Source organism: Bufo gargarizans, chromosome 1 (genome assembly GCF_014858855.1).
Source record: "Bufo gargarizans isolate SCDJY-AF-19 chromosome 1, ASM1485885v1, whole genome shotgun sequence".
In the NCBI taxonomy this organism is placed as follows: Eukaryota; Metazoa; Chordata; class Amphibia; order Anura; family Bufonidae; genus Bufo; species Bufo gargarizans.
The window spans coordinates 556,309,293-556,381,381 of NC_058080.1; positions in this window are offsets into that span (position 1 = coordinate 556,309,293).

A 72,089-nucleotide genomic window follows, 5' to 3' on the forward strand; every position below is an offset into this window, starting at 1 on the left:
TTTTTCCATCTGAAGAGAACAGTCATTGTCCCACAAGCAATTCAAGCAGGGAGGAATCATGACTTCAGATGGACAAAAATGACGAATATTCAATATATTGCTACATATTTGTATTTTAGAATATTCGTCATTTTTTTCCATCTGAAGTTAACACTGAACACTGTTCAGTTCAGATAGAAAAAAATGACGAATATTCAAAAAAACTAATATACAGTATAGCACTATATTCAATATAGTGCTATATATTCATTTTTTTTTTTATATTTGTCTTTTTTTTTTCCATCTGAAGTCATGATTTCTCCCTGCTTAAGTTGCTTGTGGGCCAATGACTCATTTGGCCCACAAGCAAGAAGCAGGGAGAAATCATGTGTTCAAATGGAAAAAAATGACGACTATTCTATATAACAAATATATAGCACTATATTCTAAATATTCGCAAATTCTCGAAGAAGCGATACTCGAGATAAAAATTTGCTTTTTGAATATTCGTGCTCAACACTAGTGATGAGCTGACTTGTTGAGTCTTGGCTTTAGAATGGATGGATGGACTTTATTTCATATTCTTCCATCTATCATGGCACTCACATGATGCAGTTTGGCAATTTTCTTGGTCAAAATATCGCTATCAATGAGCTGGATGATGCCGTTTCTCTTTTCTTGGGAAATCTTCTTCACAGCTCTTCCTGGATTTAAACCTGTGACCATTCGCTTGGGAATTAACCTAATAAATCACTGAGCTATTAGGGAATGTGAGAACAGGTTGTAATTTGTAGTATACAAGAAGAAAAAGATTGTTTCACCACCAGGAGCAAAACAGTAACAATGCAGTTACATGACAAGAATATGCATAACCTATCATATGCTAAACAGTTGCAAGTCCAATTTAAGCATGATATAGCCAAGATGATTGTCTATAATAGTCTAAAGTTCAAATCTGTAGTAGATTGTGAGATATGGAGCCTGAAGTCAAAAGTTCAAAACATTGTTACTAGAGTTGAGCGGACACCTGGATGTTCGGGTTCGCCGAACTCCGGAAAAAAGTTAGAGTTCGGGACTCGAACTTGACTCCGAACCCAAACCCCATTGAAGTCAATGGGGACCTGAACTTTTGAGCACTAAAATGGCTTTAAAAATGTCATGAAAAAGGGCTAGAGGGCTGCAAATGGGGTCAAAATGTGGTTAAGAGCATGGCAAGTGCTCTTCAAACAAATGTGGATAAGAAAATGACTTAAAATAACATAAAATACGCAAAAAAAATAATAATCTTGATCTAGGAGGATGAGGTCCATATGGAGTAGGAGGTTGAGGATGCGGTGGATGTGGCGGTGTAGGTGGAAGTGGCGGTGGAGGAGGAGGAGGTAGCCTACACTGCTTTTTGGGTTACAATTTATTAACATTTATTTAAATTAGGGTACACCCAAAAACTCCAGTCATGCTAAACACACGTTCAGACAATACACCGGCTGCAGGGCAGGCCAGCACCTTGAAGGGCAAGCTCAGGCCATGTGCCCAATTTGGAGACCCAGAAGTGCAGGGGCTGACCCCTGTCAGTCAGTTCGTGTAGGCACACTTACTGCCCCACCATGTCGCACGTCCCCGTGATGTTCACCATCCAATTTGATATCTGCTCTATCAACTTTCAATGTTCTTTTATGCGCCTACCATGGTGATCACGGGTGGCGGGGAATCAGGGTTCTAGGCCAGAGAGGGAGCGTGAGAAAGAGAGACCACATCCAAGGGAGGATTCATTTTTTAAATTTAAAATTAGAGTTGAAATATGGGAGAAATTATTAACGCATAAAAGTGTGACAACTTTTCAAAGTTTAAGCATTGAATAAAAGGATGTAGTTCACATTAATTACTGAATAATTTTTAAAGTTTCATTCCCTGTCACCTATGCAGAGCAGGTGTTTATTCACGTTTAAAATTGTATAATGTCAGCCCAAGAATGTAACAGAAAAAATATTGAAATTTATTAAGCTGTCAACTAGGTAGAGGAGAGGTATATTACACCCAAAAATTTGTGAATTTTACCAGAATATATAACTGACAATTTTTTTTTTGTTTAACCTGTCTACTAGGTATAGCAGTGGTACTATACACCCAAAAATGTGTTTATTTCACCAGAAAATGTAACTGATAGGGATGAGCGAACTCGAACTGTATAGTTCGGGTTCGTACCGAATTTTGGGGTGTCCGTGACACGGACCCGAACCCGGACATTTTCGTAAAAGTCCGGGTTCGGGTTCGGTGTTCGTCGCTTTCTTCGCGCTTTTGTGACGCTTTCTTGGCGCTTTTTGAAAGGCTGCAAAGCAGCCAATCAACAAGCGTCATACTACTTGCCCCAAGAGGCCATCACAGCCATGCCTACTATTGGCATGGCTGTGATTGGCCAGAGCACCATGTGACCCAGCCTCTATTTAAGCTGGAGTCACATAGCGCCGCCCGTCACTCTGCTCTGATTAGCGTAGGGAGAGGTTGCGGCTGCGACAGTAGGGCGAGATTAGGCAGATTAACTCCTCCAAAGGACTTGATTAACTGATCGATCTGCAGCTGTGGATCATTGAGCTGCTGATCCTCAATTGCTCACTGTTTTTAGGCTGCACAGACCGTTTGTCAGTCACATTTTTCTGGGGTGATCGGCGGCCATTTTGTGTCTTGTGGTGCGCCAGCACAAGCTGCGACCAAGTGCATTTAACCCTCAATGGTGTGGTTGTTTTTTGGCTAAAGCCTACATCAGGGTGAAGCTGTCACACCAAGTGCATTTAACCAGCAATAGTCTGTTCATTTTTTGGCCATATACTAAATCAGGGGCAAGCTGCGCCTGTCACCAAGTGCATTTAACCCTCAATGGTGTGGTTGTTTTTTGGCTAAAGCCTACATCAGGGTGAAGCTGTCACACCAAGTGCATTTAACCAGCAATAGTCTGTTTATTTTTTGGCCATATCCCAGTCTAATTCTGTCACTAAATCCATACCGGTCACCCAGCGCCTAAATACTAGGCCTCAAATTTATATCCAGCTAAATCTGTCCCTAGTGCTGTAGCTGGGCGAGTTATTTAGTGTCCGTTCAAGCACATTTCTTGTTCTGGGTTGAAATACAATTCCCAATTTAGCAATTTCATAATTTAGTGGTTTCTGCTATATCAGAGCTATTTGAAATCTATCCCTAAAAGGGTATATAATATTCAAGGTGCACATTGGGTCATTCAGAATAACTTCACACACACCCGCTACTGTGTATTTCCAAGTCTAATTCTGGCACTAAACCCATACCTGTCACCCAGCGCCTAAATACTAGGCCTCAAATTTATATCCCGCTAAATCTGTCCTTAGTGCTGTAGCTGGGCGAGTTATTTAGTGTCCGTTCAAGCACATTTCTTGTTCTGGGTTGAAATACAATTCCCAATTTAGCAATTTCATAATTTAGTGGTTTCTGCTATATCAGAGCTATTTGAAATCTATCCCTAAAAGGGTATATAATATTCAAGGTGCACATTGGGTCATTCAGAATAACTTCACACACACCCGCTACTGTGTATTTCCAAGTCTAATTCTGGCACTAAACCCATACCTGTCACCCAGCGCCTAAATACTAGGCCTCAAATTTATATCCCGCTAAATCTGTCCTTAGTGCTGTAGCTGGGCGAGTTATTTAGTGTCCGTTCAAGCACATTTCTTGTTCTGGGTTGAAATACAATTCCCAATTTAGCAATTTCATAATTTAGTGGTTTCTGCTATATCAGAGCTATTTGAAATCTATCCCTAAAAGGGTATATAATATTCAAGGTGCACATTGGGTCATTCAGAATAACTTCACACACACCCGCTACTGTGTATTTCCAAGTCTAATTCTGGCACTAAACCCATACCTGTCACCCAGCGCCTAAATACTAGGCCTCAAATTTATATCCCGCTAAATCTGTCCTTAGTGCTGTAGCTGGGCGAGTTATTTAGTGTCCGTTCAAGCACATTTCTTGTTCTGGGTTGAAATACAATTCCCAATTTAGCAATTTCATAATTTAGTGGTTTCTGCTATATCAGAGCTATTTGAAATCTATCCCTAAAAGGGTATATAATATTCAAGGTGCACATTGGGTCATTCAGAATAACTTCACACACACCCGCTACTGTGTATTTCCAAGTCTAATTCTGGCACTAAACCCATACCTGTCACCCAGCGCCTAAATACTAGGCCTCAAATTTATATCCCGCTAAATCTGTCCTTAGTGCTGTAGCTGGGCGAGTTATTTAGTGTCCGTTCAAGCACATTTCTTGTTCTGGGTTGAAATACAATTCCCAATTTAGCAATTTCATAATTTAGTGGTTTCTGCTATATCAGAGCTATTTGAAATCTATCCCTAAAAGGGTATATAATATTCAAGGTGCACATTGGGTCATTCAGAATAACTTCACACACACCCGCTACTGTGTATTTCCAAGTCTAATTCTGGCACTAAACCCATACCTGTCACCCAGCGCCTAAATACTAGGCCTCAAATTTATATCCCGCTAAATCTGTCCTTAGTGCTGTAGCTGGGCGAGTTATTTAGTGTCCGTTCAAGCACATTTCTTGTTCTGGGTTGAAATACAATTCCCAATTTAGCAATTTCATAATTTAGTGGTTTCTGCTATATCAGAGCTATTTGAAATCTATCCCTAAAAGGGTATATAATATTCAAGGTGCACATTGGGTCATTCAGAATAACTTCACACACACCCGCTACTGTGTATTTCCAAGTCTAATTCTGGCACTAAACCCATACCTGTCACCCAGCGCCTAAATACTAGGTCTCAAATTTATATCCCGCTAAATCTGTCCTTAGTGCTGTAGCTGGGCGAGTTATTTAGTGTCCGTTCAAGCACATTTCTTGTTCTGGGTTGAAATACAATTCCCAATTTAGCAATTTCATAATTTAGTGGTTTCTGCTATATCAGAGCTATTTGAAATCTATCCCTAAAAGGGTATATAATATTCAAGGTGCACATTGGGTCATTCAGAATAACTTCACACACACCCGCTACTGTGTATTTCCAAGTCTAATTCTGGCACTAAACCCATACCTGTCACCCAGCGCCTAAATACTAGGCCTCAAATTTATATCCCGCTAAATCTGTCCTTAGTGCTGTAGCTGGGCGAGTTATTTAGTGTCCGTTCAAGCACATTTCTTGTTCTGGGTTGAAATACAATTCCCAATTTAGCAATTTCATAATTTAGTGGTTTCTGCTATATCAGAGCTATTTGAAATCTATCCCTAAAAGGGTATATAATATTCAAGGTGCACATAGGGTCATTCAGAATAACTTCACACACACGCTTCTGTGCATTTCCAAGTCTAATTCTGTCACTAAATCCATACCGGTCACCCAGCGCCTAAATACTAGGCCTCAAATTTATATCCAGCTAAATCTGTCCCTAGTGCTGTAGCTGGGCGAGTTATTTAGTGTCCGTTCAAGCACATTTCTTGTTCTGGGTTGAAATACAATTCCCAATTTAGCAATTTCATAATTTAGTGGTTTCTGCTATATCAGAGCTATTTGAAATCTATCCCTAAAAGGGTATATAATATTCAAGGTGCACATAGGGTCATTCAGAATAACTTCACACACCCGCTACTGTGCATTTCCAAATCTAATTCTGTCACTAAACCCATACCTGTCACCCAGCGCCTAAATACTAGGCCTCAAATTTATATCCCGCTAAATCTCTCGTTACCGCTGTCCTGTTGTGGCTGGGAAAGTTATTTAGTGTCCGTCAAAGCACATTTTTTGTTCTGGGTTGAAATACAATTCCCAATTTAGCAATTTCATAATTTAGTCGTTTCTGCTATATCAGAGCTATTTGAAATCTATCCCTAAAAGGGTAGATCATATTGAAGGTGCACATAGGGTCATTCAGAATAACTTCACACACACGCTTCTGTGCATTTCCAAGTCTAATTCTGTCACTAAATCCATACCGGTCACCCAGCGCCTAAATACTAGGCCTCAAATTTATATCCCGCTGAATTTGAATACAATACATTGGGCCAAATAATATATTTGTTGTTGTGGTGAACCATAACAATGAGAAAAACATCTAGTAAGGGACGCGGACGTGGACATGGTCGTGGTGGTGTTAGTGGACCCTCTGGTGCTGGGAGAGGACGTGGCCGTTCTGCCACATCCACACGTCCTAGTGTACCAACTACCTCAGGTCCCAGTAGCCGCCAGAATTTACAGCGATATATGGTGGGGCCCAATGCCGTTCTAAGGATGGTAAGGCCTGAGCAGGTACAGGCATTAGTCAATTGGGTGGCCGACAGTGGATCCAGCACGTTCACATTATCTCCCACCCAGTCTTCTGCAGAAAGCGCACAGATGGCGCCTGAAAACCAACCCCATCAGTCTGTCACATCACCCCCATGCATACCAGGGAAACTGTCTCAGCCTCAAGTTATGCAGCAGTCTCTTATGCTGTTTGAAGACTCCGCTGGCAGGGTTTCCCAAGGGCATCCACCTAGCCCTTCCCCAGCGGTGAAAGACATAGAATGCACTGACGCACAACCACTTATGTTTCCTGATGATGAGGACATGGGAATACCACCTCAGCATGTCTCTGATGATGACGAAACACAGGTGCCAACTGCTGCGTCTTTCTGCAGTGTGCAGACTGAACAGGAGGTCAGGGATCAAGACTGGGTGGAAGACGATGCAGGGGACGATGAGGTCCTAGACCCCACATGGAATGAAGGTCGTGCCACTGACTTTCACAGTTCGGAGGAAGAGGCAGTGGTGAGACCGAGCCAACAGCGTAGCAAAAGAGGGAGCAGTGGGCAAAAGCAGAACACCCGCCGCCAAGAGACTCCGCCTGCTACTGACCGCCGCCATCTGGGACCGAGCACCCCAAAGGCAGCTTCAAGGAGTTCCCTGGCATGGCACTTCTTCAAACAATGTGCTGACGACAAGACCCGAGTGGTTTGCACGCTGTGCCATCAGAGCCTGAAGCGAGGCATTAACGTTCTGAACCTGAGCACAACCTGCATGACCAGGCACCTGCATGCAAAGCATGAACTGCAGTGGAGTAAACACCTTAAAACCAAGGAAGTCACTCAGGCTCCCCCTGCTACCTCTTCTGCTGCTGCCGCCTCGGCCTATTCTGCTGCTGCCGCCTCGGCCTCTTCCTCCGCCTCTGGAGGAACGTTGGCACCTGCCGCCCAGCAAACAGGGGATGTACCACCAACACCACCACCACCACCTCCGTCACCAAGCGTCTCAACCATGTCACACGCCAGCGTTCAGCTCTCCATCTCACAAACATTTGATAGAAAGCGTAAATTCCCACCTAGCCACCCTCGATCCCTGGCCCTGAATGCCAGCATTTCTAAACTACTGGCCTATGAAATGCTGTCATTTAGGCTGGTGGACACAGACAGCTTCAAACAGCTCATGTCGCTTGCTGTCCCACAGTATGTTGTTCCCAGCCGGCACTACTTCTCCAAGAGAGCCGTGCCTTCCCTGCACAACCAAGTATCCGATAAAATCAAGTGTGCACTGCGCAACGCCATCTGTGGCAAGGTCCACCTAACCACAGATACGTGGACCAGTAAGCACGGCCAGGGACGCTATATCTCCCTAACTGCACACTGGGTAAATGTAGTGGCAGCTGGGCCCCAGGCGGAGAGCTGTTTGGCGCACGTCCTTCCGCCGCCAAGGATCGCAGGGCAACATTCTTTGCCTCCTGTTGCCACCTCCTCCTTCTCGGCTTCCTCCTCCTCTTCTTCCACCTGCTCATCCAGTCAGCCACACACCTTCACCACCAACTTCAGCACAGCCCGGGGTAAACGTCAGCAGGCCATTCTGAAACTCATATGTTTGGGGGACAGGCCCCACACCGCACAGGAGTTGTGGCGGGGTATAGAACAACAGACCGACGAGTGGTTGCTGCCGGTGAGCCTCAAGCCCGGCCTGGTGGTGTGTGATAATGGGCGAAATCTCGTTGCAGCTCTGGGACTAGCCAATTTGACGCACATCCCTTGCTTGGCGCATGTGCTGAATTTGGTGGTGCAGAAGTTCATTCACAACTACCCCGACATGTCAGAGCTGCTGCATAAAGTGCGGGCCGTCTGTTCGCGCTTCCGGCGTTCACATCCTGCTGCTGCTCGCCTGTCTGCGCTACAGCGTAACTTCGACCTTCCCGCTCACCGCCTCATATGCGACGTGCCCACCAGGTGGAACTCCACCTTGCACATGCTGGACAGACTGTGCGAGCAGCAGCAGGCCATAGTGGAGTTTCAGCTGCAGCACGCACGGGTCAGTCGCACTACAGAACAGCACCACTTCACCACCAATGACTGGGCCTCCATGCGAGACCTGTGTGCCCTGTTGCGCTGTTTCGAGTACTCCACCAACATGGCCAGTGGCGATGACACCGTTATCAGCGTTACAATACCACTTCTATGTCTCCTTGAGAAAACACTTAGGGCGATGATGGAAGAGGAGGTGGCCCAGGAGGAGGAGGAGGAGGAGGAGGAAGAGGGGTCATTTTTAGCACTTTCAGGCCAGTCTCTTCGAAGTGACTCAGAGGGAGGTTTTTGGCAACAGCAGAGGCCAGGTACAAATGTGGCCAGCCAGGGCCCACTACTGGAGGACGAGGAGGACGAGGATGAGGAGGAGGTGGAGGAGGATGAGGATGAAGCATGGTCACAGCGGGGTGGCACCCAACGCAGCTCGGGTCCATCACTGGTGCGTGGCTGGGGGGAAAGGCAGGACGATGACGATACGCCTCCCACAGAGGACAGCTTGTCCTTATCCCTGGGCAGCCTGGCACACATGAGCGACTACATGCTGCAGTGCCTGCGCAACGACAGCAGAGTTGCCCACATTTTAACCTGTGCGGACTACTGGGTTGCCACCCTGCTGGATCCACGCTACAAAGACAATGTGCCCACCTTACTTCCTGCACTGGAGCGTGATAGGAAGATGCGCGAGTACAAGCGCACGTTGGTAGACGCGCTACTGAGAGCATTCCCAAATGTCACAGGGGAACAAGTGGAAGCCCAAGGCCAAGGCAGAGGAGGAGCAAGAGGTCGCCAAGGCAGCTGTGTCACGGCCAGCTCCTCTGAGGGCAGGGTTAGCATGGCAGAGATGTGGAAAACTTTTGTCAACACGCCACAGCTAACTGCACCACCACCTGATACGCAACGTGTTAGCAGGAGGCAACATTTCACTAACATGGTGGAACAGTACGTGTGCACACCCCTCCACGTACTGACTGATGGTTCGGCCCCATTCAACTTCTGGGTCTCTAAATTGTCCACGTGGCCAGAGCTAGCCTTTTATGCCTTGGAGGTGCTGGCCTGCCCGGCAGCCAGCGTTTTGTCTGAACGTGTATTCAGCACGGCAGGGGGCGTCATTACAGACAAACGCAGCCGCCTGTCTACAGCCAATGTGGACAAGCTGACGTTCATAAAAATGAACCAGGCATGGATCCCACAGGACCTGTCCGTCCCTTGTCCAGATTAGACATTAACTACCTCCCCATAACCATATATTATTGGACTCCAGGGCACTTCCTCATTCAATCCTATTTTTATTTTCATTTTACCATTATATTGCGATGCTACCCAAAGTTGAATGAACCTCTCCTCTGCCTGTGTGCTAGGCCTAAATATATGCCAATGGACTGTTGCAGTGGTGGCTGACATGAAGCCTGATTCTCTGCTATGACATGCAGACTAATTCTCTGCTGACATGAAGCCAGATTGTCTGTTACGGGACCTCTCTCCTCTGCCTGGGTGCTGGGCCTAAATTTATGACAATGGACTGTTGCAGTGGTGGCTGACGTGAAGCCTCATTCTCTGCTATGACATGCAGACTGATTCTCTGCTGACATGAAGCCAGATTGTCTGTTACGGGACCTCTCTCCTCTGCCTGTGTGCTAGGCCTAAATATATGCCAATGGACTGTTGCAGTGGTGGCTGACGTGAAGCCTGATTCTCTGCTATGACATGCAGACTGATTCTCTGCTGACATGAAGCCAGATCCTCTGTTACGGGACCTCTCTCCTCTGCCTGTGTGTGTGCTGGGCCTAAATATATGCCAATGGACTGTTGCAGTGGTGGCTGACGTGAAGCCTCATTCTCTGCTATGACATGCAGACTAATTCTCTGCTGACATGAAGACAGATTCTCTGTTACGGGACCTCCCTCCTCTGCCTGGGTGCTGGGCCTAAATATATGCCAATGGACTGTTGCAGTGGTGGGTGACGTGAAGCCTCATTCTCTGCTATGACATGCAGACTAATTCTCTGCTGACATGAAGCCAGATTGTCTGTTACGGGACCTCTCTCCTCTGCCTGTGTGTGTGCTGGGCCTAAATATATGCCAATGGACTGTTGCAGTGGTGGCTGACGTGAAGCCTCATTCTCTGCTATGACATGCAGACTAATTCTCTGCTGACATGAAGACAGATTCTCTGTTACGGGACCTCTCTCCTCTGCCTGTGTGTGTGCTGGGCCTAAATATATGCCAATGGACTGTTGCAGTGGTGGCTGACGTGAAGCCTCATTCTCTGCTATGACATGCAGACTAATTCTCTGCTGACATGAAGACAGATTCTCTGTTACGGGACCTCCCTCCTCTGCCTGGGTGCTGGGCCTAAATATATGCCAATGGACTGTTGCAGTGGTGGGTGACGTGAAGCCTGATTCTCTGCTATGACATGCAGACTAATTCTCTGCTGACATGAAGACAGATTCTCTGTTACGGGACCTCTCTCCTCTGCCTGTGTGTGTGCTGGGCCTAAATATATGCCAATGGACTGTTGCAGTGGTGGCTGACGTGAAGCCTCATTCTCTGCTATGACATGCAGACTAATTCTCTGCTGACATGAAGACAGATTCTCTGTTACGGGACCTCCCTCCTCTGCCTGGGTGCTGGGCCTAAATATATGCCAATGGACTGTTGCAGTGGTGGCTGACGTGAAGCCTCATTCTCTGCTATGACATGCAGACTAATTCTCTGCTGACATGAAGACAGATTCTCTGTTACGGGACCTCTCTCCTCTGCCTGGGTGCCGGGGCCTAAATATCTGAGAATGGACTGTTCCAGTGGTGGGTGACGGGAAGCCAGATTCTCTGCTATGGAACCTCTCTCCAATTGATTTTGGTTAATTTTTATTTATTTAATTTTTAATTTAATTCATTTCCCTATCCACATTTGTTTGCAGGGGATTTACCTACATGTTGCTGCCTTTTGCAGCCCTCTAGCTCTTTCCTGGGCTGTTTTACAGCCTTTTTAGTGCCGAAAAGTTCGGGTCCCCATTGACTTCAATGGGGTTCGGGTTCGGGACGAAGTTCGGATCGGGTTCGGATCCCGAACCCGAACATTTCCGGGATGTTCGGCCGAACTTCTCGAACCCGAACATCCAGGTGTTCGCTCAACTCTAGTAACTGACAATTTTTTTTTTATTTTTTTTACCGGTCCACTAGGTATAGCAGTGGTACTATACACAACAAAATAGGTGAATTTCACCCTAAAATGTAAATGACAATTAATTTATTATTTAACGGGCCTACTAGATATAGCAGTGGTACTATACAGCCAAAAATGTGTTAATTTCACCCGAAAAAGTAAATAACAATTTTGGTTTAACCTGTCTACTAGGTATAGCAGTTGTACTATACACCCAAAAATTTGTTAATTTTACCATAACATGTAAAAAACAAAGTAGTGAAATGATATAAAATAAAACACGTACAAAGAAAAAAAATTGATTTATGAGGTGGAGTTCCATATGGAGTAGGATTTTGAGGAGGCAGTGGATGTAGCGGAGTAGGTGGAAGTGGCGGTGGAGGAGGACAAGATAGCCAACACAGGTTTTTGGTTTCAATAAAATTTTCTAAAATTAAGGTGCACTACAAAAGAGTATGAAATATCCGACTTCCAGTTCCGGCGCCAACATGGCAAGTCGCGCTGAGTAGGAGCTCTGCTGACGCCCGCTAACTAAAAGTCTGATCCCCCAGCATACCGGGCCTGACAACAGTCAAAGTCCGGGCCTATCACTCAGGGACTATCTCCGGTTTCATATGGACCGGTTTCTGATCACAATGGGGGGAAAAAACAAGCAGAAAGGACAGATGATAGGTACCAGGTCTCAGTCAGTGGCGCGAAATCTGGTGGAGATGGCCGCTCAAGAATCTCTTGCAGAGGAACCGCTGTCTCAAACAGTAGATGAAGCCCCAGAAGAGCCTCAGCACGGAGAAGAGCTTATGGTCGACTACAAGCGTCTGGCTCTAGAAGTTGCGGCGCGTATTTTACCTGATCTGCAGGACTCTCTCGCTACGACTGTGACTGCCTCCCTGCCGCAGATTCACCATGACCTGGCCGAACATGGCCGCCGTCTCACTGAGACTGAGGGGAGAATTGCAGCGATTGAAGATGACCAGGGCCAGTACCGAGCACTCCAGGCTCCAGCAAGAGAATAAGAAGATTCTAATAAAATTAGATGATCTGGAGAACCGTTCAAGACGGAACAACCTGCGGCTAGTGGGGGTTGCCGAAACTGTACCATTTCATGAGTTAGTGAAATTATGTGAGCAAGAGCTTCCCCAGGCACTAAATCTCTCTATACAATGTAAAATTGAGAGAGCTCATCAGATTGGCAGACCACCGTCTCCAGCAGGAAGGCACAATCGGGAATCGGCGCCACAAGGGCCGTTAAATCAAAGGCCAAGACAAGTGATTGTGCGCTACCTGGACTACTCAGAGAAAGCAGCCATACTAAGAGCCTACAAAAACATTAAAGCACCCCTGATACTAAGAGGATTCAAGACACTGTTGTTTGAGGATTTCTCAGCAGAGGTTACCAGGAAGAGGCGTGAATTTTCCTCAATATGCTCTGGTCTTTATAAAGAGCAAGTGAAATTTGCTCTGATATACCCAGCGACATTGAGGGTCCATGATGCAGAGGGGAACATAGATACATTCCAGGATCCGGCAGAGGCGAGAAGAGCCTTGCAACACGTCCTTCGTTCTGAGAGAGATCGTTCGCCGAGGGAGGATGACAATTTTGGGAGACGCTCATTCCAGCGGGAGTCAGGTCAGTGAGTGAGGAGATCGGTGAGGAGATCGCCGGATGCACTCCTGATTTGTGACAGGACTGTCACGAATTTATGTCCTGGTCAGAAAGGCACATAATGAAGATTACTGTTTTGGAGCTGTTTAAATACTAGACATTCTGAATATCTTGACTGTAATCGCTATGTGTTATTGAGACGCATGTTGACCTGGATGCCTAGAGAATTATTTTTTACTTTTATCTCTTTTACAAATGTTCTTTACAAATGTTTTTTCACTATGCTTATAGATCATACTCAGGGCTAAAGTTAGAGTTAGGACTACACTTTAACATATTGTCTCAGCGAGATGTTGAGGGGAGTTGTGAGGCTGTGTTGGGAAGAAGTGAGGTCCGAATGTGTTAATATGAGGATTGTTTTGGGGGGGGAGGAGGGATCTGGTTGTGTTCTAGGGGGGGAGGGTTTATCATCTCAGATACTAGATAACTTACATATAAGGGGAGGGATGTGTACTAGTACAAATGTCCGCTTTAATGCTCAAAAATGGTTAAATTGGTCACATGGAATGTAAAGGGGTTGAAGTCACCCCACAAACGGATCATGGTATTACGTCATCTGAAAAGGTTGCAGGCAGACGTTGCTTTACTGCAAGAAACCCACTTAGGAAGGAATGATTTTCAACGGATGTGTCGTTTATGGGTGGGCCAGGTAATTGGATCGCCAGCAGTTGGTTCTAAGGGGGGGGGGGTTGTGCTTTTGATCCATAGACGCCTACAATGTAACATTTTGGATAGCACAGAAGATGGCGAGGGTAGACTTCTCCATGTGAGATTACAACTAGGAACTGATATTCTGAGTATATATAACGTCTATGGACCAAACGATAACAATTCTGCCTTTTTTTTAATAACCTACGCCAATTGGTTCTGCAAGATACAATGCCATTATGCTTGGTAGCTGGTGATATGAATACAGTTATGTCGGTCACGGAAGATAGGCGTAGTACTTCACAGTGCCATCCCAAACTTAGACTGAGGGATCGGGTTCTAGATAAAGTAGTCAAGGATTTGCATCTGTATGATGCATGGAGGGCCACTCATCCAGAGGGAAGAGAATTCACTCATTTTTCCCAACCGCATAATTCCTGGTCACGTATTGACTACCTACTAGTTTCGGAGCCACTACTACAGCGTACAATTACAACGGAAATAGGTGACTTGGTAATTTCAGACCATTCTCCAGTGATCATGGAATTTACGAAGTCCATACCTAGAGGTAGTGACTTCATATGGAGGTTTCCATCAGACTTGACAACTAATGAGAATTTTGTGGAGATGATGACTCACTGGTGGATGGAATACTGGAATGAAAATTCACCCTCCAGCGACATCCAATTAGCATGGAGGGCGGGGAAGGCAGTGATAAGGGGCAGGATAATAGCACATGTTACAAGCTGGAAGAAAAAGATAAATGATAGGCTGAAAGAACTTACCGAAATACTCAGGAAATCTTACACACAATTTATTTTGAAACCCTCCACGTTCAATAAATCCCTATGGGTGAAAGCCAAAGAGGATCATGATAGTTGGCTTAGGAAGAGAGAGGAACTAGAGGGGAAAAGGAGGGAAGCAAAGGGATTTAAACCCTCCAATCAAATAACAGCAATAAAAGGCAAAACAGGTAGTCTGCTCACAAAGCCCAAACAAATAGTGGATACGTTTAAGACGTTCTATTCCGAATTATATGCTTCCACCATGAATCCAAATGTCCAAGGAAAGCCATGGTTGGATACCTTATCCTTGCCGTCAGTATCCCGAGACGAGTTGGAGGTTCTGAACAGCCCAATAACGGAGGAGGAAGTTCAGAGGGTCATTGGGAATTCCAGTAATGGTAAGGCACCGGGGCCAGATGGGTTCACTAATGAATTCTACAAGGCACTAAATCCTAAAGTTGCCCCGATACTAGTGACAGTATATAATAAGATCTTACAAGGGCAGGAAATACCGCATGAACACAGCGTACATTAAAGTCCTACCAAAAGAAGGTAGGGATGGTACCTTGCCTTCTTCATACCGTCCAATATCTCTGATCAACAACGACTTAAAATATATCTCCAAGATTTTGGCAGACAGGCTGGCCAGCTTTCTACCTAGACTTATCTCACCGCATCAAGTCGGTTTTGTCAAGGGCAGGTCGGCGGTATACAATATCCGCAAAGTGTTGGCAATCCTAGACGACATCAAGGGCAGACCACAGTGTCACCCATCTCCAGCTTTCCTGGCCATAGATGCGGAAAAAGCGTTTGACAATGTAAGCTGGAGATGGTTGAACGAGGTATTGGATGTGATGGGATTTAGTGGCGCCTTTAGGACATATATAGACAAATTATATAGCTTCCCAGTAGCTAGGATATCAATTCCGGGATTCCTCTCTGAACAATTTATACTTCAAAAGGGAACAAGGCAGGGGTGCCCACTTTCACCCCTCCTTTTTAATATTGCTTTAGAACCACTTTCCAAAGCGATCGTCCAAGATCAAAACATTAAGGGTATTGGTATCAGATCTCAGATTATCAAACACACACTATTTGCGGATGATCTTTTACTATTTCTATCGCAACCGCAGTCTGAACTCCCTATCGTGTTCAAATTGCTCGAGGACTTTGGTTATCTGTCAGGGTTTAAGATTAATAAATCCAAATGTGAATTGTTGACCCTATCCCCATCTTGCGACAGGACATCGATAATGCTAAATAACGTTCCAGTTAAAATTGCGGATCCGTATATTAAATATTTGGGCATAAAGATTGGAAGGACACCTGATACTCTATATTCACTTAACTATCCCCATTTATTTTAAAAAATTACTACGGAACTTCTCCATTGGTCGAAGTTACCCATCTCAATGCTAGGTAGGTGTTCTCTAGTTAAGATGATGAGTTTCAGCAAATTATTATACCCTATGCAGATGTTGCCCATTCTTCTGAAACACAAAGACATCCAAAACCTTCAGAAAGCGTTTAGGGAATTCATTTGGAAATCTAAAAGGAGTAGGATAGCGATGAGGACATTATATAGGCAAAAAGATAGAGGTGGGGTGGGATTTCCAGACATCCGGAGATATAATTTGGCTAGCCTACTGAGGCATGGAGTAGACTGGATACATAATACTTCACACTACTCAGCCATACAAGTTGAGAGGGAAATGGCGCGTCCCTGGAGTCTTGCTGCCCTCCTTCATACCAAATATGCACAATTGCCCAGCAACATTAAGCATAGTGTATTATTTAGAGACACAATAGCAGCGTGGAAAACAGTAAGAAAAATGTTCAATCTTCCCTTTCAGGTATCTAAGAGTATGCCCCTCTGGGATCATCCAGAATTTAAAGCCTATGGCATTAATGCTCAATTTGTTAAATGGAAAGACAAAGGGATAACCATAGTAGATCATATTTGGAACCGAGAAAGTGGTACATACTTTACTTTTCAAGAACTGAGGTTGAAATATCAATTGGAGACATCTCAATTCTTGGCATACCGGCAGTTGATGTCATTTGTGTCTACTAGAGCCAGAGATTTGTCCAGTGAGTTTTCGACCAATGCTTTTGACTCTCTCTTGCTTTCTGCAGGATCGAAGAAGAATCTGTCAACCATCTATGGCCTTTTGAGAGATTTTGATTCTAAGTTGGGGGATGGCTCACTTTTTAAATCCTGGCTCAAGTTCTTCCCAGATATGATACTACCGGATCAGCTTCTGGATGGCTGGAACCTTATTAGGAAAGTAATAGGGAGTGAACTATGGAGGAAAACATATTTTAAACTCATACACAGGGCAATATATGGTTTTCATTTAACGAAATCAATCTCCCAAATGTCAACAGAAAAGTTGACACATTGCCCTAAATGTAATACACCAAATACCGATGTCACACATGGAATGTGGGAGTGTCCTTCGATACAAGTCTTCTGGAAGGCCCTCTTGAATGAGCTAAACACGAAGGGTGACTTGAAACTAACAATGAATCCAGAAATTATACTGTTCCATATTGGGAGGGATGAATTACTTCCGAAGATCCCACCAGCTTTTCATATCTTACTTTTAGCTGCAAAGAGATGCTTGTTAAATCATTGGTTGGTCCCAAAGGTGCCGAGTATAGGAGAGGTAATTCAGCAGACTAATAACTGTCTGATTTTAGAAAGGATAGAAACTGAACAAAGGAAAACAAAACTCACGGAACCATTCTTCAAAAAGTGGAGAAAATATATGGAAGCATTCTTACTAGACCAAGATATTGTCATGCACATTAGGCCGTTCATATATACAGAGTGATACTTGAAATTAGGGACATCAGATAAATGGTACCAAATTCATACGAAAAGTGTCTTGCAACTGTAGACAGTGAGAGGTTAGATTTGAATGTGTCACGTGTATTGGAATCCAATAGGTACATGGTAATAGGTACATGTTCAACGAAACCCTGAAAACATAAGTGAGTATCTGAGATGAAGGGGGGATGGGAGGGAGGGGGAGGGAACATGTTGGGAGGTTATTAAAAAAAAATGAAAAGGAATGGAATGAACAGAAGTGTCTTCAGCATGTATACTTATACCACCAGATTAAGGCACTATGTACTGTGAAAGTTATACATGTTATTCTAAATGTATATTGAGAGTTGTGTCTCTTTTACTGGAATATTGTATCAATCCATACTTTTCAATAAACAGAAGTTTACAAGAGTATGAAATATCCAAAATACAAACATAAGCAATTGCGCTGCAGTATAACAATGGCTGCTTACTGCCGGTATACATGTCTATTCTGCACAAGGTACGGACAAGTCCTGAGGGATCCATGCCTGGTTCATTTTAATGAATGTGAGCTTGTCCACATTGGATGTGGACAGGCAGCTGCGCTTGTCTGTGATGATGCCCCCGGCCGTGCTAAAAACACGTTCAGATAATACACTGGCTGCAAGGCAGGCAAGCACCTCCAAGGCTTAAAGGGCAAGCTCAGGCCATGTGCCCAATTTGGAGACCCAGAAGTTGAAGGGGGCAGACCAGTCATTCAATACATGTAGGCGTGTGCATACATACTGCGCCACCATGTTGGAGAAATGCTGCCTCCTGCTAAGACGTACCATAACAGCTGGTGGTGCTGGTTGTTGTGGCGTGATGACAAAGCTTTTCCACATTTCGGCCATGCTAAGACTGCCTTCTGAGGTGCAGTACTCGCTCATCTTACGATCACGCTCCAGTGACGGAATTAAGGACGGTACGTTGCCCTTGTAACGAGGATCCAGCAGCGTGGCCACCCAGTAATCAGCACAAGTTAGAATGTGGGCAACTCAGCAGTCGTTGCGTAAACACTGCAGCATGTAATCGCTCATGTGTGCCAGGCTGCCCAGAGGCAACGGAAAGCTGTCCTCTGTGGGAGGTGTATCGTCTGTGTCCTATGTATCCCCTCAGCCACACAACAGTGATGGAGATGAACTGGTCTGGGTGCCATCCTGCTGTGAACATGGTTCCTCCTCCTCATCCTCCAGAACTGTGCCCTGACTGGACAATTGTGTACCTTGGGTTTGTTAGTGCAGAAACCCACCCTCGGAACCACTTGTGAATGACTGGCCAGAAAACCTACAAAATTATCCCTTTTCCGCCTTCTCTTCCTCCTGTGCCACATCCTCTTCCATCATTACCAGGAGTGTTTTTTTCAAGGAGGCATAGAAGTGGGATAGTAAGGCTGTGAACAGCGTTATCGGCACTGGCCGTGTTGGTGGAGTACTCGAAACAGCGCAACAAGGAGCACCGGTCATTGGTGGTGAAGTGGTGCTGTTCCGCCGAGTGACTCACTCATGCATGCTGCAGCTGAAACTCCACGATGGCCTGCTGCTGCTCGCACAGTCTGGCCAGCATGTGCAAGGTGGAGTTCCACCTTGTGGGCACTTCGCATATGAGGCGGTGAGCAGGAAGGCCGAAGTTATGCTGCAGCGCTGTCAGGCGAGCAGCAGCAGGGTGGGAACGCCAAAAGCGCGCACAGACGGCCCACTCTTTATGCAGCAGCATTGACATATCGGGGTAATTTTTAAGGAATCTCTGCACCAACAAATTCAGCACATGCACCAGGCAAGGAATGTGCATCAAACCGGCTAGTCCCAGAGCTGCTACGATATTTCGCCCATTATCGCACACCACCAGGCCGGGCTTGAGGCTGATTGGCACAAACCATTCATCGGTCTGTTGTTCAAGGCCCGTCCACAGCTCCTGCGTGGTGTGGGGTTTGTCCTTCAAATAGATACGTTTTAAAACTGCCTGCTGTCGTTTACCCCTGGCTGTGCTGAAGTTGGTGGTGAAGGTGTTACGCTGACCGGATGAGGATCTGGTAGATGATGAGGAAGCAGAGTAGGAGGAGGAAGCAACAGGAGGCAAACTGAAGCGCCCTGCAATCCTCGGTGGTGGAAGGACATACACCAAACTGCCAGCCGCCTCAGGCCCAGCCGCCACTGCATTTACCCAGTGTGCTGTTATGAAGATTTAACGGCCCTGACCAAGCTTACTGGTCCACATATCCGTAGTCAGGTGCACCTTGCCACAGTGGCATTGCGCAGTGCACACCTGATTTTGTCCCCTACTTGGTTGTGAAGGGATGGCTTGCCTTGAGAAGTAGTGGCGGCTGGCAGGGCCGTCTTTAACATTGATTGGACCCTGGGCAAGAATTTACTTGGGCCCCCTGGATAACACCCCCCCCCCCCCCGCACTTTGCTGTACTTGCTATACAGCAGCACTTACCTGTCACATCCAGGGCCTCCAGGTGACATCTCCACTCTGTCATCATCTTCTCTGTAGATCTTCTCCACTCGGTCTGGACAACTTCTCTCAGCCGCCTTGTCTCTGCAGAGTGTGACACACAGACATCTTAGCTTTCTCACATTCTATCATTATTCCCCAACTGGAGTCCTCACAGTCTTAGACCTCATGCACACGACAGTTTTTTTTCACGGTCTGCAAAAACGGGGTCCGTAGGTCCGTGATCCGTGACCGTTTTACATCCGTGGGTCGTCCTTGATTTTTGGAGGATCCACGGACATGAAAAAAAAGTCGTTTTGGTGTCTGCCCGGCCGTGCGGAGCCAAACGGATCCGTCCTGAATTACAATGCAAGTCAATGGGGACGGATCCGTTTGACGTTGACACAATATGGTGCCATTTCAAACGGATCCGTCCCCATTGACTTTCAATGTAAAGTTTGGAGTTTTTTTTTACCATCGGATTGGAGTTTTCTCCAATCCGATGGTATATTTTAACTTGAAGCGTCCCCATCACCATTGGAACGCCTCTATGTTAGAATATACTGTTGGATATGAGCTACATCATGAAACTCAGATCCGACAGTATATTCTAACACAGAGGCGTTCCCATGGTGATGGGGACGCTTCAGGTTAGAATATACTGAAAAACTGTGTACATGACTGCCCCCTCCCCTGTTTTTAACTCATTGGTGGCCAGTGCGGCCGCCCCCCACCCCTCCCTCCCCTGTAGTTAACCCATTGGTGGCCAGTGCGGCCGCCCATCCTCCCTCCCCTGTAGTTAACTCATTGGTGTCCAGTGGGCCCCCCTCCCTCCCCTGTAGTTAACTCATTGTTGTCCAGTGGGCCCCCCTACCTCCCTCCCCTGTAGTTAACTCGATGGTGTCCAGTGGGCCCCCCTCCCTCCCCTGCAGTTAACTCATTGGTGTCCAGTGGGCCCCCCCTCCCTCCACTGTAGTTAACTCGTTGGTGGCCAGTGGGCCCTCTCCCCTCCCTCCCCCTTCTAATTAAATTCGCCTCCCCCCTATCATTGGTGGCAGTGGGGAGTACCGGTCGGAGTCCCAGTGTTATCGCTGGGGCTCCGATCGGTAACCATGGCAACCGGGACGCTACTGCAGTCCCATTTGCCATGGTTGTTTAGCAATTTGTAGAAGCTTCATACTTAACTGCGAGCTGCGATGTCTGTGACCGGCCGGTAGCTCCTCCTACTGGTAAGTGAAAGGTCTGTGCGGCGCATTGCCTATAGCACAGACCTGTCACTTACCAGTAGGAGGAGCTTCCGACCGGTCACAGACATCGCTGCTCGCAGGTAAGTATGAAGCTTCTACAAATTGCTAAGTAATCATGGCAACCGGGACTGTAGTAGCGTCCCGGTTGCCATGGTTACTGATCGGAGCCCCAGCGATTACACTGGGACTCCGATCGGTACTCTCCACTGCCACCAATAATAGGGGGGGCGATTTTAATTAGGAGGGGGACGGAGGGGAGAGGGCCCACTGGCCACCAACGAGTTATCTACAGCGGAGGGAGGGGGGACCCACTGGACACCAATGAGTTAACTACAGGGGAGGGAGGGGGGGGCGGCCGCACTGGCCACCAATGAGTTAAAAACAGGGGGGGGGTCTGCAGCAGGGGGCAGTCATGTACACAGTTTTTCAGTATATTCTAACCTGAAGCGTCCCCATCACCATGGGAACGCCTCTGTGTTAGAATATACTGTCGGATCTGAGTTTTCACGAAGTGAAAACTCACCTCTGAAAAAGCTTTTATGCAGACGGATCTTCGGATCCATCTGTATGAAAGTAACCTACGGCCACGGATCACGGACACGGATGCCAATCTTGAGTGCATCCATGTTCTTTCACGGACCCATTGACTTGAATGGGTCCGTGAACCGTTGTCCGTCAAAAAAATAGGACAGGTCATATTTTTTGACGGACAGGAAACACGGATCACGGTCTCGGCTGCAAAACGGTGCATTTTCCGATTTTTCCACGGACCCATTGAAAGTCAATGGGTCCGCGAAAAAAAAATGAAAACGGCACAACGGCCACGGATGCACACAGCGGTCATGTTCATGAGGCCCTATCCTGCTGCTTGCTGTGCCCCCCCCCCCAGGGGTGTAGCTATAGGGGGTGCAGAGGTAGCAGTCGCTACCTTGCCCAGGAGCATGAAGGGGCCCAAAGACACTTGTGCCGCATAAGAAGACACACAAAGCACTGAGGGAAGGGGGGCCCAAGATGAACTCTTGCACCGGAGCTCATGAGCCTTTAGTTACGCCCCCCCCCCCATACCCCCAAATACTATCCTGAAGAAACATTACTGCCCCCCATAGTAATAGTGCTCCTCATAGTTCCACCAATAGTAATTTCCTTCTAGAATGCCCTCATTAGTAATATTAATAATACCCTCACAGAGTCCCTAGTAGAAATAAGGCCCCCTATTGTTCCCCCAGTGGGAATAAGGCTCCCTACAGACCCCTCAGTAGTAATAAGGCCCCCATAGTGCGCTTATGAGAAATAAGGCGGATCTATAAGACCCTCCTATAGAGCCCCCAGTAGTAATAAGACCGCCTATAATGTACCCTGGATCTGCAGTGCCCCCTGCAGTCATACTCCTCCCTCCACCATACAGTCCCATGTAAATAACATCATCTCCTCCCCAACCGCCTCCAACGCATAATCCAATGCAAACATCACCCCCTAAGGCTACTTTCACACTTGCGTTCATGCGGATCTGTCCTGTACTTGTACAGGACGGATCCGCACGGATAATACAAACAAATGCATCCGTTCAGGACCGATTCGTTTGTATTAGATTTTAATTTCTAAGTCCCAATACGGATCCGTCCTGACTTACATTGAAAGTCAATGGGGGGACGGATCCGTTTACAATTGCACCATTTTGTGTCAATGCAAAGGGATCAGTCCCCATTTACTTACATTGTAAGTCAGGACAGATCCGTTTGGCTCCGCAAGGACATGCGGACACAAAAACGCTGCTTGCAGCATTTTGGGGTCCGTCTCCAAAACGGAACAGTGGGGCTGTACGGAGCCGAACAAATGCATTCTGAATGGATACGCATCCATTCAGAATGCAATGGGGTTAAACTGATGCATTTGGGGCTGCTTGTGAGAGACCTGAAACGGATCTCACAAGCGGATCCCCAAATGCAAGTGTGAACGTAGCCTAAACATTAAGTCCCATGTACATAAACATCATTCCCCCCCCCCACCATCCACTTTCAACATACAGGGAGTGCAGAATTATTAGGCAAGTTGTATTTTTGAGGATTAATTTTATTATTGAACAACAACCATGTTCTCAATGAACCCAAAAAACTCATTAATATCAAAGCTGAATATTTTTGGAAGTAGTTTTTAGTTTGTTTTTAGTTTTAGCTATTTTAGGGGGATATCTGTGTGTGCAGGTGACTATTACTGTGCATAATTATTAGGCAACTTAACAAAAAACAAATATATATCCATTTCAATTATTTATTTTTACCAGTGAAACCAATATAACATCTCAACATTCACAAATATACATTTCTGACATTCAAAAACAAAACAAAAACAAATCAGTGACCAATATAGCCACCTTTCATTGCAAGGACACTCAAAAGCCTGCCATCCATGGATTCTGTCAGTGTTTTGATCTGTTCACCATCACTATTGCGTGCAGCAGCAACCACAGCCTCCCAGACACTGTTCAGAGAGGTGTACTGTTTTCCCTCCTTGTAAATCTCACATTTGATGATGGACCACAGGTTCTCAATGGGGTTCAGATCAGGTGAACAAGGAGGCCACGTCATTAGATTTTCTTCTTTTATACCCTTTCTTGCCATTAACGCTGTGGAGTACTTAGACGCATGTGATGGAGCATTGTCCTGCATGAAAATCATGTTTTTCTTGAAGGATGCAGACTTCTTCCTGTACCACTGCTTGAAGAAGGTGTCTTCCAGAAACTGGCAGTAGGACTGGGAGTTGAGCTTGACTCCATCCTCAACCCGAAAAGGCCCCACAAGCTCATCTTTGATGATACCATCCCAAACCAGTACTCCACCTCCACCTTGCTGGCGTCTGAGTCGGACTGGAGCTCTCTGCCCTTTACCAATCCAGCCACGGGCCCATCCATCTGGCCCATCCAGACTCACTCTCATTTCATCAGTCCATAAAACCTTAGAAAAATCTTGAGATATTTCTTGGCCCAGTCTTGACGTTTCAGCTTGTGTGTCTTGTTCAGTGGTGGTCATCTTTCAGCCTTTCTTACCTTGGCCATGTCTCTGAGTATTGCACACCTTGTGCTTTTGGGCACTCCAGTGATGTTGCAGCTCTGAAATATGGCCAAACTGGTGGCAAGTGGCATCTTGGCAGCTGCATGCTTGACTTTTCTCAGTTCATGGGCAGTTATTTTGCGCCTTGGTTTTTCCACACGCTTCTTGCGACCCTGTTGACTATTTTGAATGAAACGCTTGATTGTTCGATGATCACGCTTCAGAAGCTTTGCAATTTTAAAAGTGCTGCATCCCTCTGCAAGATATCTCACTATTTTTGACTTTTCTGAGCCTGTCAAGTCTTTCTTTTGACCCATTTTGCCAAAGGAAAGGAAGTTGCCTAATAATTATGCACACCTGATATAGGGTGTTGATGTCATTAGACCACACCCCTTCTCATTACAGAGATGCACATCATCTAATATGCTTAATTGGTAGTAGGCTTTCGAGCCTATACAGCTTGGAGTAAGACAACATGCATAAAGAGGATGATGTGGTCAAAATACTAATTTGCCTAATAATTCTGCACTCCCTGTACAGTCCCATGTCAATAACATCCCTCCCTTCAGCCCTAACATACATCCCAGTTAAATAACTACAACTCCCAGCATTGCTCTGCCTCTCCCTTCACTTACCTCTCCAGTAGAGTTGAGTGGACACCTGGATGTTCGGGTTCGAGAAGTTCGGCCAAACTTCCCGGAAATGTTCGGGTTCGGGATCCGAACCCAATCCGAACTTTGTCCCGAACCCGAACCCCATTGAAGTCAATGGGGACCCGAACTTTTCGGCACTAAAAAGGCTGTAAAACAGCCCAGGAAAGGGCTAGAGGGCTACAAAAGGCAGCAACATGTAGGTAAATCCCCTGCAAACAAATGTGGATAGGGAAATGAATTAAAATAAAAATAAAATAAATAGAAATTAACCAAAATCAATTGGAGAGAGGTCCCATAGCAGAGAATCTGGCTTCACGTCACCCACCACTGGAACAGTCCATTCTCAGATATTTAAACCCCGGCACCCAGGCAGAGGAGAGAGGTCCCGTAACAGAGAATCTGTCTTCATGTCAGCAGAGAATCAGTCTGCATGTCATAGCAGAGAATCAGGCTTCACGTCAGCCACCACTGTAACAGTCCATAGTCATAAATTTAGGCCCTGGCACCCAGGCAGAGGAAAGAGGTCCCATAACACAGAATCTGGCTTCATGTCAGCAGATAATAATTCTTCATATCATAGCAGAGAATCAGGCTTCACGTCACCCACCACTGTAACAGTCCATTGTCAGATATTTAGGCCCAGCACCCAGGCAGAGGAGAGAGGTCCCATAACACAGAATCTGGCTTCATGTCACCAGAGAATCAGTCTTCATGTCATAGCATAGAATCAGGCTTCACGTCACCCACCACTGTAACAGTCAATTATCATAAATTTAGGCCCCGGCACCCAGGCAGAGGAGAGAGGTCCCATAACACAGAATCTGGCTTCATGTCAGCAGATAATCAGTCTTCATATCATAGCAGAGAATCAGGCTTCACGTCACCCACCACTGTAACAGTCCATTATCATAAATTTAGGCCCCGGCACCCAGGCAGAGGAGAGAGGTCCCATAACACAGAATCTGGCTTCATGTCAGCAGATAATCAGTCTTCATATTATAGCAGAGAATCAGGCTTCACGTCACCCACCACTGTAACAGCCCATTATCATAAATTTAGGCCCCGGCACCCAGGCAGAGGAGAGAGGTCCCATAACACAGAATCTGGCTTCATGTCACCAGAGAATCAGTCTGCATGTCATAGCAGAGAATCAGGCTTCACGTCAGCCACCACTGCAACAGTCCATTGTCAGATATTTAGGCCCAGCACCCAGGCAGAGGAGAGAGGTCCCATAACACAGAATCTGTCTTCATGTCAGCAGAGAATCAGTCTGCATGTCATAGCAGAGAATCAGGCTTCACGTCAGCCACCACTGCAACAGTCCATTGTCAGATATTTAGGCCCAGCACCCAGGCAGAGGAGAGAGGTCCCATAACACAGAATCTGTCTTCATGTCAGCAGAGAATCAGTCTGCATGTCATAGCAGAGAATCAGGATTCACGTCAGCCACCACTGCAACAGTCCATTGTCAGATATTTAGGCCCAGCACCCAGGCAGAGGAGAGAGGTCCCATAACACAGAATCTGTCTTCATGTCAGCAGAGAATCAGTCTTCATGTCATAGCAGAGAATCAGGCTTCACCAAACCCCGAAATTTATGGCAAGGCCATCCTCCTTACCCGAGCATTGGCCTGGTTGCGACCCTCCCCATATACACTAACAGTAGAGACTGATGTGGATATTCTTCAAACACCACCTAGGGCATTGCTCCTTGGCTCCCAAACGATAAGCTCAGGGCAATACTCCCACTACCCAATAATTAAAGCCACTCTCGAAGCCTGGAAGTGGTTCTCGTCCACCCATTGCTCGGTCCCTTTTCCCTCCCCCTCCCTAATGATAAGGGATATTGTCGACACTGCCCCTTCCCCCATGAGGAATGCCACCTCTTATGGGCTCAGATCCTGCTCTCTGCCCATTAGCTCTTTGACACTACCGACGGGAGAGTGGATGGATCCTCAAACAATGAATGCCCTCTTAAATCCACATACGTGTGATGTCCTCTCCATCATATATCTTAGAGCTTACCTGAAACAACAGATCAATATAGGAGACCTGTTTCGCTCTATGGTGTGGTTTGAATCGTTGGTTTCCCGTCCTTCCCCCCCCAGGAAGCCTATTTCCTTGATTTATAGCAGACTCAGCTCTCCTCCAATGATTGCCAAGCCGTCATTTATTAGTGGTTGGGAAAGGGATCTCAGCATTGATATTTCATACAATGATCTACCGCGTCTCCTGAGTTCTCCCCATGGCGCCTCCCGCTGCGTACGTATCCAGGAAAACAGCTACAAGATCCTTACCAGATGGTACAACACACCTGACAAGACAGCCCTGTACTCTAACACTGCTTCGGATGTCTGCTGGAGGTGTCATGGGGAGAAGGGAACTTTCCTACACATATGGTGGACCTGTCCTCCCATCCACAAATGGTGGACAGAGATATTCGCACAATCTAATAGGATTTGCGGATCCTCTTTTTCTGTCTCTCCGCAACTAGCTCTACTATCCCTCTCACTATCTGAGCATGCGATAACTCCACCGTATGTGTTTACTCAAATGCTGATGGCTGCGCGCCTCTTACTCCCCAAACATTGGTTACAACCCCATGTTCCTACCATAAATGAATGGATACAGAAAATAGATCAAATTCACAGGTTTGAAGAGCTCTCTGCTTGGGAATTGCGATCTCATGAAACCTTCCTCAGAAAGTGGCACCTCTGGGCAGTTTTCAGAAAACTTTATAAGTAAAATGGGCATCCGCCTGGCAACATTAGGCCGTTGTCACGGAGGCTGGGCTGATATTCGCGCAAATACCCCCTGGTCAGAACTTGGATGTAGCAATTGTTCCGGCTTGCTTGATACCAGGTGGGACGGGTGAACAATCACAAAAGCTAATACTTGTCACCTTTAACTGTCTCTTTCCCGACTGGCGAAGATTGCTCGCTCTCATAGATATGTATGTTTTTCCCCTTGACACACATTTTGTTGTCTCCTTTAGCCTAACCTGATCACAGGTTTATGCTCCTCTCTGATTGCATCTGTCTGCCTTTATGTTCTCAATAGTATCCAGAACATGTGACTGCCTTATCTGATATCATATCTTATGTCATTTTGCGCTGTACCTTCCTTGATGCCTGGGTGGACCTGCGAGCCTCACCCTTGCATCTTGTTACCCCTGTTTTGTGTTGAAAAACCAATAAAACATTTCAATTAAAAAAAAAAAAAAAAAAAGAATCAGGCTTCACGTCAGCCACCACTGCAACAGTCCATTGTCAGATATTTAGGCCCAGCACCCAGGCAGAGGAGAGAGGTCCCGTAACAGAGGATCTGGCTTCATGTCAGCAGAGAATCGTTCTGCATGTCATAGCAGAGAATCAGGCTTCACGTCACCCAACATTGGAACAGTCCATTGGCCTATATTTAGGTCCGGCACCCAGACAGAGGAGAGGTTCGTTCAACTTTGGGTAGCCTCGCAATATAATGGTAAAATGAAAATAAAAATAGGATTGAATGAGGAAGTGCCCTGGAGCACAATAATATATGGTTAAGGGGAGGTAGTTAATGTCTAATCTGCACAAGGGATGGACAGGTCCTGTGGGATCCATGCCTGGTTCATTTTTATGAACGTCAGCTTGTCCATATTGGCTGTAGACAGGCGGCTGCGTTTGTCTGTAATGACGCCCCCTGCCGTGCTGAATACACGTTCAGACAAAACGCTGGCCGCCGGGCAGGCCAGCACCTCCAAGGCATAAAAGGCTAGCTCTGGCCACGTGGACAATTTAGAGACCTAGATGTTGAATGGGGCCGAACCATCAGTCAGTACGTGGAGGGGTGTGCACACATACTAATCCACCATGTTAGTGAAATGTTGCCTTCTGCTAACACGTTGCGTATCATGTGGTGGTGCAGTTAGCTGTGGCGTGTTGACAAAAGTTTTCCACATCTCTGCCATGCTAACCCTGCCCTTAGAGGAGCTGGCCGTGACACAGCTGCTTTGGCGACCTGTTGCTCCTCCTCTGCCTTGGCCTTGGGCTTCCACTTGTTCCCCTGTGACATTTGGGAATGCTCTCAGTAGAGCGTCTACCAACGTGCGCTTGTACTCGCGCATCTTCCTATCCCGCTCCAGTGCAGAAAGTAAGGTGGGCACATTGTCTTTGTACCATGGATCCAGCAGGGTGGCAACACAGTAGTCCGCACACGTTAAAATGTGGGCAACTCTGCTGTCGTTGCGCAGGCACTGCAGCATGTAGTGCCAGGCTGCCCAGGGGTAGGGACAAGCTGTCCTCTGTGGGAGGCGTATCGTCATCGTCCTGCCTTTCCCCCCAGCCATGCACCAGTGATAGGCCCGAGCTGCGTTGGGTGCCATCCCGCTGTGACCATGCTTCATCCTCATCCTCCTCCACCTCCTCCTCATCCTCGTCCTCCTCGTCTGACTGGTGTGTGGCTGACTGGATGAGCAGGTGGAAGAAGAGGAGGAGGAAGCCGAGAAGGAGGAGGTGGCAACAGGAGGCAAAGAATGTTGCCCTGCGATCCTTGGCGGCGGAAGGACGTGCGCCAAACAGCTCTCCGCCTGGGGCCCAGCTGCCACTACATTTACCCAGTGTGCAGTTAGGGAGATATAGCATCCCTGGCCGTGCTTACTGGTCCACGTATCTATGGTTAGGTGGACCTTGCTACAGATGGCGTTGCGCAGTGCACACTTGATTTTATCGGATACTTGGTTGTGCAGGGAAGGCACGGCTCTCTTGGAGAAGTAGTGGTGGCTGGGAACAACATACTGTGGGAAAGCAAGCGACATGAGCTGTTTAAAGCTGTCTGTGTCCACCAGCCTAAATGACAGCATTTCATAGGCCAGTAGTTTAGAAATGCTGGCATTCAGGGCCAGGGATCGAGGGTGGCTAGGTGGGAATTTACGCTTTCTCTCAAATGTTTGTGAGATGGAGAGCTGAACGCTGCCGTGTGACATGGTTGAGATGCTTGGTGACGGAGGTGGTGGTGGTGTTGGTGGTACATCCCCTGTTTGCTGGGCGGCAGAGGCCAACGTTCCTCCAGAGGCGGAGGAAGAGGCCGAGGCGGCAGCAGCAGACGAGGCCGAGGCGGCAGCAGCAGAAGAGGCCGAGGCGGCAGCAGCAGAAGAGGCCGAGGCGGCAGCACCAGAAGAGGTAGCAGGGGGAGCCTGAGTGACTTCCTTGTTTTTAAGGTGTTTATTCCACTGCAGTTCATGCTTTGCATGCAGGTGCCTGGTCATGCAGGTTGTGCTAAGGTTCAGAACGTTAATGCCTCTCTTCAGGCTCTGATGGCACAGCGTGCAAACCACTCGGGTCTTGTCGTCAGCACATTGTTTGAAGAAGTGCCATGCCAGGGAACTCCTTGAAGCTGCCTTTGGGGTGCTCGGTCCCAGATGGCGGCGGTCAGTAGCAGGCAGAGTCTCTTGGCGGCGGGTGTTCTGATTTTGCCCACTGCTCCCTCTTTTGCTACGCTGTTGGCTCGGTCTCACCACTGCCTCTTCCTCCGAACTGTGAAAGTCAGTGGCACGACCTTCATTCCATGTGGGGTCTAGGACCTCATCGTCCCCTGCATCGTCTTCCACCCAGTCTTGATCCCTGACCTCCTGTTCAGTCTGCACACTGCAGAAAGACGCAGCAGTTGGCACCTGTGTTTTGTCATCATCAGAGACTTGCTGAGGTGGTATTCCCATGTCCTCATCATCAGGAAACATAAGTGGTTGTGCGTCAGTGCAGTCTATGTCTTCCACCGCTGGGGAAGGGCTAGGTGGATGCCCTTGGGAAACCCTGCCAGCAGAGTATTCAAACAGCATAGGAGAGTGCTGCATAACTTGAGGCTCAGACAGTTTCCCTGATATGCATGGGGGTGATGTGACAGACTGATGGGGTTGGTTTTCAGGCGCCCTCTGTGCGCTTTCTGCAGAAGACTGGGTGGGAGATAATGTGAACGTGCTGGATCCACTGTCGGCCACCCAATTGACTAATGCCTGTACCTGCTCAGGCCTTACCATCCTTAGAATGGCATTGGGCCCCACCATATATCGCTGTAAATTCTGGCGGCTACTGGGACCTGAGGTAGTTGGTACACTAGGACGTGTGGATGTGGCAGAACGGCCACGTCCTCTCCCAGCACCAGAGGGTCCACTAACACCACCACAACCATGTCCACGTCCGCATCCCTTACTAGATCTTTTCCTCATTGTTATCGTTCACCACAACAACAAAAATATTATTTGGCCCAATGTATTGAATTCAAATTCAGGCCTTTTTTTACAGACACCTAACACTATCTGGCTATCTATTTAGGTACCGTTTTTAACTAATACAGGCACAGCAGTAACCACCGATTTAGCTGACTATGAATTTGAGGCCTAGTATTTAGGCGCTGGGTGACAGGTATACATTTTACGGACAGAATTAGACTGGTATATGCACAGTAGCGTGTGTGTGAAGTTATTGAGAATGACCCTATCAGCACCTTGATTCTGACATACCCTTTTAGGGATGTATTTAAAGTAGGCCTGATACAGCAGAAACCACTAAATTAGGAAATTGCTAAATTAAGAATTGTATTTCAACCCAGAACAAAAAATGTGCTTTGACGGACACTAAATAACTTGCCCAGCCACAGCAGTACAGAAGTAACGACAGATTTAACAGGATATAAATTTGAGGCCTAGTATTTAGGCGCTGGGTGACAGGTATACGTTTTACGGACAGAATTAGACTGGGATATGCACAGTAGCGTGTGTGTGAAGTTATTGAGAATGACTCTATCAGCACCTTGATTCTGATATACCCTTTTAGGGATGTATTTAAAGTAGGCCTGATACAGCAGAAACCACTAAATTAGGAAATTGCTAAATTGGGAATTGTATTTCAACCCAGAACAAAAACTGTGCTTTGACGGACACTAAATAACTTGCCCAGCCACAACAGTACAGCAGTAACGACAGATTTAGCTGGATATAAATTTGAGGCCTAGTATTTAGGCGCTGGGTGACAGGTATAGGTTTACTGACAGAATTAGACTTGGAAATGCACAGTAGCGGGTGTATGAAGTTATTCTGAATGACCCTATGTGCACCTTGAATATTATATACCCTTTTAGGGATGTATTTAAAGTAGGCCTGATACAGCAGAAACCACTAAATTATGAAATTGCTAAATTGGGAATTGTATTTCAACCCAGAACCAAAAACTGTGCTTTGTCGGACACTAAATAACTTGCCCAGCAACAGCAGTACAGCAGTAACGACAGATTTATCAGGATATAAATTTGAGGCCTAGTATTTAGGTGCTGGGTGACAGGTATAGGTTTACTGACAGAATTAGACTTGGAAATGCACAGTAGCGTGTGTGTGAAGTTATTCAGAATGACCCTATCAGCACCTTGAATATTATATACCCTTTTAGGGATTAATTTAAAGTAGGCCTGATACAGCAGAAACCACTAAATTAGGAAATTGCTAAATTTGGAATTGTATTTCAACCCAGAACAAAAACTGTGCTTTGACGGACACTAAATAACTTGCCCAGCCACAACAGTACAGCAGTAACGACAGATTTAGCAGGATATAAATTTGAGGCCTAGTATTTAGGCGCTTTGTGACAGGTATACGTTTTACGGACAGAATTAGACTGGGATATGCACAGTAGCGTGTGTGTGAAGTTATTCAGAATGACCCTATCAGCACCTTGATTCTGATATACCCTTTTAGGGATGTATTTAAAGTAGGCCTGATACAGCAGAAACCACTAAATTAGGAAATTGCTAAACTGGGAATTGTATTTCAACCCAGAACAAAAACTGTGCTTGGACGGACACTAAATAACTTGCCCAGCCACAGCAATAACCACAGATTTAGCTGGATATAAATTTGAGGCCTAGTATTTAGGCGCTGGGTGATAGGTATAGGTTTACTGACAGAATTAGACTTGGAAATGCACAGTAGCGGGTGTGTGAAGTTATTCTGAATGACCCTATGTGCACCTTGAATATTTCAAATAGCTCTGATACAGCAGAAACTACTAAATTATGAAATTGCTAAATTGGGAATTGTATATAAACCCAGAACAAAAAATGTGCTTTGACGGACACTAAATAACTTGACCAGCCACAACAGTACAGCAGTAACGACAGATTTAGCTGGATAAAAATTTGAGGCCTAGTATTTAGGCGCTGGGTGACAGGTATAGGTTTACTGACAGAATTAGACTGGGATATGGCCAAAAAATAACCACACTATTGATGGTTAAATGCACTTGGTGTGACAGCTTGACCAACCACACTACTGAGGGTTAAATGCACTTGGTGACAGCTTGCCCCTGATGTAGTATATGGCCAAAAAATAAACAGACTATTGCTGGTTAAATGCACTTGGTGTGACAGCTTCACCCTGATGTAGGATTTAGCCAAAAAAAACACCACACCATTGAGGGTTAAATGCACTTGGTGACAGGCGCAGCTTGCCCCGGATGTAGTATATGGCCAAAAAATAACCAGACTATTGTTGGTTAAATGCACTTGGTGTGACAGCTTCACACTGATGTAGGAATTTGCCAAAAAACAACCACACCATTAAGGGTTAAATGCACTTGGTCGCAGCTTGTGCTGGCACACCACAAGACACAAAATGGCCGCCGATCACCCCAGAAAAATGTGACTGACAAACTGTCTGGGCAGCCTAAAAACAGTGAGCAATTGAGTATCATCAGCTCAATGATCCACAGCTGCAGATCGATCAATTAATCAAGTCCTTTGGAGGAGTTAATCTGCCTTATCTCGCCCTACTGTCGCAGCCGCAACCTCTCCCTATGCTGATCAGAGCAGAGTGACGGGCGGCGCTATGTGACTCCAGCTTAAATAGAGGCTGGGTCACATGGTGCTCTGGCCAATCACAGCCATGCCAATAGTAGGCATGGCTGTGATGGCCTCTTGGGGCAAGTAGTATGCCGCTTGTTGATTGACTGCTTTGTAGCCTTTCAAAAAGCGCCAAGAAAGCGACGAACACCGAACCCGAACCCGGACTTTTACGAAAATGTCCGGGTTCGGGTCCGTGTCACGGACACCCCAAAATTCGGTACGAACCCGAACTATACAGTTCGGGTTCGCTCATCCCTACTCTCCAGTCCTGCATTAGGCTCCTCCTCTTCACTCTGGTCCAATCCTGCACTGGTCACATGATGGTGACATCATCCAGGTCATCCTATCACAGCCTGTTTTGCTGATCACATGACCTGTGATGTCACCACAGGTCCTTCACCTCTTCCCAGTGTATTAGATTCAATTGTATTGCCGTTCTGTGTACGGCAATAAAGTTGCATCTAGCAGGCAGGCAGGACATTCGAGGCCTGGGACAAAACATCCGAGGCCCAGGCCCCGAATGTTTTAACCTAGCGACGCCCCAACCTAGTCACTAGTGAATGGGAGTCGGGAAACAGAGCTCCCATGGGCCCCCAGGAGCAACTGGGCCCGGGGCAGCTGACCCTTTTGCCCTGTGGCAAAGACGGCCCTGGCGGCTGGGCAAGACGTACTGTGGAAAAGCCACCGCCATAAGGCCTTTAAAACTATCCGTCTTCACCAGACGGAATGACAGCATTTCAAAGGCCAGTAATTTATGAATGCTGGCATTCGGCGCTAGGGATCGCGGGTGGGTAGGGGGGTACTTCCTCTTCCTCTCCAGCATTTGGGATATGGAGAGCTGAACGCTTCCGTGGGACATTGTTGAGATGCTTGGTGACCCAGATGTTGGTGTTTCTGGCAGGTCCTCTTTTTGCGGGGTGCTAGGTCGCACTGTCACTCCAGAGGTGGATGAAGAGGCCGCAACTGCAGCAGAAGAGGAAGCAGGAGTAGCCAGAGACCTTTCTTGGTTTTTGAGGTGTCTACTCCACTGCAGCTCGTGCTTTGCACTTAAATGCCTGGTCATGCAGGTTGTGTTCAGGTTGAGAACGTTTATGCTTCACTTCAGGCTCTGATTGCACAGCGCGCAAACCACTCGTGTCTTGTCGTCAGCACATTGTCTGAAGAACTAACACGCCAGGGAACTCCTTGGAGCTGGCTTTGGTGTGCTCGGTTCCTTGCTGCGGTGGGCAGTAGCAGGCGTACTGTGTAGAGGACGGCCGCTCTGCTTTTGCACCCTGCTTCCTCTTCTGCTGTGCTGGTGGCTCTGTGCAACCACCGCCTCTTCTTTCGAACTACATCGGTCACTCACATGACCTTGACTCTATGTGGGGTCGAGGACCTCACCTTTCTCCACATCATCTTCCACCCAGTCTTCACCCCTGCCTTTCTTATCGGTCTGCACACTTTCAAAAGCCCCAGCAGTTGGCACCTGTTTTTTGTCATCATCCGAGACGTGCTGCGATGGTTCTCCCTTGTATTCATCTTGAAATATAAGTGGTTGGGCATCGGTGCACTCAATCTCTTCCACTTCTGGGGCAGGGCTAGGTGGATGGCCCTGGCAAATTCCTGCTAACAGAGTCATCAAAAAGCAGAAGAGACTGCTGTATGACTTGGGACTCATGGGGTGAGGTGAAAGACTGATGGACATCGGCTGCAGGTGGCTACTGTGGTCTTTCAACAGGAGACTGGGTGGGAGACAATGTGAAGGAACTGAATTTACTGTCAGCAACCCAATCTACTATCGCTTGTACTTGTTCAGGCCTCACCATTCGTAGAGCAGCATTAGGCCCGACCAAATACCGCTGCAGGTTTTGTCACCTACGCGCACCTGAGAAAGAGGTTTCACCTGTGCATGTAGCTGGCACAGATCGACCACGTCCTCTCCCTGCAACAGAAGCTCCACCAGGAGCACTACGACCTGGCCACGTCCCTTATTTGACGCTATCCTCATATGTTTCTAATTTTGGATCTTGCCCTAAATGGTGTTAAATTAATAGTGGAATAGAATGACAGTATGTAAAGGGTGGCGCTGGCGTCCTCCTTTGTACGCATTATTTGCTCGGGATGGTCGTTTGCTGCGGTCCACATGCGGTGGGACTGCTCCCCCAATGAGAAACACGCTACAGTGTTTGGGGTTTGAGCAGCTCCCCCATACTTGCCACTGTATTTCTGTGATTTTGTTTTATATGTATTGAATGTGTGCCTTTATTTGGCAATTGAACATTCTTTTGCACCTGGAGACCTTCCTCACATGGTCTGATATGGGTTTGGCTCACAGTCTTGCTTTGTTCGCATTGCATTAGTTGTCCTGTTATGCGGTTGTGTGGAAGCTTGGCTGTGAGCTGGATTTCATCACCTTCAGACCCTGTTCACACCATAGTTAGTGCACCAGAGTTAGTGCAGTGGTAGGACCCCTTGCCATGCTGAGGGACCGTGACGTGGTGCATGATGGGCTCCGATATCTTCCTGACAGGAATATATTGGCAAAAGTCTCAGCTTTTAATATCTGCTTGTATGACCAGCTAGTATAGTCAGTACTATATCCGTTTGGTGCATTTTTTTTGAGTGATTTATGTAAAGGGTGTATCTCACATGGTCTGAACCAGTGTAGGCCTAAAGTAAATATTTATTTGCACAAAATGGCTGCATTTCAAATCCCTGATTCAAACCCCTGTATGTAGAGGGGGTATCTCACAGGACCTGAACCAGTTTAGACCTGAAGTAAATATTTATTTGCCCAAAATGGCTGTATTTCAAATCCCTGATTCAAACCCCTGTATGTAGAGGGAGTATCTCACAGGGCCTGAACCAGTGTAGACCTGAAGTAAATATTTATTTGCACAAAATGGCTGTATTTCGAATGCCTGATTCAAACCCCTGCATGTAGTGGGGTATCTCACACAGTTGAACAAGTCTACGCCTAAAGAAAATATTTATTTGCACAAAATGGCTGTATTTCAAATCGCTGATTCAAACCCTTGTGTGTAGAAGGGGTATCTCACACGGTCTGAACCAGTGTAGGCCTGAGGTAAATATATCTTTGCACAAAATGGCTGTATTTCAAATGGCTGTATTTCTAATGCCTGATTCAAACCCCTGTATGTAGAGGGGTATTCCTGCTTGGCATATTGAGGTGTCATCAGAGCGGATGTTCAGTCTAAGTAGGGAAGGGGGAGGGGGCATAGCTCCCTTTTGGGTTCTTCTACTACTGTGATCTGTCACCATCTTGTGCTGTATGCTACTGCTGCTTCCTCCCCTCCACACTCTGTTATGGGGCCACTATTGTCCCTGTTACTGCCAGTGCTGTCGGCCCCTATACCCAATATGTCATGGGCCCACTAGTGTCCCTGTTTATCCATGTTGACATCAGCGTTTATGTTCAATTCTTTTTATACATCAGAAGAACAGAAAACAAATTGATCCTGTATTTTCACACGGTCAGTATTTGAAAGCCGAAAGCAAGAGTGGGTTCAAGACACAAATGAGATGCAAATATTTCCATTACAGTGTATCTCTGTTTTGGACCCAATCCTGTTTTGGGCTTACAAATACTGATGCAAATTACTGACCATCTGAAAGAGGCCATTTGCATTTTCACCTACATTTATGTGAGGGAATGTGGCTTCTTGACGCATCTTCATATGTATGCACGTGATGTAATCTGGCGTGTGCAGGAGTTGCACCCGCCCAGCTGTTACTGATGGCTGGGCCCCTGCTGCATCCACTGGCATCGCTGTATGTGGTGATGTCAGCGGATTAACCCTTTCACATGCTGTGGTGAGCACTGACAGCGGCACATGCAGGGTTTGCAGTTGGAGAGGTATTGTATTGAATTGAAACAGGGATAAAACCCTGAAAAGTCCCAAATATAAAAAGTTTAACTTTTTATAATAAAGTTTTAAAGTAAAAAAAAGCCCTTGACTATAAAATAGTGTTTAAATAAAATAAATAAAAAAAAGACATTAGGTATTGCCACATCAATAACAACGTGCTCTATAAAAATGTCACATGATCTACCACCTTAGCTGAATGCCACAAAAAAATAAAAATAATGATCAAAAAAATGCAATTTATTTTTGTCACCTTACATCACATCAAAAAGACATATGTACCCCATCATCTCTTCCTGCACAAAATGAGATCCTACCTTAGACAATCGCCCAAAAGATAAAAAAAAATGATATGGCTTTCAGAAAAGAGACACTAAAACACAATTAATGTTTCTTAAAAAATGCTTTTATTGTGTAAAACTGAATTAAATGTAGACATATTATGTATTACCACGTCCGTAATCATATGCTCTATAAAAAGATCACATGATCTACCCCTCAGATGAACGCAGCAAAAACAAAGTGCCAAATATGCCATTTTTTGTCACCTTCATCACAAAAAGTGTAATTCCAAGCGATCAAAAAGTCATACACACCTCAAAATTGTACCAGTCAAACCAACATCTCTTCACGCAAAAAAATTTGATCCTACATATGACAATCATCCCAAAATATATATATATAAAACATTATATTTTTTTTTCTGCAAAAATGCTTTTATAGTGTAATATTTTTTTTTTTTTTTTAAGTACACATATTAGTTAACTGCACGTCCGAAATGACTTGCTCTATAAAAATATTATATGACTTACCCCATAGGGTGAACACCATAAAAAAACTGCAAAAAATGAAATTTTTTGTCACCTTTTATCACAAAATGTGCAATACCAAGCAATCAAAAAGTTGTATCCAACCTAAAATAGTACCAATCAAACCATCATCTCTTCCTGCAAAAAATTAGGCCCTACATAAGACAATCATCCCAAAAAATGTAAAATAAATTGGATTTCAGAAAATGAAGATACTAAAACATGATTGTTTTCCATCAAAAATGCTTTTATAGTGTAAAACTGAAAAAAATATTAAAAAGTAGACATATTAGGTATTTCCATGTCCGTAACAATCGGCTCTATAAAAATATCACATGACCTAAAATAAAAACTGTACCAAAAATGCAATTTTTTGTCATCATACATCACAAAAAGTGTAATTCCAAGGGATCAAAAAGACATATGTACCCCAATATAGTACCAATCAAACTGTCATCTCTAACCGCATAAAATGAGCCCCTAAATAGGACAATCGCCCAAACAATAAAAAAAATATGGCTTTCAGAAAATGGAGACACTAAATCATGATTTTTTTTCTTTAAAAATGATTTTATAGTGTAAAACTGAAATAATTTTTTTTAAAAAGTAGACATATTAGGTATCTCCACATCCGTAATGACTTGCTGTATAATCATATGACTTACCCCCAGGTGAAATTCTATTTTTTGTCACCTTTCATCACCAAAAGTGTAATACCAAGCGATCAAAACGTCATATGCAACCCAAACTAGTACCAATCAAACTATCATCTCTTCCTGCAAAAAATGAGTTCCTACACAAGGCAATCGTCCAAAAAATAAAAACAATAAGGCTTTCAGAATATAGAGATGCTAAAACATTTTTTTTTGTTGCTAAAATGCTTTTATTGTGTAAAACTGAAATGCATAAAAATATCACACATTCTACCCCCTCAGTTGAATGCTGTTAAAAAAATACTGTGCCAAAATAGCAATTTTTCCTCTACGTCCTTCCGTGTGCCCTTACAGCAGTTTATCAACACATATGGGGTGTTTCTGTAAACTTCAGAATCAGGGCAATAAATAGAGTTTTCTTTGGCTGTTAAACCTTGCTGTGTTAAAATGGAAAATCTGCTTAAAAGGTAAAATTTTTCAATTTCACCTCCATTTTCCTTTAATTCTTGTGGAACACCTAAAGGGTTAACAACGTTTGTAAAAATCAGTTTTGAATAACTTAAAGGTTGTAGTTTCTAAAATAGGGTCATTTATGCATGGATTCTACTATGTAAGGCCTCTTGTACACAAAAGTTTTTTTGTTCCGTTTACGTTACGTTAATTTCAATGGGTCCGCAAAAAAAGCGGAATGTACTCCATATGCATTCCGTTTCCGTATTTAATTTCAAAGATATAACATGTCCTATTATTGTCTGCATAACGGACAAGGATAGTACTGTTCTATGAGGGGCCAGCTGTTCTTTTCCACAAAAAAGGAATGCACACAGACATCATTTGTATTTTTTGAGGATCCCATGCAGGTAGGCATGACTCAAGGGAATCTGCACCGCAGACGTGGAGTGTGTTTTTACTGCGGAGTTCCTGACCATTGGATCAACCAGTGTCCTAAGAAGGCCCTCTCCGTTAAGTCTCCCAAGGCAAGGGGCGTATTTATAATCTCTCTAAGCCTGAACGCAAGGCCATGGAGGATTATATTAAGGAAAGCCTCAGTAAGGGGCACATTAGACCTTCTGTCTCTCCTATGGGAGCGGGGTTTTTCTTCATTAAGAAGGATGGTGGTCTTAGGCCTTGAATCAATTACCGGAAACTAAATAAGATCACTATCCAGAATAGATACTCTCTCCCATTGATTCCGGATTTATTTAACTAGGTTCTGGGGGCAACCTGGTTTTCTAAGAGTGACCTGAAAGGGGCATATAATCTAATGCAAATCCAGGAGGGAGACGAATGGAAGACTGCGTTCAATACTCCGGCAGGACACTTTGAATATCAGGTTATGCCTTTTGGACTCAGCAATGCCCCCGCTGTGTTCCAAAACTTTATGAATGATATTGTTAGAGAGTTTTTAGGTAAATTTGTAATTGTCTATCTTGACGACATTTTGATATTTTCTCCTGATTTCAAATCTTATGTGTCTCATGTTAGACAAGTATTAGAGGTGTTGAGGGAGAATCAGTTGTCCGCTAAAAAAGAGAAATGTGTCTTTGGTGTACAGGAGATACTGTTTCTAGGGCATGTCCTGACCCCTCACGCCTTCAAGATGGATCCTGGTAAGGTACTAGCTATTAAGGAATGGGTAAGGCCTTCATCCTTAAAGGCCTTACAACGGTTCTTAGGTTTTGCCAATTACTACCGTAAGTTTATTAAGAATTTTTCAGTAATTGGTAAACCGTTGACCGACCTTACTAAGAAAGGGGCAGATTTGGAGAACTGGTCTACTGATGCCATTACTTCATTTGAAACACTAAAAAAGGCATTCAGTAGTGCTCCTATTCTGATCCAGCCAGATCAGGAGAGACCTTTTATTGTGGAGGTGGATGCGTCTGAGGACGGCGCAGGAGCAGTCCTTTCACAAGGTCCTGCTAGTCTAACTAACCTGAGACCGTGTGCATTCTTTTCCAGAAAATTTTCTTCCACCGAGAGAAACTACGACATAGAGAATCGGGAGTTGCTTGCCATTAAGTGGGCATTTGAGGAGTGGAGGCATTTTCTGGAGGGGGCAAGGCATTGTGTAACTGTTTTCACTGACCATAAGAACCTTATGTTTCTCAAATCTGCTAAGAGGTTGAATCCTCGTCAGGCTAGATGGGCACTGTTTTTTTTTTACTCATTTTGAATTCTCCATTACTTTTAGGCCTGGAAGTAAAAACCTGACGGCTGATGCATTATCTCGGAGCTTCCATGCTTTTCAGCCTACAGAGGCACCGCCTGAATCCATCCTACCAGCAAATATCTTCGTAGCAGCCTTAACCCAAGATGTCTCGGCTCTCATTAAGGCTGAACATCATCTGTCAACTCACCGGCAACTACCCCAACAGATAAGTTGTTTGTCCCCATACAATTACATCTCCAGCTGTCATGATTCTGCCTTTTGTGGACATCCTGGTTTTGAGGGCACTAGAGAGCTGGTTTCTAGATCTTATTGGTGGCCCACTCTATTTAGGGATGTCAAGTCCTATGTGTCAGCCTGTGGGGTTTGTGCTAGGTCTAAGACACCTAGGACTCATCCTGCTGGTAAGCTACGACCTCTACCCATTCCCAGTAGACCCTGGTCCCATATCTCGATGGACTTTATTACTGACCTGCCGCCGGCAGAGGGTAAGACTGTTGTTTGGGTAGTGGTCGATAGGTTTAGCAAGATGGTTCACTTCATTCCTCTGTCTAAACTCCCGAATGCCTAGACCCTAGCGTCCATTTTTGTGAAAGAAATTGTACGGTTACATGGTATCCCGGAAAACATTGTATCTGACAGGGGTGTGCAGTTTGTGTCCAAATTTTGGAGGGCTTTCTGTCAAAGATGTCAGATTTTGTTGTCTTTTTCCACCGCCTACAACCCTGAGAGTAATGGGCTGACTGAACGCCTTAATCAGTCTGTGGAACAATTCCTGAGGTCGTATGTTGCTGATGACCAGCAATTATGGGTTAAATACCTTCCGTTGGCTGAATTTGCTTTGAATAACCATGTTAATTCTTCTGCTGGGGTCTCCCCTTTCTTTTGTAACCATGGTTTTCATCCCCGTTTTCATTCTGGGTCGTCTGTCTCCTCTTCTATCCCTGAAGCGGATAAACTCTCCTCCGAACTGTGCACAGTTTGGGCCCGGGGTTAATCGAACCTAGAAAAGGCTCAAAAGTTCTCAAAAACTCAAGACCGATAGGAGACGTTCCAAGAGTGTGAACTTTCAGGTTGGGGATAAAGTATGGTCGTCCTCCAATAATCTCTCTCTCAAGGTAGCTTCTAGAAAATTTGCTCCTCGTTTTATTGGACCGTATAATATCACGGAGGTGATTAATCCGGTATCGTTTAAGTTGGAGCTGCCCGAGTCGTTCCACATTCATAATGTATTTCATAAATCTCTACTTAAAAAAGTATTTAGAACCCATTGTACCGTTGAAAGCCTCGCCTCCGCCAGTTCTTGTTAGTGATGCAGTCGAGTATGTGGTGTCTAAGATAGTGGATGTCAGGAGAGTGCGTAATTCCTTACAGTACCTGATTCACTGGCAAGGGTATGGACCTGAAGAGAGATCTTGGGTACCTGCCAGGGATGTTCATGCTCCTAGACTTGTTTGAAAATTTCATTTAGAACACCCTGAAAGGCCATTGCCTGAAGTCTTGGGTCCGGTGGCCCCTCGTAAAAGGGGGGGGGGGGTACTGTAACGGGGTGCCAGGCGCACTCTGTCTCCCATCAGCCGCAGACCTGATGCTTAGCTTTGGGAGCGAGAATCTGTGTTTGACCTCATTCCCAGGGCGGCTTTGCTAGCTGGGAGACTCCCTGCTCCTAGGTCTGCCTTAAGCGCCGAGCTGATCACTCGGTGCTCGACTGGTCAGTCTGTCGGTCATGTGACGCTGGCCACGTCACATGACCCTCACTACCCACTATAAATACAGGCAGCCTGCTGGCCACAGGTTGCCTGTTAATTCTAGGTTCCTGGCATTTTGTTGGACTGCTGAATACTACCTGACCCTGTTCCCTGACTATCCTTTGCCTGCTCCTCCTGTACTGTACGTCTCTCCTGGTATCCTGACCCCGGCTTCCACCTGACCATTCTTTGCAGACTCCTGTTGTACTTCGTTTCTATCCTGGCATTTGACCTCGGCTTTTCCTGACTATTCTCTGCACATTCCTTAGTACTGCATAGCTCTCTAGGTATTGACCCGGTCTGTTCACGTTCCGTTATTTGTCTTGTTTGTCTTACCAGCACATATCCTAAGTTAGGGACTGCTGTCTAGTTGTCCCCTGTCATTAGGACTTGCGAGGCAAGTAGGCAGGGCCAGGGGGTGAGGGTGGAGCGCAGTGGTCACTATCCTCCCCCTGTGTGTAGTGTACGGGAACGTCACAGCTCCATATAGAACTCAAAACCCATTTGCCCAACTCTGGTAATTCTCACATATCACAGTTCTACAGGAATAGAAATGGCATATGCTAAGATACAAGATGTGCAGCACCTGAAACTACGGATACTGGAAGCCTGTGCTAGCATTTCTCCTGCGGTGTTGCTATCAGTGTGTGAAGAGTGGGAGAAGAGGGTTGCATTGACAATCCAAAACAATGGACAGCACATTGAACACATTTTATAAGTGGTCAGAAACTTGTAAATTACTCATGAAAGAATAAAGTTACGTTAAAACCAAGCACACCATTGTTTTTCTTGTGAAATTCCCATTAAGTTGGTTGTGTCACACCCTCTTCCTATTGAAAAAACAAAAGTTGGATTTGAAATGTCCGACTTCAAAATGGCCACCATGGTCACCACCCATCTTGAAAAGTTTCTCCCCTCACATATACTAATGTGCCACAAACAGGAAGTTAATATCACCAACCATTCCCATTTTATTAAGGTGTATCCGTATAAATGGCCCACCCTGTATAATGGCAGCCTTGATCATAGTCTTAATGTTTGGAAAATAAAACTGTTTTCCATAAATCTAAATGTTTAGTCATGAGTCACTCATAATAATAGTATAATAGAGAAGTAAACATAATTCATATGTGCAGTTCCATATGCAGTACAGATGTGGCAGGGTTAGCACTCAAGCTCTTAACTTAAATTTCTTAACTCATCGCGTTATCTTGAGACAAAAGCAATTGAAGGTGTTTGCTTAACGCATTTAGTTTAGATAACACGTCTCACAAAGCATGAGTGTTAACTCTACTACATCTGTATGTTTGATTCATATATTGCAATTTTCATTAATATGTATTCAGTAGAAAAGATTTAAATGGTGACTTTACACAAAGCAGCATTATACAGATGCAAATGTGCTGAAATAGAAGTAAATTAAAGCTTATCGAGGTAATGTTGTCCAAAGCATAATGACAAGGGGAGACCTACCGACAACAAAATATAAAAAAAAATAATAATGTTTAAAAGATAGCAGGCCTTAAAGAGATTATTTTATGGCTCGTGATCTTAAAGGGGAAATTCAGTAAAAATGAGCTTCTGGACACATGGAGGGAGACTGACACAGACTGCTGCTGATATGCGAGCTATTGCCCTATTTACATATGTACACCTAAACTGATTAGTCCTGTTAAATAATGCCTCAATTAATGCTGCTGCTTCTGGGATTGTGTTACAGAGACTACAATAAGCAGGCTGCCTTATTTACCCAGGTTTAGTGCATGGACAGATGTGATTTCAACTAGTCTCTACCAGGTACCTCTGGAAAAAAATAGGATGTATCCTAAAAATATAGAATATAAGTCAATAAATGGATAGTGTTGATTGCGAATATTCTAATCGCTAATTTTTATCACGAATATTGGCACTTTAAGAATTCGCAAATATCTAGAATATAATGCTATATCTTCATAATCACGAATATTCAAGTTTTTTTTTTCATCAGTACCCATTATTAGAGTTGAGCGAACACCTGGATGTTCGGGTTCGAGAAGTTCGGCCGAACATCCCGGAAATGTTCGGGTTCGGGATCCGAACCCGATCCGAACTTCGTCCCGAACCCGAACCCCATTGAAGTCAATGGGGACCCGAACTTTTCGGCACTAAAACGGCTGTAAAACAGCCCAGGAAAGGGCTAGAGGGCTGCAAAAGGCAGCAACATGTAGGTAAATCCCCTGCAAACAAATGTGGATAGGGAAATTAATTAAAATAAAAATTAAATAAATAAAAATTAACCAAAATCAATTGGAGAGAGGTTCCATAGCAGAGAATCTGGCTTCCCGTCACCCACCACTGGAACAGTCCATTCTCAGATATTTAGGCCCCGGCACCCAGGCAGAGGAGAGAGGTCCCGTAACAGACAATCTGGCTTCATGTCAGCAGAGAATCAGTCTTCATGTCATAGCAGAGAATCAGGCTTCACGTCACCCACCACTGTAAGAGTCCATTTTCATAAATTTAGGCCCAGCACCCAGGCAGAGGAGAGAGGTCCCGTAACAGACAATCTGGCTTCATGTCAGCAGAGAATCAGTCTTCATATCATAGCAGAGAATCTGGCTTCCCGTTACCCACCACTGGAACAGTCCATTCTCAGATATTTAGGCCCCGGCACCCAGGCAGAGGAGAGAGGTCCCGTAACAGACAATCTGGCTTCATGTCAGCAGAGAATCAGTCTTCATATCATAGCAGAGAATCAGGCTTCACGTCAGCCACCACTGCAACAGTCCATTGTCATAAATTCAGGCCCAGCACCCAGGCAGAGGAGAGAGGTCCCGTAACAGACAATCTGGCTTCATGTCAGCAGAGAATCAGTCTGCATGTCATAGCAGAGAATGAGGCTTCACGTCACCCACCACTGCAACAGTCCATTTTCATAAATTTAGGCCCAGCACCCAGGCAGAGGAGAGAGGTCCCGTAACAGAGGATCTGGCTTCATGTCACCAGAGAATCAGTCTGCATGTCATAGCAGAGAATCAGGCTTCACGTCACCCACCACTGCAACAGTCCATTTTCATAAATTTAGGCCCAGCACCCAGGCAGAGGAGAGAGGTCCCGTAACAGAGGATCTGGCTTCATGTCACCAGAGAATCAGTCTGCATGTCATAGCAGAGAATCAGGCTTCACGTCAGCCACCACTGCAACAATCCATTGGCATATATTTAGGCCTAGCACACAGGCAGAGGAGAGAGGTCCCGTAACAGACAATCTGGCTTCATGTCAGCAGAGAATCAGTCTTCATATCATAGCAGAGAATCAGGCTTCACGTCAGCCACCAATGCAACAGTCCATTGTCAGATATTTAGGCCCAGCACCCAGGCAGAGGAGAGAGGTCCCGTAACAGACAATCTGGCTTCATGTCAGCAGAGAATCAGTCTGCATGTCATAGCAGAGAATGAGGCTTCACGTCACCCACCACTGCAACAGTCCATTTTCATAAATTTAGGCCCAGCACCCAGGCAGAGGAGAGAGGTCCCGTAACAGAGGATCTGGCTTCATGTCAGCAGAGAATCAGTCTGCATGTCATAGCAGAGAATCAGGCTTCACGTCAGCCACCACTGCAACAGTCCATTGTCATAAATTCAGGCCCAGCACCCAGGCAGAGGAGAGAGGTCCCGTAACAGACAATCTGGCTTCATGTCACCAGAGAATCAGTCTGCATGTCATAGCAGAGAATGAGGCTTCACGTCAGCCACCACTGCAACAATCCATTGGCATATATTTAGGCCTAGCACACAGGCAGAGGAGAGGTTCATTCAACTTTGGGTAGCCTTGCAATATAATGGTAAAATGAAAATAAAAATAGGATTGAATGAGGAAGTGCCCTGGAGTCCAATAATATATGGTTATGGGGAGGTAGTTAATGTCTAATCTGGACAAGGGACGGACAGGTCCTGTGGGATCCATGCCTGGTTCATTTTTATGAACGTCAGCTTGTCCACATTGGCTGTAGACAGGCGGCTGCGTTTGTCTGTAATGACGCCCCCTGCCGTGCTGAATACACGTTCAGACAAAACGCTGGCTGCCGGGCAGGCCAGCACCTCCAAGGCATAAAAGGCTAGCTCTGGCCACGTGGACAATTTAGAGACCCAGAAGTTGAATGGGGCCGAACCATCAGTCAGTACGTGGAGGGGTGTGCACACGTACTGTTCCACCATGTTAGTGAAATGTTGCCTCCTGCTAACACGTTGCGTATCAGGTGGTGGTGCAGTTAGCTGTGGCGTGTTGACAAAAGTTTTCCACATCTCTGCCATGCTAACCCTGCCCTCAGAGGAGCTGGCCGTGACACAGCTGCCTTGGCGACCTCTTGCTCCTCCTCTGCCTTGGCCTTGGGCTTCCACTTGTTCCCCTGTGACATTTGGGAATGCTCTCAGTAGCGCGTCTACCAACGTGCGCTTGTACTCGCGCATCTTCCTATCACGCTCCAGTGCAGGAAGTAAGGTGGGCACATTGTCTTTGTAGCGTGGATCCAGCAGGGTGGCAACCCAGTAGTCCGCACAGGTTAAAATGTGGGCAACTCTGCTGTCGTTGCGCAGGCACTGCAGCATGTAGTCGCTCATGTGTGCCAGGCTGCCCAGGGGTAAGGACAAGCTGTCCTCTGTGGGAGGCGTATCGTCATCGTCCTGCCTTTCCCCCCAGCCACGCACCAGTGATGGACCCGAGCTGCGTTGGGTGCCACCCCGCTGTGACCATGCTTCATCCTCATCCTCCTCCACCTCCTCCTCATCCTCGTCCTCCTCGTCCTCCAGTAGTGGGCCCTGGCTGGCCACATTTGTACCTGGCCTCTGCTGTTGCCAAAAACCTCCCTCTGAGTCACTTCGAAGAGACTGGCCTGAAAGTGCTAAAAATGACCCCTCTTCCTCCTCCTCCTCCTCCTCCTCCTGGGCCACCTCCTCTTCCATCATCGCCCTAAGTGTTTTCTCAAGGAGACATAGAAGTGGTATTGTAACGCTGATAACGGTGTCATCGCCACTGGCCATGTTGGTGGAGTACTCGAAACAGCGCAACAGGGCACACAGGTCTCGCATGGAGGCCCAGTCATTGGTGGTGAAGTGGTGCTGTTCTGTAGTGCGACTGACCCGTGCGTGCTGCAGCTGAAACTCCACTATGGCCTGCTGCTGCTCGCACAGTCTGTCCAGCATGTGCAAGGTGGAGTTCCACCTGGTGGGCACGTCGCATATGAGGCGGTGAGCGGGAAGGCCGAAGTTACGCTGTAGCGCAGACAGGCGAGCAGCGGCAGGATGTGAACGCCGGAAGCGCGAACAGACGGCCCGCACTTTATGCAGCAGCTCTGACATGTCGGGGTAGTTGTGAATGAACTTCTGCACCACCAAATTCAGCACATGCGCCAAGCAAGGGATGTGCGTCAAATTGGCTAGTCCCAGAGCTGCAACGAGATTTCGCCCATTATCACACACCACCAGGCCGGGCTTGAGGCTCACCGGCAGCAACCACTCGTCGGTCTGTTGTTCAATACCCCGCCACAACTCCTGTGCGGTGTGGGGCCTGTCCCCCAAACATATGAGTTTCAGAATGGCCTGCTGACGTTTACCCCGGGCTGTGCTGAAGTTGGTGGTGAAGGTGTGTGGCTGACTGGATGAGCAGGTGGAAGAAGAGGAGGAGGAAGCCGAGAAGGAGGAGGTGGCAACAGGAGGCAAAGAATGTTGCCCTGCGATCCTTGGCGGCGGAAGGACGTGCGCCAAACAGCTCTCCGCCTGGGGCCCAGCTGCCACTACATTTACCCAGTGTGCAGTTAGGGAGATATAGCGTCCCTGGCCGTGCTTACTGGTCCACGTATCTGTGGTTAGGTGGACCTTGCTACAGATGGCGTTGCGCAGTGCACACTTGATTTTATCGGATACTTGGTTGTGCAGGGAAGGCACGGCTCTCTTGGAGAAGTAGTGCCGGCTGGGAACAACATACTGTGGGACAGCAAGCGACATGAGCTGTTTGAAGCTGTCTGTGTCCACCAGCCTAAATGACAGCATTTCATAGGCCAGTAGTTTAGAAATGCTGGCATTCAGGGCCAGGGATCGAGGGTGGCTAGGTGGGAATTTACGCTTTCTATCAAATGTTTGTGAGATGGAGAGCTGAACGCTGGCGTGTGACATGGTTGAGACGCTTGGTGACGGAGGTGGTGGTGGTGGTGTTGGTGGTACATCCCCTGTTTGCTGGGCGGCAGGTGCCAACGTTCCTCCAGAGGCGGAGGAAGAGGCCGAGGCGGCAGCAGCAGAATAGGCCGAGGCGGCAGCAGCAGAAGAGGTAGCAGGGGGAGCCTGAGTGACTTCCTTGGTTTTAAGGTGTTTACTCCACTGCAGTTCATGCTTTGCATGCAGGTGCCTGGTCATGCAGGTTGTGCTCAGGTTCAGAACGTTAATGCCTCGCTTCAGGCTCTGATGGCACAGCGTGCAAACCACTCGGGTCTTGTCGTCAGCACATTGTTTGAAGAAGTGCCATGCCAGGGAACTCCTTGAAGCTGCCTTTGGGGTGCTCGGTCCCAGATGGCGGCGGTCAGTAGCAGGCGGAGTCTCTTGGCGGCGGGTGTTCTGCTTTTGCCCACTGCTCCCTCTTTTGCTACGCTGTTGGCTCGGTCTCACCACTGCCTCTTCCTCCGAACTGTGAAAGTCAGTGGCACGACCTTCATTCCATGTGGGGTCTAGGACCTCATCGTCCCCTGCATCGTCTTCCACCCAGTCTTGATCCCTGACCTCCTGTTCAGTCTGCACACTGCAGAAAGACGCAGCAGTTGGCACCTGTGTTTCGTCATCATCAGAGACATGCTGAGGTGGTATTCCCATGTCCTCATCATCAGGAAACATAAGTGGTTGTGCGTCAGTGCATTCTATGTCTTTCACCGCTGGGGAAGGGCTAGGTGGATGCCCTTGGGAAACCCTGCCAGCGGAGTCTTCAAACAGCATAAGAGACTGCTGCATAACTTGAGGCTGAGACAGTTTCCCTGGTATGCATGGGGGTGATGTGACAGACTGATGGGGTTGGTTTTCAGGCGCCATCTGTGCGCTTTCTGCAGAAGACTGGGTGGGAGATAATGTGAACGTGCTGGATCCACTGTCGGCCACCCAATTGACTAATGCCTGTACCTGCTCAGGCCTTACCATCCTTAGAACGGCATTGGGCCCCACCATATATCGCTGTAAATTCTGGCGGCTACTGGGACCTGAGGTAGTTGGTACACTAGGACGTGTGGATGTGGCAGAACGGCCACGTCCTCTCCCAGCACCAGAGGGTCCACTAACACCACCACGACCATGTCCACGTCCGCGTCCCTTACTAGATGTTTTTCTCATTGTTATGGTTCACCACAACAACAAATATATTATTTGGCCCAATGTATTGTATTCAAATTCAGCGGGATATAAATTTGAGGCCTAGTATTTAGGCGCTGGGTGACCGGTATGGATTTAGTGACAGAATTAGACTTGGAAATGCACAGAAGCGTGTGTGTGAAGTTATTCTGAATGACCCTATGTGCACCTTGAATATTATATACCCTTTTTGGGATAGATTTCAAATAGCTCTGATATAGCAGGAACCACTAAATTATGAAATTGCTAAATTGGGAATTGTATTTCAACCCAGAACAAAAAATGTGCTTTGACGGACACTAAATATCTTGCCCAGCAACAACAGTACAGCGGTAACGAGAGATTTAGCAGGATATAAATTTGAGGCCTAGTATTTAGGCGCTGGGTGACAGGTATGGGTTTAGTGACAGAATTAGACTTGGAAATACACAGTAGAGGGTGTGTGTGAAGTTATTCTGAATGACCCTATGTGCACCTTGAATATTATATACCCTTTTGGGATAGATTTCAAATAGCTCTGATATAGCAGGAACCACTAAATTATGAAATTGCTAAATTGGGAATTGTATTTCAACCCAGAACAAAAAATGTGCTTTGACGGACACTAAATATCTTTCCAAGCAACAACAGTACAGCGGTAACGAGAGATTTAGCAGGATATAAATTTGAGGCCTAGTATTTAGGCGCTGGGTGACAGGTATGGGTTTAGTGACAGAATTAGACTTGGAAATACACAGTAGCGGGTGTGTGTGAAGTTATTCTGAATGACCCAATGTGCACCTTGAATATTATATACCCTTTTAGGGATAGATTTCAAATAGCTCTGATATAGCAGAAACCACTAAATTATGAAATTGCTAAATTGGGAATTGTATTTCAACCCAGAACAAAAAATGTGCTTTGACGGACACTAAATAACTTTCCCAGCTACAACAGGACAGCGGTAACGAGAGATTTAGCAGGATATAAATTTGAGGCCTAGTATTTAGGCGCTGGGTGACAGGTATGGGTTTAGTGACAGAATTAGACTTGGAAATACACAGTAGCGGGTGTGTGTGAAGTTATTCTGAATGACCCAATGTGCACCTTGAATATTATATACCCTTTTAGGGATAGATTTCAAATAGCTCTGATATAGCAGAAACCACTAAATTATGAAATTGCTAAATTGGGAATTGTACTTCAACCCAGAACAAAAAATGTGCTTTGACGGACACTAAATAACTTTCCCAGCTACAACAGGACAGCGGTAACGAGAGATTTAGCGGGATATAAATTTGAGGCCTAGTATTTAGGCGCTGGGTGACAGGTATGGGTTTAGTGACAGAATTAGACTTGGAAATACACAGTAGCGGGTGTGTGTGAAGTTATTCTGAATGACCCTATGTGCACCTTCAATATGATCTACCCTTTTAGGGATAGATTTCAAATAGCTCTGATATAGCAGAAACCACTAAATTATGAAATTGCTAAATTGGGAATTGTATTTCAACCCAGAACAAAAAATGTGCTTTGACGGACACTAAATAACTTTCCCAGCTACAACAGGACAGCGGTAACGAGAGATTTAGCAGGATATAAATTTGAGGCCTAGTATTTAGGCGCTGGGTGACAGGTATGGGTTTAGTGACAGAATTAGACTTGGAAATACACAGTAGCGGGTGTGTGTGAAGTTATTCTGAATGACCCAATGTGCACCTTGAATATTATATACCCTTTTAGGGATAGATTTCAAATAGCTCTGATATAGCAGAAACCACTAAATTATGAAATTGCTAAATTGGGAATTGTATTTCAACCCAGAACAAAAAATGTGCTTTGACGGACACTAAATAACTTTCCCAGCTACAACAGGACAGCGGTAACGAGAGATTTAGCAGGATATAAATTTGAGGCCTAGTATTTAGGCGCTGGGTGACAGGTATGGGTTTAGTGACAGAATTAGACTTGGAAATACACAGTAGCGGGTGTGTGTGAAGTTATTCTGAATGACCCAATGTGCACCTTGAATATTATATACCCTTTTAGGGATAGATTTCAAATAGCTCTGATATAGCAGAAACCACTAAATTATGAAATTGCTAAATTGGGAATTGTATTTCAACCCAGAACAAAAAATGTGCTTTGACGGACACTAAATAACTTTCCCAGCTACAACAGGACAGCGGTAACGAGAGATTTAGCAGGATATAAATTTGAGGCCTAGTATTTAGGCGCTGGGTGACAGGTATGGGTTTAGTGACAGAATTAGACTTGGAAATACACAGTAGCGGGTGTGTGTGAAGTTATTCTGAATGACCCAATGTGCACCTTGAATATTATATACCCTTTTAGGGATAGATTTCAAATAGCTCTGATATAGCAGAAACCACTAAATTATGAAATTGCTAAATTGGGAATTGTACTTCAACCCAGAACAAAAAATGTGCTTTGACGGACACTAAATAACTTTCCCAGCTACAACAGGACAGCGGTAACGAGAGATTTAGCAGGATATAAATTTGAGGCCTAGTATTTAGGCGCTGGGTGACAGGTATGGGTTTAGTGACAGAATTAGACTTGGAAATACACAGTAGCGGGTGTGTGTGAAGTTATTCTGAATGACCCAATGTGCACCTTGAATATTATATACCCTTTTAGGGATAGATTTCAAATAGCTCTGATATAGCAGAAACCACTAAATTATGAAATTGCTAAATTGGGAATTGTACTTCAACCCAGAACAAAAAATGTGCTTTGACGGACACTAAATAACTTTCCCAGCTACAACAGGACAGCGGTAACGAGAGATTTAGCAGGATATAAATTTGAGGCCTAGTATTTAGGCGCTGGGTGACAGGTATGGGTTTAGTGACAGAATTAGACTTGAAAATACACAGTAGCGGGTGTGTGTGAAGTTATTCTGAATGACCCAATGTGCACCTTGAATATTATATACCCTTTTAGGGATAGATTTCAAATAGCTCTGATATAGCAGAAACCACTAAATTATGAAATTGCTAAATTGGGAATTGTACTTCAACCCAGAACAAAAAATGTGCTTTGACGGACACTAAATAACTTTCCCAGCTACAACAGGACAGCGGTAACGAGAGATTTAGCGGGATATAAATTTGAGGCCTAGTATTTAGGCGCTGGGTGACCGGTATGGATTTAGTGACAGAATTAGACTGGGATATGGCCAAAAAATAACCACACTATTGCTGGTTAAATGCACTTGGTGACGGGCGCAGCTTGCCCCTGATGTAGTATATGGCCAAAAAATGAACAGACTATTGCTGGTTAAATGCACTTGGTGTCACAGCTTGACCAACCACACTACTGAGGGTTAAATGCACTTGGTGACGGGCGCAGCTTGCCCCTGATGTAGTATATGGCCAAAAAATAAACAGACTATTGCTGGTTAAATGCACTTGGTGTGACAGCTTCACCCTGATGTAGGCTTTAGCCAGAAAACAACCACACCATTGAGGGATAAATGCACTTGGTGACAGGCGCAGCTTGCCCCTGATTTTGTATATGGCCAAAAAATGAACAGACTATTGCTGGTTAAATGCACTTGGTGTGACAGCTTCACCCTGATGTAGGCTTTAGCCAAAAAACAACCACACCATTGAGGGTTAAATGCACTTGGTGACAGGCGCAGCTTGCCCCTGATTTTGTATATGGCCAAAAAATGAACAGACTATTGCTGGTTAAATGCACTTGGTGTGACAGCTTCACCCTGATGTAGGCTTTAGCCAAAAAACAACCACACCATTGAGGGTTAAATGCACTTGGTGACAGGCGCAGCTTGCCCCTGATTTTGTATATGGCCAAAAAATGAACAGACTATTGCTGGTTAAATGCACTTGGTGTGACAGCTTCACCCTGATGTAGGCTTTAGCCAAAAAACAACCACACCATTGAGGGTTAAATGCACTTGGTGACAGGCGCAGCTTGCCCCTGATTTTGTATATGGCCAAAAAATGAACAGACTATTGCTGGTTAAATGCACTTGGTGTGACAGCTTTACCCTGATGTAGGCTTTAGCCAAAAAACAACCACACCATTGAGGGTTAAATGCACTTGGTCGCAGCTTGTGCTGGCGCACCACAAGACACAAAATGGCCGCCGATCACCCCAGAAAAATGTGACTGACAAACGGTCTGGGCAGCCTAAAAACAGTGAGCAATTGAGGATCAGCAGCTCAATGATCCACAGCTGCAGATCGATCAGTTAATCAAGTCCTTTGGAGGAGTTAATCTGCCTAATCTCGCCCTACTGTCGCAGCCGCAACCTCTCCCTACGCTAATCAGAGCAGAGTGACGGGCGGCGCTATGTGACTCCAGCTTAAATAGAGGCTGGGTCACATGGTGCTCTGGCCAATCACAGCCATGCCAATAGTAGGCATGGCTGTGATGGCCTCTTGGGGCAAGTAGTATGACGCTTGTTGATTGGCTGCTTTGCAGCCTTTCAAAAAGCGCCAAGAAAGCGTCACAAAAGCGCCAAGAAAGCGACGAACACCGAACCCGAACCCGGACTTTTACGAAAATGTCCGGGTTCGGGTCCGTGTCACGGACACCCCAAAATTCGGTACGAACCCGAACTATACAGTTCGAGTTCGCTCATCCCTACCCATGATCCCTCACTGCTTCATGCTTCTGGCCAATGAGAAGGCTGCAATATATTTGACTTTAAATATACTGTTGATCGGGAATTTTTGCTTTACAAATTTATATTGCAAATTTTCTGATTGCCGGTTTTCACAATCAAGAAAATGACGAGATCACTAATTCTCGAATTCACAAATATATGATGAATATTCGCACAAATATTCGCAAAATATTGCAAATTTGAATATTGCCCTGCAGCTCATCACTGATAATGGAAAGAAATAGTGCAGTTACTCATGTATACCAACATAGCTAAAAAGACAATTACATTCTTTAATAACATTCAAGATACATACATTGTCATTTATTTGAATGGCCCTTTACTTGTGATTAGTGATGAGTAGTGTTGATCACGAATATTCGAATTTCGAATTTTTATCGCGAATATAGGTACTTCGAAAATTCGCGAATATTTCGAATATAGTTATATATATTCGTAATTTCGAATATTCAATTTTTTTTTTATTCACATTTTTTTTCCGAATATTCTCTATATTGCTGTATATTCTTGTTTTAGAATATTACAACTATTCAAAAAAACAAAGTTATAGCAATATAGCGAATATTCAAAAAAAACAAACAAATAGAGCAATTTAGCTAACATAGTGCTATAATCTTCTTTGTCTAATAGTTGTAATTTTTTTCTCATCTGAAGTTCAGATTGGAAAAAAATTACAACTATAAAAAAAAAGATTATAGCACTATATTAGCTAAATTGCTCTCTATTCGTTTTTTTGAATATTCGCTATATTGCTATATATTCTTGTTTTAGAATATTATGAATATTCGAAAAAACTAAGTTATAGCATTATAGCGAATATAAAAAAAAATCTAATATAGAGCAATTTAGCTAATATAGTGCTATAATCTTCTTTGTCTAATAGTTGTAAGTTGAAAAATTCGCAATAAAAAATTAAATCCGAAAATTCGAATTACGAAAATTCACATATTACACAATCATTAACTTGCCGATTTTTCCAGTAAAAAAAATCGTAGAATATAACGAAAATTCGAATTTGCGAATATTCGATGAATATTCTACAAAATTTCGAGAATATGCGATTATTTTCTGTATGTAATATGCACGTATTGCGTGTGCAATACAGGTGTGGGTCACTGTTGCTACATTTTTCAAGCTGCTAGAAGTTTCCCGAGACTGGCGAAAATGGTTGGCACAGCAGAACATTACAATAGCTTTGTATGCTGATAGAGTGCTGTTATATATTCCGGATTGGGCAAATCAGCAATTATTGATGCACATATTTTTGCGCAATAAGTGCAACTTCACATTTTGGCAGGTCTGACTACATAATACTGATTGTACAGTATGCCAGACCTGCAGGGTATTGCGATTGTGAGGTCACGGTTTATGGGCAAGTGAGGGTTACTCACAGTTCTGTAGGAAAACCCTGGGCAGGCGTACAGCAGTGAAAGATTCTGGCACAGGGATCCTCTGCGGCACACTCGGTATATAGGGACCAGGCCTGATGGTGGATGAGGTGCCCTGGATGTTGCAGGTATTTAATGTGCCTGGGGCAAGGTCCCTTTAAGAAACGTGATGCCAGTGCCTGTAACGGTGGCACACCGATTTATAGTTGTAGTAATTGAGGAACACGATGGTATGGTGAACCAAACTTTGCTTTACTGGGAAACAGTTCAACTTTATACAGTACAATTTAAGTTCCACATTGCAGCAGTGACGATTAGCAGGCTCTTTATAAATGGCAGACAAAGGTTCTTTGCAAGATACTCAGAGGGTACAATCAACACTCCCAGACCAGGCTGCACTATTCCTCAGATATCCTGGCTGGCTGTATTCCAAGGCCCGTATGCCCTAATGCTGGCTTTTATCCTTGGTGGCAATCTTCCTCAGGTATATATCAGTTGCCTTAGCTTAATGTTTCTTCTGCCCTTCAGCTTACTTAGCTGGTTAGCTGGTACACTGGCTCTGCTCTGCTTGTGGAAACTGCAGGTTTCTCCCAGGAGGAAAACTCTTCTCATGGGGTGACTCTTCTGAGCTAACAAACTCAGGAACTTCAGGCAGGCTAGACTGCACTGCTAGCCACCTGGACTGCACTGCCCTTCCCTGTCTGGGCCTAGCTATATATACTAACGGCTTACTAGCTCTCTCTAGTGTATAGGAGGCTAAACTACACTCCAATAGACCTGCTACCCAGATAACACAGGAAAAATGAACAGAAACATCACAGTAGTACAACAGACATATTAAACCTTGTGTAGTGCCCACCTTTACCTAGTGGGACACTACAATTGGTGCACTAAGTATTGTTGTGAACTTGTGACATCCCAGCACTATGTCTGTAGTATGCATGTATGGACTAAAATGGTTCTGCTTCTGTATGCACCCTGATTCCTCCTTCATCCCCAATGACAGGCGCCTGGAGAGCTATATCAATGACACACACACAGTATGGTCCTAGAAACAGCTTTGATTTTATCTTGAGAATATGGCCTTTTATACATACAGGAAACAGATATGGTTTACATATACAATGGTGCTGAGTAAAAACAATTCTGTATATGGAAATAAGGCTAATGTACATACATTCACCCTCTAGTATGATGTCACCCAACATCCTGTCATTCATACAGATCATATAGCTTATTCTATTTAACCCTTCATTGACAGCAGAACATCACACAGATAGACATCACACTACCTAACGCCCTACACTGGAACCCATCAGCTACACTCTATCACAATCTAACCTACACTGACTGTCTCCCATTATCTTAAACTATCTGTATCTCTATTATTATAAAAATGAGTTTCAGTCTAGACATCTGTCTGGACGTTCTTTATGCGTGGCCAAATGACTGGACCGATCTTCACCACATTTGGCACACAGGTACATCAGGTGTCCAGGAAGGTTCTCAGCTCTCTAGGACGTACCATTCCTGAGATATAAAAAAAAAAATTACCCGCATTAGCTAATATAAGCCAGCAAGCCTTTCACTTAAATCTGAACTGCCATTTACACGGTCACATGTCCCTTATCAACCAATAGAAGCTTGCAGTCCAACTCCAGGTTGCCATAACAATTGATCACAGGTTTTAGCAGTTTGCAGGTCCTTAAATATTCAGTTATATGACGGCACAACTACACTGCTACATGCATGGGGGGCAGGGGCCACTATTAAACAGATGGGCGCTGTGGAGTTCATTGTTAAAGGGGCAGGCCCTGTGGAAGTCACTTTTTAAGCGGCAGGCACTGCCGAGGTCACTGTTAAAGGGGTGGGCACTGTGGAAGTCACTGTTGAAGGGGCGGCCACTATAAAGATCACTGTTAAAGGGTTGGTCAATATTAAAGGGGCGGGCACTGTGAAGGTCACTGTTAAAGGCTGGGCACTGTGGAGGTCACTAGTAAAGGGGTGGCCACTATGAAGGTCACTGTTAAAGGGGTGGTCAATATTAGAGGGGCGGGCACTCTGGAGGTTACTGTTAAAGGGGCAGGCACTGTGGATGTCAATGTTAAAGGAGCAGCCACTGTGGAGGTAAATTTTTAAGGGGAAGCTACTATGGAGGTCACTGTTAAAGGGACGGGCACTATAGAAATCACTGTTAAAGGGACGGGAACTGTGGAGGTAATTTTTAAAGAGACGGGTACTGTAGAGGTCACTGTAATGGGGAAAACTGCTGATATCTTTTTTACGACACACGGAAACATAAAATGAATAGAGGAAATATACCAGTGTGAAAAAGGTTCCTTTTAGCTATATATATATATATATATATATATATATACACACACACTAACTATCTAATGTAATTAAACAGTAAAGCACAGAGCACAACAATGACACTGCTGTCTCTCTCAGAACGCCATAAAACTACAGAAAATGGCTGCTCTCTTATATAGTAAAGGGTAGGCAACTTTCCTATTGGTTGCTAGGGATGTTGCTAAGCTGAGACAAAGACATTGCAGCCTTCTCATTGGCCCACAAGCAAGAAGGGAGGTTACCGATGAAAATAAATCTAGAATATTTGAGACTACGAATATATAGCACTATATTCTAAATCTTTGTGAATTCTCAAAGTGACGATATTCGCGATTAAAATTCGCTATTCGCATTTTCGCGCCCAACACTACTTGTGATGTGTTGAGCAGTTTCAAGAGGTTTCTGCCTTCAGTCTATGGAATATCAGATTATGATTTTCACTGGATTTTCTCTTTTAAATTTCCATTTCTGTACCTGACTGATTCTTTTTAAATGAAGTACATAATAAACTTTACAAATAAGCCATAGGATAGTCGGGTAATTTGCTAGTATACTTATTGCTTAGCAAATCACTGTCAGCTAATAGATCTTGCAAAGCTGATGAATCACAGTTCCTATGAACGTAACATCTGTGAGCATTTATGTGTGTAGCACCAAACGTCTTGAAGTTGTTCGTCACATGCAGAACGGACCTGAATTATTCACCGCTTACTAATTTATAATAACGGCAAAGGCAAAAATTTACATTCCAACAGACAGATGTTAACAGCAGGTGCCAAATCAGCTGCTAACATATTAAAATGCCTCAAGGCCCATTAATGCCCTTTATTTTCCCTATAGTGAATACATACAATTTCTCTGCAGCAGCTGACTTACATTTAAAGAGGACCTGTCACCACTCCTGACATGTTTATTTTAGTGGATAATTGTATTCTTCGTGCAGTAAATTTTGGAGAATTTTTTTTTACTTAAGACTCTATGGGTGAGATTTATTAAACTGGTGTAAAGTAGAACTGGCTTAGTTGCCCTTAGCAACCAATCAGATTCCGCCTTTCATTTTACAAAGTAGCTGTGGAAAATAATTGGTTGCCATGGGCAACTTAGCCAGTACTACTTTACACCAGTTTGATAAATCTCCCCCTACATTCTGCTATTCTTCTGTTATTTCTCTTAGAGGTTTATGAATTAACCAGTTGGGGTGTGTCCCCAGTGTCGGGCTGGGCTGTCTAGGGCTGAGCCCAGAGATTACATGCTCACATAGCAGCAGACAGCAGCAAAACACTACAAGATGATTGTTTATGGGGACTCTTCAGCAACTTTGAGGAGGCAGGTCTCTGGGAAATGAGGACACTGGCTGTCCTGCCTCTGTACCTAGAAGTCATCTCAGCCACATGAATATGTCTAGAATAATAAACTGGGTAGTTTCTTAAATATTCCACCCAGTTATATGAACTTAGGCTGGTTGTGGTGCTGTACACTGGCTATCTATAGGCACTGCAGTAAGTCTACTGTGTTATGTGCAACTTGTACATGGGGTAGAAGACAATGGGCCAATTTAGATCAGGAGTCCACCAGGGATTCACATGTACCCCTGTGGGTCAGTCTGAGCATGTGTGTCTCTATAGAGTATGATAGCATCAGAGCTGAATGGACAGTGACAGGCTGAATGAGGCTACTCCCCCAACTTCTAACAATCAGTTGACAATTCATAACTTCTAGGAGAAGTCACAGCTCACCTCCCCCTCTCCTTCCACAAGGAACTCTTCATAAAGCACATAGTTAATATGATTGAAAAAAGTCATACAGATGCAGCAGTCAAAGTTATACTGAGTTAATTAGATGTGATAACTTACCAATTGTGTGTGTGTGTGTTAACTCTGCTGCATTTGCATTGATTTGCATAAGAAGAACTTAAGTCCATTAAAATTCAGTCAAAAACAGTCTCCCATGGAAGTTAATGAACATTTCCAGGCTGCAGGTTACCATTGTTCATATGACTCCTGTAAAGTATCTCTCTGAATTCAAACAACGCAGCTGCCGCCATAAATATGTACCAACCTTCCATTCAGAGATCACAACTACACGCAAATGGTGCAGCTGCTGAGCTGGGGGCCCACTGTCAGTGACATCAGGGTACCCCATAGCGAAGGCTTTGCCTTCTAGATTGCTGTATACACAGCCTTGAATGGTGTAAACAACTGAGGAAGCTTCCTGTTCCCACCACTGGGTCCAGGGTGGGGGCAACGGGGCAATTTCCTTCCCCCCCGAGCTGCTCAGAAGTGGGATGTGCGCTTCCATTGTGGAAGACCTCTCCATAGTCATCTGTATCGCCGTCCTCAGGACAGCGATACAGGTGGCTGTGCTGCAAATGCGAACGGGCAGGGGGAGGGAGAGGAGTGTCCCTTCCCCTTCCTCTGATAGGCTGCAGGCACTAGGCTGGCAGCCTATCAGAGGCCTTTGCGATGATGTCATTGCGCCGCCTGAGCCGCACAGCGCGGGACACAGGCCGGAAGGGGACTGCATCGCATCGCTGCCATGGAAGTATAAGTGTTTTTTTTTTATATGTAAAATTGTTTTACTGGCACATTAGAGGGGGCCTCTTGTTACTGGAAGTGCTGGCACATTAAGGGGGGCCTCTTGTTACTGGCACATTAAGGGGGGCCTCTTGTTACTGGCACATTAGGGGGGCCTCTTGTTACTGGCACATTAGGGGGGCCTCTTGTTACTGGCACATTAGGGGGGCCTCTTGTTACTGGCACATTAGGGGGGCCTCTTGTTACTGGCACATTAGGGGGGCCTCTTGTTACTGGCACATTAGGGGGGCCTCTTGTTACTGGCACGTGATGGGGGCCTCTTGTTACTGGCACGTGATGGGGGCCTCTTGTTACTGGCACGTGATGGGGGTTCTCTTGTTACTGGCACGTGATGGGGTTCTCTTGTTACTGGCACGTGATGGGGGTTCTCTTGTTACTGGCACGTGATGGGGGTTCTCTTGTTACTGGCACATGATTGGGGGCATCTATGGGGGCACATTTTACTGGCACATTATTGGTGGGCACTATAGGGACATCTACTGAGGCCACAAAGAAGGGATATTTTATATGGGGGCTCTGTACAGTAGCATTTTATACTGGGGCACATTATGGTGGGTACTATGGGGAAGGGGGGAGAGAAGTACTATGGGGTCATCTACAGGGGGCACTAAGAAGGGGTATTTTATACTTGGAAATTATGGTGGACACTGAGGGCATCTACTGGGGCACTGTATATGGGGCATTTTATACTGGTACATTATGGGGGAACTAGGAGAAAGGGTGGATAGGAGCACTATGGGGGCATTTACTGGGGGCACTATATAGGGGTATTTTATGAGGGCACTATGGGGACATTAGCTCAACTAGGGCATTACAAGGGGGTATTTTTTGCACTGTCTATTATAAAGAGAATTATTACTACTGGGGGGGGGGGCATTATGGTGGGCTTTATTACTCCCCCATGGTATGAGCCCCCTAGTATCAGCATCAGCCTCGCCCTGCTCTGCCCCTTCTCCAAATCCTTATGAAATCTTTCTCATTAGGATAAAACTTCATCAGCTCAACCGACCCCCCCCCCCCCCCCAGTCAAAGTGTTGAAGTGGCGTCCGAGAGCCCCAAGGGTGAAGTCAAGTAATTGTAAGTATTCATGTGAAATATGTTTGTTATATAAATAAAGCATCCACTATGCCACACAATATACAGTATACCTCTACACTGTGTAGTCTTGTGGCGGCGGACAGAAAATAATCTGGAAGTGCCCCTCCCGAGACCAGGCTCTGGATCCGCCATTGGTTCTCACACAGTGTTAATGTGATCCCTGGGGATGGGAGACTGCAGAATCTGTGAGTCTTCTTTAGATCTCAATCAGCCCTTCAGTGAGACTGTCACGCAATGTATAATGTTGTACTGCCTCTCTGGGGGGTGTATTTCCCCTGTAACTGGGGCTACTCACTTGGAGTATTGTGCGCAGTACTGGAGGCCATATCTCCAGAAGGATATAGATACTCTAGAGAGAGTTCAGAGAAGAGCTACTAAACTAGTACATGGATTGCAGGATAAAACTTACCAGGAAAGGTTAAAGGACCTTAATATGTATAGCTTGGAAGAAAGAAGAGACAGAGGGGATATGATAGAAACTTTTAAATACATAAAAAGAATCAACTCGGTAAAGGAGGAGAGCATATTTAAAAGAAGAACAACTACCACAAGAGGACACAGTTTTAAATTAGAGGGGCAAAGGTTTAAAAGTAATATAAGGAAGTATTACTTTACTGAGAGAGTAGTGGATGCATGGAATAGCCTTCCTGCAGAAGTGGTAGCTGCAAATACAGTGAAGGAGTTTAAGCATGCATGGGATAGGCATAAGGCTATCCTTCATATAAGATAGGGCCAGGGACTATTCATAGGATTCAGATATATTGGGCAGACTAGATGGGCCAAATGGTTCTTATCTGCCGACACATTCTATGTTTCTATGTTTCTATGTCAGCCCCAGTTACAGGAGAAATCAATAGTTAAACAAAAAAAAAAGTGATATTAAAAGTGATCTTGTATGACCTTATGAGGGATACAAAGAGTAAAATAAAATAAAAAAGCAAAGAGTAAAATAAAAAATATAAATCAATTTGCGCTGAGAAGACAAAGCTGAGGGTCATCTGACTATCACCCTGTGTACTGTCTTCCCCCATTTCCACTTCTTCCCAATGCAAAGCGTCCACCTTAATTGCGAGCAGCTTTCCTCAAAAAAGCACCAGACTGTAGAGCACCTACCCCTTGGCAAGGGAGATTGCCGCTAGGAGGTGCTCCGTGGAACAGTTGTGGGCCTTTTTGGTGTGGCCTGCCTTCTCCCTTTTGCCACCCCACTGCCTCTTTCAGCTTGTTGCGGTGCTGCGGATCCCTCCCTCTCTGTACTGCTGTCTTCGTTCGGTTTACCGCCTTCCCAGGTTGGTACTTCATCACCCACCACCTCCTCTTCCACTTCCTCACTCTGGTTATCCTCCTGACTTGTTGACCTAACAGCAACCTCAGTTATTGACAACTGTGTCTCATGCTCATCATGAACCTCTTGAGAAACTAATTGTGGTTGACTTATTGGCAAATGTGCCTCATCATCCACCTCGTGAAACACTAATTGCCGTTCCCCACCGTCTTGTGACTGTGTATGCTCTAGAGTTTGGGAATCATAGCACAATATCTCCTCATGTCCCTCTTCAAGCGAGCTTGTTGAGAGGCTCAAACCAAGGAATGGCGATGAAAAGAGCTCCCCGGAATATCTGAGTGTGGGATCACTTTTTTGCCAAGACTCTCCATGGTGGGAAGAAGGAGTATCAGGGTGAGGATTCTATTGACCAGACTCTTGGCTACTGAGACTGGACTTTGTGGAAGACAGGGTGGTGCTTAAAAGACTGTAAGCATTATCTGCTGAAATCCAACCTACCACCTGGTCACACTTCGAGAGTGGTGTCCTGCGCTGCCCTGCAAACTGAGACATAAATCTAGGTATTGTGGACGAGTGTGTTTCTTGTGCTCTGGCAGCAGGCACAGTTTCACCGCACCCAGGGCCAAGGACTCTGCGTGCACCATCAGCATCACGCCCACTCCCCCGTCCCTTATTGCTCACCTTGCGCATATTAAATTGTATACATGCTTGTAAGTATGTCCCACGTACAGTAGCGCAGGTTTTGTAAGTGTATGCACAAATAAACTAAACTGAATGTCACTGATATTTAGGATGCGCAAATGTTATACAGGAGGTATAGCACAAGTAATGTCTCTATCACCAGCAGCTAATAAAAAAAAAATTCACTGAATGAATGTCACTGATATTTAGGATGTGCAAACGTTATACAGGAGATGTAGGGCTGGAAATATCGCTGTCACCAGTGGCCAAACAATTGTGCTGAATGTCACAGATATTTAGGCTGTGCAAATGTAAAATAAAAGATGTAGCAGAGGTTGTGTCATTATCAGAAGCGTCACTACCAATTGCATGCAATTTAGCTGCAGGTTGCGCTAATAATATATATTGCATCCAGATACAACTATAGTCCTTAAAAGGACATTTGGGTCTCTAACAATTCCACGCAATTTAGCGCAGATTGCGCTTCTAATTATATTGTTGCCAGAAACAATACTCCTTAAAAAGACTTTTGGGTCTCTAACAAGTTTTTTCACAAAAATATTACTATTTCACTCCCTACACTATCTTTCCCTTCGGCACAGTTCTTCCTGACTAAGACTGAGCCGAACACGTGTCATCGGGTTCTATATACCACCAGATAACGTGTTCCGGCTAGCCAATCACTGTAATGCCAGTAGCCAAATGGCTGTGAGTGCCAGTACTTCTGCGCACATTTATTGGCTGCTATATAGCAGCCAACAGATGTGTGGGGAGTAGACTCTAGCATCACGCTCAAGCACACGCGGTGTTTGGTGTGTTTGGTAGTTAAGTGTATTGTAGTGTTGTTTATATATTACTGTGTGCGAATATAAGTATATATATATTTATATGTCCATTGATATAAATATATAGTTATAATTAGACTGTAAACTTGTTATTGTATAATACGTTATTATTCATAGTACAGTGTATAGTCATTTACTGTAGTAGTAATAATTTGCACATAGTTCAGTTCAAAGTTAGTGCAACAAGGAAGTTAGTATTTTTAGTATAAATAGGTGGATTCATCAATAGACAACATATGCCTATTTATGAATATTAATTATTAATATCAGTGCAAAATAGTCATAATTAATATTTCCTTTAACAAACCTTTATTTAAAGATCAAAAAGTACATACCATGTATAGCCAAAGCATGAAAACAAATTAAAAACAAACACATCTGGGTTGTGAAATATGCAACCTCCAACTCACTATTCCCCAATATTAGAGCATATAGAAAAACAGGAAAACACAATCATACAATGGGCTAAATTGATCAAAAAACATAAGCACAAAAAAAAATAAAAATTATATATATAAATATATATATATATAAACAATATAGAATATGCCCCATTGTGCACCTATGTCAGGGGAAGGAGAGAACGCCACTGACCCAGGGGTTCACTGCTGTAGTTTCTAAAATGGGGTAATTTATATTTTCTTTACATCAGTTGCTCAAAGTGACTTCAAAATTGAATTGGTCTATAAAAAATTGAATTGGGATATTTTCTTGAAAATGTAAAAAAAAATTCTTCTAAATTTCGAAACTTTCTAATGTCCTAAACTTTTTTTATATAAGGTTACCTAGATGATGCTTAACCTATTTTATGAGGTATCACTATCTATCTTAAAACCAGAGAAAACTGATTTTATTTCCAAATTTGGGGATTTAAAAAATAAATAAAGCTAAAACTTAAATTTAAGTTACGAAAAAACAATTTCAAAGTGGCTTGGATAAAGTAAAAGCATTCCAAAGTTATTACCATATAAATTGACAAAAATCAAAATTAGGTTTGGTCAGGAAGTAAATGGCCTGGTCTGGAAGTGGTTAAAGGGGAACTAAAGCCAGAATCCAATGACAAAAATGACCAACCCACTAGTGTTTAGCAAATCGAAGCATCTGAAGAGGAATTCAATCCAAAAGTTAAGGAAAAATAAAATTTGAAACAAATCCAAATTTTCTTGCGCTTCCTGGGAAGGAATAGTGTTGTTTTTTCCCACTAAAATGTTGGCTACACGTGTTACAATGTGAAAGTAACAAGCAATATCACTCATAATGCTGTGCTGCCAGCCAATTTGCTGGTAGCCATCCCCTGTAATGTCATAGCCCTATTAAAGCTTCATCCCATGCGGTCTCAGTCATTTCACTGTGAGCTGAGATTAGGAAGAGACATGACAAGTGCAAATGCGCTAGGGACAGTGTTGCTACAAACAGTTAAAAAAGAATATTAGAGAGGTAAAGTGCAGGGACAATGCAGGGAAGATGGTAGGGAGACTTTTTTGATACTGTAGTGAGAGCATAGGGAGACTGCAGGGACAGTGCAAGCTGAGTGCAAACTCCCTGTGCATCTTGTTCACCTGCTGCTTAATCTGTTCTGATATACATAGACTTACTGTGTGTCACTCAATCTTAACAGGCAATATAATATAACGCCATGTTTATCTTCTTCACCTGCTGCATCATTAATATGTAATCTGTTCTTTTATACATAAACTTACTGTGCGCCAGACGCATTCTTAACAGGCGATCTAATATATTGCCACGTTGATCTTGTTCACCTGCTCCTCCATTAATACTCAATCTGTTATACTCAGTTTTGCTCATAAGTAGGGATGAGTGAACCCGAACTGTATAGTTCGGGTTCGTACCGAATTTTGGGGTGTCAGTGACACGGACCCGAACCCGAACATTTTGGTAAAAGTCCGGGTTCGGTGTTCGTCGCTTTCTTGGCACTTTTTGAAAGGACTGCAAAGCAGCCAATCAACAAGCGTCATACTACTTGCCCCAAGAGGCCGTCACAGCCATGCCTACTATTGGCATGGCTGTGATTGGCCAGTGCAGCATGTGACCCAGCCTCTATTTAAGCTTGAGTCACGTAGCACCGCACGTCACTCTGCTCTGATCAGTGTAGGGAGAGGTTGCAGCTGCGACTGTTAGGGCGAGATTAGGCAGTGATTAACTCCTCCAAAACACTTAAGTCAGTGATCAATCTACAGCTGTGGATCATTGAACTGCTGCTATTCAATTGCTCACTGTTTTTAGGCTGCCCAGAGCGTTTTTCAGTCACTTTTTTTCTGGGGTGATCGGCGGCCATTTTGTGTCTTGTGGTGCGCCAGCACAAGCTGCTACCAAGTCCATTTAACCATCAATAGTGTGGTTATTTTTTTGCTATATCCTACATCAGGGGCAAGCTGCCACCAAGTCCATTTAACCATCAATAGTGTGGTTATTTTTTTGCTATATCCTACATCAGGGGCAAGCTGCCACCAAGTCCATTTAACCATCAATAGTGTGGTTATTTTTGGGCAATATCCTACATCAGGGGCTTGGCTGTGCTTTCTATTTTATTGAGGGGTGAAATACAATTGCCAAAATAGCAGTACCCTAAATCTGGTGTTTCAGCTGTGGCCAGCCAATTGTAATACTGTCTGCTGTCTGGCAAAGGATATATTTTTGTTCTGGGTTGAAATACAATTCCCATTATCCATAAAAGGGTATATTAGATTGAAGGTGCAGATAGGGTGTTTATTGCTGAGGCTGGTCAATTCATTTAGTGTCCGCCAAAGCACAGTTTTTGTTCTGGGTTGAAATATAATTCCCAACTTAGCAATTCCCTAAATTAGTGGTTTCTGCTGTATCAGGCCTACTTTAAATCTATCCATAAAAGGGTATATTAGATTGAAGGTACAGATAGTGTCATTCTCAATAACTTCACACACACGCTACTGTGCATTTTCAAGTCTAATACTGTCCGTAAACGTATACCTGTCATCCAGTGCCTAAATAATGGGCCTCAAATTTATATTCAGCTAAATCAGTGGTTATTGCTGTAGCTGGTTAAGTTATTTAGTGTCCATCAAAGCACACTTTTTGTTATGGGTTGAAATACAATTCCCAACTTAGCAATTCCCTAAATTAGTGGTTTCTGCTGTATCAGGCCTACTTTAAATCTATCCATAAAAGGGTATATTAGATTCAAGGTGCCGATAGGGTCATCCACAATAACTTCACACGCTACCGTGCATTTCCAAGTCTAATTCTGTCCGTAAACGTACACCTGTCATCCAGGGCCTAAATACTAGGCCTACAATTTATATTCAGCTAAATCTGTCGTTACTGCTGTGCCTGTATTAGTGTAATACGGTACCTAAATAGATAGCCAGATAGTGTTAGGTGTCTGTAAAAAAAAAAAGGCCTGAATTTGAATTCAATACATTGGGCCAAATAATATTTTTCTTATTGTGGTGAACGGTAACAATGAGGAAAACATCTAGTAAGGGACGCGGACGTGGACATGGTCGTGGTGGTGTTAGTGGACCCTCTGTTGCTGGGAGAGGACGTGGCCGTTCTGCCACAGCCACACGTCCTAGTGTATCAACTACCTCAGGTCCCAGCAGCCGCCAGAATTTACAGCGATATTTGGTGGGGCCCAATGCCGTTCTAAGGATGGTAAGGCCTGAGCAGGTACAGGCATTAGTCAATTGGGTGGCCGACAGTGGATCCAGCACATTCACATTATCTCCCACCCAGTCTTCTGCAGAAAGCGCACAGATGGCGCCTGAAAACCAAGCCCATCAGTCTGTCACACCACCCCCATGCATATCAGGGAAACTGTCTGAGCCTCAAGTTATGCAGCAGTCTCTTATGCTGTTTGAAGACTCTGCTGGCAGGGTTTCCCAAGGGAATCCACCTAGCCCTTCCCCAGCGGTGGAAGACATAGAATGCACTGACGAACAACCACTTATGTTTCCTGATGATGAGGACATGGGAATACCACCTCAGCATGTCTCTGATGATGACGAAACACAGGTGCCAACTGCTGCTTCTTTCTGTAGTGTGCAGACTTAACAGTAGGTCAGAAAGGAAGACTGGGTGGAAGACGATGCAGGGGACGATGAGGTCCTAGACCCCACATGGAATGTAGGTCGTGCCACTGACTTTCAGAGTTCGGAGGAAGAGGCAGTGGTGAGACCGAGCCAACAGCGTAGCAAAAGAGGGAGCAGTGGGCAAAAGCAGAACACCCGCCGCCAAGAGACTCCGCCTGCTACTGACCACCGCCATCTGGGACCGAGCACCCCAAAGGCAGCTTCAAGGAGTTCCCTGGCGTGGCACTTCTTCAAACAATGTGCTGACGACAAGACCCGAGTGGTTTGCACGCTGTGCCATCAGAGCCTGAAGCGAGGCATTAACTTTCTGAACCTTAGCACAACCTGCATGACCAGACACCTGCATGCAAAGCATGAACTGCAGTGGAGTAAACACCTTAAAAACAAGGATCTCACTCAGGGTCCCCCTGCTACCGATTCTGCTGCTGCCTCGGCCTCTTCTGCTGCTGCCGCCTCGGCCTCTTCCTCTGGAGGAACGTTGGCATCTGCCGCCAGCAAACAGGGGATGTACCACCAACACCACCACCTCCGTCACCAAGCATCTCAACCATGTCACACGGCAGCGTTCAGCTCTCCATCTCACAAACATTTGAGAGAAAGCGTAAATTCCCACCTAGCCACCCTCGATCCCTGGCCCTGAATGCCAGCATTTCTAAACTACTGGCCTATGAAATGCTGTCATTTAGGCTGGTGGACACAGACAGCTTCAAACATCTCATGTCGCTTGCTGTCCCACAGTATGTTGTTCCCAGCCGCCACTACTTCTCCAAGATAGCCGTGCCTTCCCTGCACAACCAAGTATCCGATAAAATCAAGTGTGCACTGCGCAACGCCATCTGTGGCAAGGTCCACCTAATCACAGATACGTGGACCAGTAAGCACGGCCAGGGACGCTATATCTCCCTAACTGCACACTGGGTAAATGTAGTGGCGGCTGGGCCCCAGGCGGAGAGCTGTTTGGCACACGTCCTTCCGCCACCAAGGATCGCAGGGCAACATTCTTTGCCTCCTGTTGCCTCCTCCTCCTCCTACTCTGCTTCCTCCTCCTCTTCTTCCACCTGCTCATCCAGTCTGCCACACACCTTCACCACCAACTTCAGCACAGCCCGGGGTAAACGTCAGCAGGCCATTCTGAAACTCATATGTTTGGGGGACAGGCCCCACACCGCACAGGAGTTGTGGCGGGGTATAGAACAACAGACCGACGAGTGGTTGCTGACTCAAGCCTGGCCTGGTGGTGTGCGATAATGGGCGAAATCTCGTTGCAGCTCTGGGACTAGCCGGTTTGACGCACTTCCCTTGCCTGGCGCATGTGCTGAATTTTTTTGGTGTAGAAGTTCATTCACAACTACCCCGACATGTCAGAGCTGCTGCATAAAGTGCGGGCCGTCTGTTCGCGCTTCCGGCGTTCACATCCTGCCGCTGCTCGCCTGTCTGCGCTACAGCGTAACTTCGGCCTTCCCGCTCACCGCCTCATATGCGACGTGCCTACCAGGTGGAACTCCACCTTGCACATGCTGGACAGACTGTGCGAGCAGCAGCAGGCCATAGTGGAGTTTCAGCTGCAGTACGCACGGGTCAGTCGCACTGCGGAACAGCACCACTTCACCACCAATGACTGGGCCTCCATGCGAGACCTGTGTGCCCTGTTGCGCTGTTTCGAGTACTCCACCAACATGGCCAGTGGCGATGACGCCGTTATCAGCGTTACAATACCACTTCTATGTCTCCTTGAGAAAACACTTAGGGCGATAATGGAAGAGGAGGTGGCCCAGGAGGAGGAAGAGGGGTCATTTTTAGCACTTTCAGGCCAGTCTCTTCGAAGTGACTCAGAGGGAGGTTTCTTGCAACAGCAGAGGCCATTTACAAATGTGGCCAGACAGGGCCCACTACTGGAAGACGAGGAGGACGAGGATGAGGAGGAGGTGGAGGAGAATGAGGATGAAGCATGTTCACAGCGGGCTGGCACCCAACGCAGCTCGGGCCTATCACTGGTGCGTGGCTGGGGGGAAACGCAGGACGATGACGATACGCCTCCCACAGAGGACAGCTTGTCCTTACCTCTGGGCAGCCTGGCACACATGAGCGACTACATGCTGCAGTGCCTGCGCAACGACAGCAGAGTTGTCCACATTTTAACGTGTGCGGACTACTGGGTTGCCACCCTGCTGGATCCACGATACAAAGACAATGTGCCCACCTTACTTCCTGCACTGGAGCGTGATAGGAAGATGTGCGAGTACAAGCGCACGTTGGTAGACGCGCTACTGAGAGCATTCCCAAATGTCACAAGGGAACAAGTGGAAGCCCAAGGCGAAGGCAGAGGAGGAGCAAGAGGTCGCCAAGGCAGCTGTGTCACGGCCAGTCCTCTGAGGGCAGGGTTAGCATGGCAGAGATGTGGAAAAGTTTTGTCAACACGCCACAGCTAACTGCACCACCACCTGATACGGAACGTGTTAGCAGAAGGCAACATTTCACTAACATGGTGGAACAGTACGTGTGCACACTCCTCCACGTACTGACTGATTGTTCGGCCCCATTCAACTTCTGGGTCTCTAAATTGTCCACGTGGCCAGAGCTAGCCTTTTATGCCTTGGAGGTGCTGGCCTGCCCGGCGGCCAGCGTTTTGTCTGAACGTGTATTCAGCACGGCAGGGGGCGTCATTACAGACAAACGCAGCCGCCTGTGGACAAGCTGACTTCATAAAAATGAACCAGGCATGGATCCCACAGGACCCGTCCATCCCTTGTGCAGATTAAACATTAACTGCCTCCCCTTAACCATATATTATTTTACTCTAGGGCACTTCCTCATTCAATCCTATTTTTATTTTCATTTTACCA